The sequence below is a fragment of the Hippoglossus hippoglossus genome, chromosome 23 (genome assembly GCF_009819705.1).
Source record: "Hippoglossus hippoglossus isolate fHipHip1 chromosome 23, fHipHip1.pri, whole genome shotgun sequence".
Taxonomy (NCBI): Eukaryota; Metazoa; Chordata; class Actinopteri; order Pleuronectiformes; family Pleuronectidae; genus Hippoglossus; species Hippoglossus hippoglossus.
Genome location: NC_047173.1, coordinates 15593584 through 15663081, shown reverse-complemented (window position 1 = coordinate 15663081; position 69498 = coordinate 15593584). Strand labels below are relative to the sequence as shown.

The 69498-nt window shown below is 44.2% G+C and overlaps 7 protein-coding genes across 11 annotated transcripts in view; 4 read left to right on the top strand and 3 right to left on the bottom strand.

Moving 5' to 3' along the window:
* The window catches only part of ntn4 (netrin 4), a 19591-nt gene extending 9588 nt beyond the window's left edge, over positions 1-10003 (bottom strand). The window contains exons 1-3 of the mRNA XM_034577954.1: positions 9615-10003; positions 7537-8090; positions 2379-2657 (exon numbers count right to left, since the gene is read on the bottom strand). Of these exons, the coding sequence (XP_034433845.1) occupies positions 2379-2657; positions 7537-8090; positions 9615-9660 (879 nt within the window). The 5' untranslated portion in view covers positions 9661-10003. The remainder of the gene's footprint in view (positions 1-2378; positions 2658-7536; positions 8091-9614) is intronic.
* Positions 10004-13642: 3639 nt separating this feature from the next.
* snrpf (small nuclear ribonucleoprotein polypeptide F) lies at positions 13643-16043 on the top strand. The gene is made up of 4 exons (XM_034578007.1): positions 13643-13798; positions 14524-14649; positions 15261-15325; positions 15770-16043. The coding sequence occupies exons 1-4, from the start codon at positions 13796-13798 to the stop codon at positions 15834-15836; spliced, it is 261 nt and encodes an 86-aa protein (XP_034433898.1). The 5' UTR covers positions 13643-13795; the 3' UTR covers positions 15837-16043.
* A 748-nt stretch (positions 16044-16791) lies between these two features.
* Positions 16792-36409, top strand: amdhd1 (amidohydrolase domain containing 1). 3 transcript variants are annotated; one of them, XM_034577985.1, is made up of 10 exons: positions 16792-17009; positions 17752-17858; positions 18252-18316; positions 18416-18693; positions 18772-18997; positions 19428-19552; positions 19683-19776; positions 19874-20034; positions 20542-20737; positions 22872-22891. In XM_034577985.1, exons 1-9 carry the CDS (start codon positions 16873-16875, stop codon positions 20645-20647), a joined length of 1299 nt encoding a protein of 432 aa, XP_034433876.1. In that variant the 5' UTR covers positions 16792-16872; the 3' UTR covers positions 20648-20737; positions 22872-22891. The 3 variants fall into 3 exon arrangements, with proteins under 3 accessions (XP_034433876.1, XP_034433875.1, XP_034433874.1); XM_034577984.1 differs by lacking the exon at positions 22872-22891 and adding an exon at positions 36394-36409 and having other exon boundaries at positions 16873-17009; positions 20542-20726; XM_034577983.1 differs by lacking the exon at positions 22872-22891 and adding an exon at positions 30773-30796 and having other exon boundaries at positions 16873-17009; positions 20542-20726.
* Positions 21206-25450, bottom strand: LOC117757153 (tetraspanin-9). Of its 2 annotated transcripts, none has more exons than XM_034578002.1 (9): positions 25267-25450; positions 23767-23807; positions 23445-23524; positions 23131-23322; positions 22949-23023; positions 22606-22707; positions 22339-22470; positions 21842-21925; positions 21206-21630 (listed from the first exon to the last, which is right to left on the bottom strand). In XM_034578002.1, the coding sequence occupies exons 3-9, from the start codon at positions 23505-23507 to the stop codon at positions 21559-21561; spliced, it is 720 nt and encodes a 239-aa protein (XP_034433893.1). In that variant the 5' UTR covers positions 23508-23524; positions 23767-23807; positions 25267-25450; the 3' UTR covers positions 21206-21558. The 2 variants fall into 2 exon arrangements, with proteins under 2 accessions (XP_034433893.1, XP_034433891.1); XM_034578000.1 differs by having other exon boundaries at positions 22606-22710; positions 22952-23023.
* elapor2 (endosome-lysosome associated apoptosis and autophagy regulator family member 2) lies at positions 26004-38642 on the bottom strand. The gene is made up of 22 exons (XM_034577901.1): positions 38401-38642; positions 34701-34821; positions 34325-34514; positions 34075-34222; positions 33749-33838; positions 33553-33658; positions 33268-33417; positions 32912-33000; positions 31838-32018; positions 31509-31637; positions 30846-30936; positions 30591-30693; positions 30169-30306; positions 29607-29879; positions 29353-29526; positions 28613-28802; positions 28390-28486; positions 28196-28297; positions 27982-28108; positions 27537-27715; positions 26754-26916; positions 26004-26431 (listed from the first exon to the last, which is right to left on the bottom strand). The coding sequence occupies exons 1-22, from the start codon at positions 38500-38502 to the stop codon at positions 26360-26362; spliced, it is 3015 nt and encodes a 1004-aa protein (XP_034433792.1). The 5' UTR covers positions 38503-38642; the 3' UTR covers positions 26004-26359.
* Positions 38643-39670: 1028 nt separating this feature from the next.
* On the top strand, positions 39671-43140 carry klhl42 (kelch-like family, member 42). 2 transcript variants are annotated; one of them, XM_034577971.1, is made up of 4 exons: positions 39671-40892; positions 41317-41510; positions 41622-42122; positions 42216-43140. In XM_034577971.1, the coding sequence occupies exons 1-3, from the start codon at positions 40129-40131 to the stop codon at positions 42074-42076; spliced, it is 1413 nt and encodes a 470-aa protein (XP_034433862.1). In that variant the 5' UTR covers positions 39671-40128; the 3' UTR covers positions 42077-42122; positions 42216-43140. The 2 variants fall into 2 exon arrangements, with proteins under 2 accessions (XP_034433862.1, XP_034433861.1); XM_034577970.1 differs by having other exon boundaries at positions 41622-43140.
* A 2097-nt stretch (positions 43141-45237) lies between these two features.
* On the top strand, positions 45238-67245 carry nrip2 (nuclear receptor interacting protein 2). The gene is made up of 6 exons (XM_034577999.1): positions 45238-45904; positions 59313-59630; positions 62229-62311; positions 62831-62937; positions 64443-64495; positions 65126-67245. Exons 1-6 carry the CDS (start codon positions 45749-45751, stop codon positions 65240-65242), a joined length of 834 nt encoding a protein of 277 aa, XP_034433890.1. The 5' UTR covers positions 45238-45748; the 3' UTR covers positions 65243-67245.
* The last annotated feature ends 2253 nt before the right edge of the window (positions 67246-69498 follow it).

The following is a 69498-nucleotide window of genomic DNA, read 5'->3' as shown; positions in this document are numbered from 1 at the left end:
ACAACACATCAGCCCCCTGCACCTCAGCCTGAGTCCCTGCAAACCATGAATAGCAATGTGACCTTTTATGTGTAATACCTGTGGAGTTCCTCTTTAGAAAGAGAGAGGATGAAAGTAGGCGCCGGACAAATGAGTCAAGAGGAAGAAATAAATGAAAACCATGGACGAGGAGGGAAAGAAAACACACAAACAGGCATTATGGCTCAGCTAATTGCTGCAAATGCTCCAGTAGATAGCCCTGGATGTTATTATGTGTGTGTGTGTGTTTGTGTGTGTTGGCTTTGTGGCTAACTAACAGACAGTGTAATCACCCTGAACCGCAAAACCCCATGTGGGGGTCCAGCAGCACAGAACAACAACAACAAACAGGCCGACCCCTTCATTCCTGCTCGGTGTCTGGGCAGTAATGACTCGACGTATCAGGGCGACTTTCACCGCTGATTACCACACACACACACACACACACACACACACACACACACACACACACACACACACACACACACACACACACACACACACACACACACACACACACACACACACACACACACACACACACACACACACACACACACACACACACACACTCAGAGTAGACAAAACATCGCACGCTTAAGCACACACACCTCACACAACCGGCAAAACAAACAAACAAGACGTACTGTACATATATGAGGGGGATGATTGCTTGAATAATCCTGCGGTGTATGTTTAGTTTGTATAAGAACTAATCTTTGGGAGGTCACACAAATTTACAAAAATATGCTTAAACACACACGCACGCACGCCCTTCCCTTCGCTGAGTGATCCGTTATCTCTGCCCTCATCTCCCGTCTTGCGCTGCGCTGCTTGTTTGGGTTTTGAGGCTCTGGGTCGAAACAGAGATGCAAAAACAAGCTGCTGATAGGCGGGAAAAAGCCACTTATATAACTTGTGTGTGTTTACCGAAGGCTCCTGCATGCATGGCACCCAGCAGAACGGCGCTCCGACGACCTGAGGTAATGTTGTTGTGAGGGCCGGTTTAAGAAGAAGTCACTGTTTTGAGCCGCGGGTGCAAAAACAGAGGTGAATTTCCGCCACTTGGTTTCATATTCCACCACAAATCGGCATTATAATGATTTGGAGTTATTGTTATTGCTGTGATCCTGGCGTGCAGAGTGGAGTCTCACAGTCCGGAGGTTTAAATGCTCTTTCGGAGGATTTTCTACCCTCAGAAGAAGGAAATCCTCATGAAAACTCCCGGTAGAGCCACTTGGAATGTCTTGGCGTGAAAAGAGTGAGATTTAAGAGATCCAAAGACTGAGTCCAATCCACTGGCTATCAGCGGCTTCATTACAAAAACACCGGTATCGGCAAAGAAAACACCAACGAGTCTCCGTCTCGCTCACGTGACTCGCCGAACGTTTTCTCTGTTTCATATCAGAGGGAAGCACGAAGCAGCTGCGGCTCAGGATCCGGGCTTCGGCTGAGTTATGTTGGATTTAGTTGTTTTTTTATTGTTTCATGCACCAGATAATTTGTTGAATAACTGAAAGGATCTTGTGAGTGGAAGCTGTCGAACGGCAACTTTAATAAGAACGGCCACAGATATAGTGTTGACTGAACAGACCTACATCATTTTAGATGTAGGGAACTGCATCAGCCCTTTGTAGAGCAAAATCACTCTCTGTTCACAGCTTTAATCAACAAGCATCAAATCCGTCATTAATCCTCGGGTGAATCGATATCTCCATCTCTTGGGTTTTGTTATCAACAGGGAAAGCAGCTGTTTATCAGAGCAGGAGAAAGAAATGTGATCCCCCCCCCCCCTTTAGTCTGTTATTGAGACGACTGCCAACACAAAGTGAACGAGGCCGGAGAGAGTATCAAGAACTATAAACTCGATTTCTGTAGAACAAGAGAAAAACCCCTCCCATCAGGAGACTTCACGAGGGATTATCAACACACATGAAACTGAATGCTAAGAGGCATCAGAGTGGTGCATTAGAGAAACAGTGTGAGGGTGTGTGTGTCCGTTGGAAATTAAATCAGTGGTAAATATTGATTGATATCATTTTCACTTACTCATTCTTTCCAGGGCTTGACTGTGTAATGCACCTGACATTTCGGACTAATCTTATCTAGAGTTAAGAGTCATTGCACTGGATAATAAGAGTAATAAAAAGTTGTTTATGAAAACTACACACGGCACATTTATTAGTCATAATGCTCTCCACTAATGCATTTCTTACACAGATTTCAACATCTCATGGTCCTCATTTGTAGATGAAACAATACTTAGTATTCAAGAGGTTTTTAAAGACTTTAAATTAGATGTAAAAAGATTTTCATAGTGAACAAATGCACGGTAGAACAAATCGTTGCTCCTCTCTTACCACGTGGTTGGTGCGGTCTCTGATGGGCTGGTATCCCGGTGCAGGAACGCACTGCTCAGCGTGGCCGTTGCAGAAGCAGCTTCCCTTCACTATCAGGTCGTAGATGGCGAAGTGTTGGGTCGGAACAGCCTTGTGCGCGGCGGCGACGTCTTTGGCCTGGCAGGGACACGGCTGGCGCTTCAGCAGCCGAACGCGGATGTTGGTCACCCTCAGCTGCTGCTGACCCTCCAGTCCGAACGGATCCAGGGACTCCCACTTCGGGAGAGTTCGGTAGATCACCTGTCGGACAAGGAGAGAGAGAGAGAGACGTACACATGTAAAGAAGGATCCAAATATCCAATCGATCCCATTTAAAGGGAAGAAGAAGAAGCTTTAACCATCTCAATGTGTGTGAACTTGTGTGTTCATGGCTTTTCGGCCTCCTTCGTTTCACTTTCTGTTGTGAATTAAGGAAAAGGACAATAAGACTCCTGACAGCCCAGAGCAGCAGAAGAGACACTTCTCTATTGTCGTGATTTCAAGGGACTAAACAGAATCAGGTTCATTGATGCTGCTCATTTCACAACATCTGTCATGTTGATGGTGGTTTGTTCTTATGCCATTTGTGCAGCAAACTCTGACCTTCACATGCTCACATGACCATGAGGGCACCGGGTGTCCTTAAATCATTGCACGCCAACCTTTATACACCCCCCCCCCCCCCCTCTCTCTCTCTCTCTCCTCGCTCTCTCTCTCCTCCCTCTCTCTCTTTACCCTGTCTGGTCCCTGGACATCCTTCAAATTGAAGATCCCTTTGTGGGCTGCCTTCGCCATGGCTACTGCTGCCACTAGCAACCACCACCGCTGCTGTTGTCACGGTGAAGAAGTTGGTGTCTGCCCCGGCTCTCGCTGTGAGAGAAATGTGTGTTTGCGGAGTCTCTTTACAAAAAAAAAGTGTGTGTTTTCATTGTCACTGGCGATCTGACACTGATATCATTGGATGGGTTGTGTGTAATTGTGTGTGTGTGTGTGTGTGTGTGTGTGTGTGTGTGTGTGTGTGTGTTTTCTTGAGTTGTAGCGTATGTTGCGATGCAAGCAAAGCCCCCAATGCAGCTCCCTGATTGGCTGGATGGACGCAATGGGAGGAGCTCTATTAATTTCCCTGTTGTTGGAAAAGGTCACGGGGTCACGGTATTGTGGTCCTCAATTAAGAGAACACGACAAATAGGACGAGGGGCTCCGGTCCACGGGAGAGCACGGAGAGCAGGGCCGAGCTTCACATAACTCAGGGGCGGACAAAAGACCTGCGACAGCCCGGCGACACCACAGTAACACTCACACACAACCACACTGGCATGCACGCAAACACACACAAATTTACACACCACAAATTCCACAAGAGGCCTTCGTGCAGCTTCTATTACACAGACACGTCTCATACGTTTCCTTTTGAATGTGGAGGCTGAATATTAGTATTCGCAAATATGCAGATGACCCACATGTTTCTGTTTAATGTGTCCTGGACAGATTTGAGACTCTTTAAAGGGTTTAAGGGGCCAAATTAAGTTTATTTTAAGTTAAGAACATTCGTTGAAACTCAAAACATCGAGCCTTCAAGATGCCTGGAGGAGTTTTTGGACACTCATCACTAAGAAACCATCTTGTCTCATTTATCGTACACAGTAGTACTGGTTTCTTGTCGTTCCACAGACTCTCAGTAGCTGGAAAACTTAGCAGTGCATTAGCATGGCTCAGGAGCTCGGAGGTTTGATCCCCGGCTCCTTCCGAATACATGTCATAAGCTGCTTTCAGACACTGAACTCTGGACTTTCTGAATACAGCTATAGTGTCCTTGTGCCAGATATAGAATCGAACACAGCCCCAGATTATTTACCATCAGTGTTATTGTGTGTTTGTCAGAGAGGTGCTAAGCATATAACAAGTTCTGTATGAATGTGTGAGAGAATCTGTGAATGTGACGTGGTTTCAAGATGTTAAAAATAAGAGGAAAATCATTCATCTGGATACATGTCAGCACCTTTTCAGCCAAATGAGCCACTTTCTAATGCAGTTGTGTTTTCCACCTCCGAGGCAGTGGGTTCACTGTAGGCCATGTGTCCTCTCGTAATCTTTCTTCCTGTTTCAGGCTGAAAAATAAAGTAAGTCTGGCTTTCACAGGCCTAATTCCATCAAAGCACTGTGGACTGTAATCTGGTAAACAGACACAATGGGCATTGATGGAAGGAGAAAGACAGAGAGGGAAACAGAGAGGGGGGATGGGTGTCTAGCCAACAGTACCAACATCCATCAGGGCAACGGCACTTCCTTCCCGGCCAACAGACGGAGAGCCGACTGTATGTGTTTATCTGAAAGGGCATGAAGGAGTGTGTGTGTGTGTGTGTGTGTGTGTGTGTGTGTGTGTGTCTGTGTGCGCGCTCAAGGAACTGTGGAAAAGAGAAAGAAAATGTGTGTGTGTGTCTGTGTGTGTGTGTGTTGGCAGTTCTGCCTCACTCTCTTCCCTAAGGAGGTCAGTCTCTGCAACAAACACTCACATTCTTCCAGTCCAGCTGACCTCATAAATAAGACACGAAGTCACGCACACACACACACACGCACGCACACGCACACAGGTGAACATGAAAAGCCCTCAGCTCAGGAGATGACACGCTCTAATGTTTGCAGTAGAAACACGAGAGGCAGAAAGCTGAGAGTACCTGCTGACTGGAATCGCTCACAGGTTCCCACACTCACTTAAAATCAAGTTAAAAGTCAGATAATACGACTTTTATTTAACAATATAATAAATGTTCTATATTTATTTGGAAAAAGCTTGAGATTTTAATGCAGATTATCCATGAATGTGTTGATAACTTTCTATAACAAACTGAAAGGTCCATGGTCATATCCTCCTTTGATTAAGATGATGATTAATAATGAATAAACTTTAAACCTTTAATCCCTGGATAGAATGAAAGTGGTCTGAACTAAAGCAGGTGCACATCCATGCTCATAGACATAAACAGAGAGAAAGTGAGGCCCCTACAACTCACACTGGGCAGTATAAGGTGTTGTCACTGTCATTCTACGTGACGTGCAATCACAACAAACACACACAAACACACAAGAGTGTGAACAGCTGAGCAGCAGCAGCAGCAGCAGCAGCTGGGCTGTCAGAGCTACTTGACCTCTTTTAACCCCCGGGTCATCAGCTGAGGGGTTAGAGGACGGAGGTCACGCTCCCAGCACAGAAGCTAAAGCGAAGCAGAGGCGGAGAAGAGGAAAATATGTCGCTATTTTCACACCGTCGTGCACAAAAGGGTTAGAGCTGCAAAGGTTTGTTGATTCATCAATTATCACCACATCTGGTTTGTCTGTTAGTTCGCAGGATGGACGGATCACAGAGAAGCTTGGTGAAGGGATGTGGTGCGTGTCAGGGAAGAACTTAAATTAAATGAACATTTTTGGGGATATTTCAGGTGCTTTTTGACGTTTTCACCAGTTTTACAGGAAGTAATTCATGTATCTTGATGAAAGAAATCAGACGTATTTAGACGAGTGTGTGTAATCTGTGTAATCTGGTGCAGCTTGATTGAATTTAAGGGGACTGTTGGGCCTCGGAGGAGGAATGTGCTGTTCTAGGTTTCAGCTTCTTCAATATGATTCCTTTCTTTGTCGTATACAACAGTAAAGTCAATATCTTGGTCAGACAGAACAAGTCATCTTGAACTCTGGGAAATCACAACGGGCAGATTGATTGATAACCACATACCACCTGCAACACCTGCATACCAAGACTCTAGCAGGACTCCAAAACACGGCAGGAGTGTGCAGAGGAAGATTTACGATCTTACAGCAGAACAAGTCGGTAACAGCTGTCGGAGCGGCGGCGTGGAAGCGAGGGCCCGTCGACCGAGCGGCGTAGACACACGTTGCATGCGAGAGCGCTGCAGGGAGCCCGGAGCAGCACCACACTTGGCATGTTCCTCTGCACACATCTGCAGAGCAGCTCCCGACACACACGGCTTCCATTAAACATCAGTGGACTTCAGGAAGCCCTCTCGTGCTACAGTCAAAGTACGCCTATTAAACACTCACTCATGCACATGCACACACACACAGCTTCGCCCCACCTGGCTGCTCGCTGCTTTTACTCTGCTGTGTGCTAAGTGCTCCGTATGACTCTTGCATGTTGCGTGACTTACAGCAGAGAGAACCAAATTCTTTCCAGAGGAAGAGGTAATGAGGGAGAGGGAGCCCTTTAGAAGTCGGGGGAGCTCGAGCCTCTCGTCTGTCCTCCCGTGGTTTACCTGTCGCACACGATGGCGTGTTTGGTCACGACCTCCTGTTACACGTGTGTTTAACCTGCTTTCTGAGTGAGAAACAAGTGAGAGTTCAAACGAGACTTGATACAGATCCGATCACCCAGAAGAACCAGGGAAAGAGTCGAGATGTTCACCGCTGATTTCAAACAGCGTCAGAGGAACCAGTGTTCTCTCTTCTGCTCATTGTTCTTAATATGTTCTTTTATTTTACTGTTATTTAGTCTTTCTGGCTCTTTCTGAGTTTTCTATGTTTTTTTACCTCTGCCAAAATGTTTATGTTTTCATCAGTGTTTGTTTTGTGTGTTTGTGACCAAGATTACGCAACAACTACTGGATGTATTACCACGAAACTTGGTCTAAGGATGCTCTATGGGCCAAGGAAGAACCCATTAAATTCTGGTGTGGAACCGGATCAGGGGGTGGATCCAGATTTCTTTCTGTCATCTCCCTAGTGTCTCTAATAAAGGGATAAAAACACTTAGAAGTCCTACCCTGTGTATCGACTGCACCTCACGTGGAACAACTGATCTGATTTTCCTTACAGAGCAGCAAAACAAACATGAGATTCATTGCATTGTGTTGTTTTCACACAGAAAATCAACAGCGCCACCTGACACCTGACAGAATGATGTCTTTCACACTGTTCCTGCCTTTGTCTGATGCACAATGTCCTGTTACTGCATGAATCACATCCTGGGAATCCTCTGTGTGGGAAAGATGGACTCCACCAACAAAAGCTACTATATAGAGTATTCTTATTCACTGAATGGCTTTTGTCACTGGACGATAAAAAGATAGAACGCGTTACACACACAGACTCACACACAGATTCTAAAGACCCAGCGTCTCCTCCTCACCTCTCCACGGTTGCAGGGATAAGCCCCCGAGTATTTGGATGTGCAGGTCGCTCTGTCCCGACCCGCTCCCGCCTTTCCCTCCTCCAGCCCGAAGGCGTCGCTGCAGTTGCGGGCGTAGTACTGCAGCATCCTCCACGTTCGCCCAAAGTCCTGCGACCGCTCCAGGGTCATGGCGGCGGGCCTCGGCGAGCGAAACACGACAATGAGATGCGTGAAGTAGAACTCGGCCTCCAGGTCCAGCTGCACCGTCTCAGACTCCACCCCCTCAGCCGACTGCCACCAGGTGTTTGGGTGACGGAAGGAGGAGTCGGACATGCCCCCGGCCAAGTGGGACAGGAGCGGCAGGCCGGCGTTGCACTTGGCACATTTGCCGGCGCTGCAGGCCAGGTTGGCGTTGGGGTCGGCGTAGGAGCAGTAGAGCTCGGTGCCGTTGTTGCCGCAGACGGTCTGCGTCAGGACCCGGCGACCTAGGGCCAGGTTGCCCATGCGGGGGTTGCAGGCCCGGCTCTCGCACCGAGGGGCCACACCTGCACGAAACATCTCCACCGACAGACCTGGATGGACGGAGAAAAGAAAAATACAGATATTTACACATCTGCTTGGCAAATATGGGCTGAGGTGACATAACAGCAGAAAGGAGAGTGAAAGCGTGGGTGTCAGGTGGGAACCACAAGGTGTGGCACTCATTATACTTCAGCTTAAAGGGTCAGTCCATCCAAAGAACTGAGCTAGAGTGGTTATTAACCATGCGGATAGATTTTGTTTGCCCAGGATTTGAGATATCTGAAATTCCCTGATGCTCTGAGTAATAAACAGATTCCACTGTCATTAGTTTCAGTTTCTCCAGTGGAGAGAAAAGGGAAGTGAAAGAAGATGTTTCAGAGAAAGACTGAAGAATAAACTTACAGAAAAGACGAGAAACCAGTAGAGATAAGTGAGTGAATTGGGTGAAGAGGCCTCCAAACTGCCTGAAAGCCCATTTTAAAGGTTATTCCAAATCAAAAAATGACAATAGAAGAAGATCAGGTACAAAGTTTATCCTCTCAGCTGATAATTCTGTGAACTTTGTGCAATGATTGACCATATTAACCAATAAAAACATCTTGTTGGGCAGCAATCAGTGACCTACTTTGACCTCAGGAATTTAATCTTTGGGTTTGGAGGGTTTTGCCCATTTCCTCACACAATGTCCGTGAACACACACCTGAAGTTATGGTAACGTGGAGTGTGTGAGTGTGTGAGTGTGTGACAGTGAGCGGAGACGAGCGGAGGAGAAGAGTGACTCAGGGAGTGTGTGCACAAGTCAAGTGATTCACCTCCAATCGGAAACGTTATGCAAAAAGGGGATAAAGGAGGCATTGTGCACCTGCCCCGCTGCCGACTGCAGCCGTGCAGCGTGGACTCTGACACAGAGAGAGTTTGGCAGCTCAGGGAGGATGAGCAGCAGTCAGACGCCTTCCAGACGCTTCGCAACCTCCCTGAGGGGCCGAAGTGTCATCTCCCTAAGTGGATTCATTATCTCCAACCTGCAGCCCGCTTTGTTTTTCATGTCAGGGACCTCACAGGTCGACTTATATTAAATCTGAGAGGCTGGATTCATCTTAAAAAGGAAGATGATTTTTTTTTATTTACTAGACTGGTGTTGCTGCTCAATTGCATAACTGTCTATAGGTGAGGGGGCCAGGAGGGGAAGACTGGAACTTTAAAAACACAATAATAATTCATGTTTACTCATCAACACAGTGAAAATAAATCTGAACTTTTCTTTTTTCTAAACCAAAACATCCATTGAAAATTATTGAAATTTAGCAACAATGACTTTCCCACTTATTCTGCATTGTTCTCTTCTTCCAGTGGATTAATATGAAAACTGTTTTATCGTGTTTAAATATTTCAATTAATCATCTTAGAATAAACTCTAAACTTTTAAAAACACGTGTCAGAAACATATTAAACACTCGAGAGGTTAAATCGGCTGAAAAGCAAAGCGGCTCCTGAGATGATGCACTTGTCCCCGAGCAGCAGAAACAATAAACTATCATAATATTAAAAATATAAAAAAAGAAACTCTCACTGACCTGAACCTGAGAACAAGGCCACAGTGATCACCAGTAAAACCAACATGTCTCCTCAGTGGGAGAATAATCCAAAAATATGAGAGAAGAGGAAACAGACTTTTTCAAAATTAAAGATTCATCCACGATGCTGTAAAAAATAAAAAATGCGCAGGTTCAAATCCGGTGTGGACTTTCTCTTTCACTCAGCTGTGATCCGGTGCGGCGATAGGAGCCGCATGACGCCGGGCGGTGGGTGCTGGTGTCCCGCGGAGGGAGAGGGAGATCCGGGCAGGAGCAGGAGCGACGGTCGGGTCTGTGCGGCTCGTCTGCAGCTTCGGGACCCGCAGCGTGTTTCATTTCCCCGCAGTGAGAGCCCGCCGGTCCGCCCGCACATCTGAGTGTGAGCGGAGCTTGTGGTAGTGACAGAGGCGAAGCGCGGCTCCGCCCCTCCGCCGACTTAAAGGAACATTCCAGTTTGCTGCATGGATGGATGATGGGGGGGGGTTGGGTCCAACCATATGAGGGTCCTGGGGATTAAATGAGACTAATGAGAGGTTTTACTTTACATCAACAGCAGCAGAACAAAACTGCTCTGTTTCAACAGGTGTTGCACTTAAAGCGACACCAGGCAACTTTTTTATAACTTAAAGTAGCAGCTTCAAGGTTTCACCTGTTTTATACCAAAACTAGAAGGTTTTTAAAAAGCAGGTAAAGCCGCTGAAAAAAGGGCAAATTAGATAAGAAAACCAAGATGCCAGAAACCGACTCGCTGTTGGAAAGCAGCGAGTGGGAAAGTAACGAGTCGGAAAAGTAGCTAGTCTGAAAGTAACGAGGTGGAAAGTAACGAGTTGGAAAGTAGCTAGTCGGAAAGCAGAGAGTCGTAAAGTAGCGAGTCGTAAAGTAGCTAGTCGGAAAGCAGAGAGTCGTAAAGTAGCGAGTCGGAAAGTAGCTAGTCGGAAAGTAGCTAGTCTGAAAGTAACGAGGTGGAAAGTAATGAGTCGGAAAGTAACAAGTCGGAAAGTAGCTAGTTGGAAAGTAGCTAGTCGGAAAGCAGAGAGTCGGAAAGTAGCTACTCAGAAAGTAACAAGTCGCACAGCAACCACTTAAACCGTTATGTAGATCTAAATATAATGGATGTATTATAAAGTTTTAATTTGTGAATTTTGAAGTTGTTTAAGTTGTACATGACTGATGGATGTATGTAAAATAGTTTACTCTAATACTTTATGCGCTGGTTATGTATCTGTATGTACTCATGACTGTGTTACTCCCTGTTTAACACAGCTAGTGGAGCCAAAAACAATAGATTTCATCTCATTTAGCAGAAATATAAAGCAGCACGAAGTGAAAAGAAGTAGTTGAGTAAGTATCAGTAAGTATCCGAGTACTTCGCCCCACTGGTCATATTAACATCGGGGGTCCATGGCCTGACAAAGTGCGGGACCCCCTGCACGGACCACGTGGAGGCCGATGAAAAGCTGATGAGGTAAAAATGTGCTCGTATCCTCAGTTCTGACTAATTGGCTTTGGGTGAAGAAATTGCTCACACACACGAAGTGATGCTGGACGAGCTGCTGACGCACTTTGAGTCGCTCCGATTGGTTCCTCGGCTGAACCCTGGCCGCGGCCTTTTGTTGACAGCATTGTTGGTGTCCGTCAGAGAGCAGTGAAATACACAAGCTTTTTAATTCCAGTTCTGCTTCCCACTCGACCGTCTGCTGCCAACAATGGCTGCTTTAATACAAGAAGAAAGGGGCAAGATGGAGGCAGTCAGATGTCAAAAATCAACTCAGGGGCGATTTCTTTTAATTTTTTTGATTTATTCTAAAACGCAGCTCGAAAGTACCACACCTTGTGTTGTGGTGATGGCAAACTTCAGATTGTGTTCCAGCCTGCAGGAACAGAGCGAGGCAGGCGTGTGCAGGCTGCAGTGTTGCCCCCCTGTGCTCAGCAACGGTACCAAAAAAAAAAACACAGAAGCGTTTCAGGTTGGAAATAGTTGCTGCAGGACTGTTCTCTCCGCTCGGGCCCACTCGGGTCAGGCTCCACTGAACACAGCATGGCACTGGCTTCTCTGTCTGCTGTGTAATCGGACCGTGACCTGCTTTCTGTGCATCTGACCCGTGTCCAATAAGCACTGAGCCAAATGAAACTATCTCACCTGTTCACTTTGTTCCGTCTGTCCTGGTTCACTCAGCAGAGCTCGGCTCTTTGTGAGGAGGAGAACTGGGATCCAGGTTTAAACTTCCAGACTTTACGCTCGGATTAACCACCTGTCTGCACGACTGTAGCTTCACGTCATGTGTAATGAGTGTGCGGTCGGTTGTTTGTGTCCTTTGTCGTCATTTTGTTTCTCTGCTTGATTGTTTTTAATGTCTTTATTTTCTGCCGTCTGCAGCTTCACACAGTTCACGAGAGTGTTATCAATCTTCTCATCTTACTCTTGGCAACAAAGTGAATAAGCCAAGTTTCCTGACATCTCAAACTACTCCCTCAGGCAGGTAGAGAGTTTGCCATGTTCACAATCTTAGTGCAGCGTGTCATTGTGTCTCATCTCATTGTGGATGTTTTTTGTCTCTTTGTGGTCATCTTGTGTCTCTTTGTGGTCATCTTGTGTCCCTTTGTGGTCATCTTGTGTCTCTTTGTGGTCATCTTGTGTCTCATTGTGGTCGCTGACACCCCTGGGTGCACTTCTGGCTCCCTGCTCTCGACATGCACCCACACACACGTTATCGCTCTGCTGTAACTGACACATGCGGTGACTGACTGATGGGTCGGGTAATTATGTGGAGGACATTTAGAGGGAGAGGCAAGAAAACTAGGCTGCATGATGTAAGGACTCAAGTATTTCAGACATGCAAAGAAAGTGCCAGTGCAATTTCAGAGGAATCCACCGAAAGAACCCAGCCCTGCACTGTAGGAAGTCAAATGTTAGTTTTATTCAGAGCATCGGGTTCGAACATGTCTGGAGCTTTAGTAACAGTCGAATGCTTCAACGCAGAAAAATGAGTGAAATCTTCAGTCTGCTTGTTGCCTCAGAGAAAAAGCTGTCGAGACAGAGACCCAGATATGACAGTTTCACTTTTTACTCTTTAACAGGTCAGTGTTAAACCCCTGTGTAATTATCTGTTAGTAACGACAGTCAAGCTGAGGTGAAACCTATTACATGTGTATAAGATTTCACATATTTCACATACTAGTACATTTTACATGGTGTTATTATGAACCAAGAGAAGAAGAATGACTCATGAAGTAATGTAAGGTCAGGAAGAAACATTTAAATTAATAAATACCTCCTTGGTGAAGGTAACTATTAATTCAGCTCGACACGCGCATGTAGAAGTTCATCCAGAAATGGGAAGAGGGAGAGAAGTGAATGTTTACTCTCATGACCATGAAATCTCGTGGTAATAAGTTAATTCTTATCTCACGGATAAAATATCAAACGTGCCGATTTATGTTTAATGTCGAAACTTTGCTTCTCCAAATTCCAACTAAATTATTTTTGTTTGTCGTTTCATTGTTGTACAAATACTGACTTTATATTCACCTGTACTGTTCTACAGTGGTGGAGGGAGTACTCAAACGTTTTACTTGAGTAAAAGTACAAAAATGTTCTCACTTAAAAGTAAGTACCATGTTAACTTTTCTACTTAAAGAGTAGAAATTAAGACAGTACTTGCTTGTCAAGATACTTAGATATTAAATAATTAAATTAAGGAATACATTTAAAAGTATTAAATGTTAAAGTACTTGTGGAGTAGAAAGTACAGATATTTACTGATATATGTAGTAGAGTAAACGTGTAAAGTACCCAAAAATAAATCTACTTAAGTAAAGTACAGATACATGAAAAATATACATAAGTACAGTAAGAAAGTAAATGTACTTTGTTACATCCCAGCATTGATTTATACTTTATTTATTTATACTGCAATAAAAACCACATGTGAGTTGTATATATACATGTTCTATAAATATTCAATTTTCTGGTTATACTGTCTTTCTCCACTATAAATCACTGAGCGCTGTGACCACTAGGTGGCACTGTGTAAAGACCACAACACTCCTCGGAGGTCAGAGGTTCCACTTCCTGTTCGGCGGTAAAGCGTGTTCTGGTTTGTGAGCCGCTAACGTTTCAGTGACGAAACGAAGGAATCGAACATCTAACCAACGGGACACGCGTTTGAACCGAATTAAAGATGGTGAGTGAATGTTACTAATGTTTAACAGCAGCTCAGCAGATATTTAACGAGAGAGTTTTTTTGTTTTCACCGCGTTTAAAGGAAGTAGCCTGTTAGCTTGTTAGCATTAGCTTTGTTAGCTTCTCACTCCAAACTTCGACTGAATGAATGAATCCACGAGGTTTATGCGCATAAACAGCGTCTTATGTTACGTTAGTGAATTGAAATAAAACATCGAGGTGTGTTTATATTGTTTTTATTCATATTTAAAGATTTAAGGGTACTTTTTAAGCTGAGTCACACCAAACCCCATTCAAAAATCCTCTAATTTAACGAGCGTGTTCTCATCAGCACAACACAATGATTCACACGTAGCAAAGCTTGATCCACGTTCACCTGCAAACTTCTTAAATTTCACAACGTCGGTGCTTGTTTGTGTTCGCTCATCTTCACAAGCACAATGAAACGTTGTGTTCGGCGCGATGCAGGCGACACGAGCAGCTTCCTTCAGAGGAATATTCAATTAAACACTTTGTTTCTTTGTCTCAGTCAAAGATGAATACTGGAACAACATCACATATCAATAAACTTCATTTGAACTCTCCCTCTGTTGATAGCTACAGTAATTAGATATGTTTTGATAAGTAGTAATACAGTATAAGTGCATCCTTATCTTATGTGTCTTTTAAAAGCAGTGTAGTAAATGTTAATAATACTAATGTTATTGTGTTATTTCTTGTCCTCAGAGTTTGCCTCTGAACCCGAAGCCCTTCCTGAACGGCCTCACAGGCAAACCCGTGATGGTGAAGCTGAAGTGGGGGATGGAGTACAAGGGCTACCTGGTGTCTGTGGATGGATACATGAATATGCAGGTGAGTGCAGCACGACGGGGGGGGAAACAGGGGACGTGCTGCAAGACGGAGGTTGTTAATGTCCGTCATCGTGCATCTTAATAAAGTTTATTACGATTGTAACTCTTAATGACTCGTAATTATGTTGTAGGCATCAAAACAAATCCACCAGCTTGATCAGCATCACAAATATATCAGATTAATACAATATGTTTATAGAGGAATGGGGCATTTATGTATTTATTCATGGAGGCAGCTGCGTTTTGTTTTAGCTTCTTTAACAGCAGCCATGCACAACACAACCTGGAGTTGGCCGTGTAGCTAACTTGCATCTGCAGTCCCTCTTATAGATATTATATAGTGTTTGTAAAATGTGTTTATATTGTGTGTTTGGAATTTCTTCGTCCCTATTTGTATATCACACCCCAGTGGAAATGTTCCGACGGCCTTTGCAGCAACCTGCATACACACATGTAGAAAAATCAATCCAGAAAGATACTCACAGAAATCATAAAAACTAAACGTAGAATAGTATCTGCAACTTTTTACCGTCTGGATCAGCACCAGTGTTGTGTTAACTGTACATGCGCCCTGATTGTGACCCTTTGACATATTACATGTTTCCCTGACAGCTGGCAAACACGGAGGAGTACGTGGACGGAGCATTGGCAGGTCACCTCGGTGAAGTGCTCATCAGGTATGTTTCATGACTGGAACCCCCGAATCTTTATTATGCAACCCGTCAAGCGAAGGTTGTTTTATTTATTACATACCTTTTAGTTTCAGTAATTCTTGATCTGCTAAGATTGAGAATATTTAACAGAGACGTTGCCAAGAATGAATCACGCAGCGAACAAGTCCAGATGTGCAGCAGCAGCTCAATGAAAGATCGCTGCTCAAACACAAGAACAGATCGTAATCTGAGGTTTTTGGCTTAAACAAAAACAAAATCCCGGAAACTTCTTTCAATGGCCTCAAGCTTTAAAAAAACTCCCAACAACATAAACTAAGTCGTGTTATAAAGGAAAGTCTTGTTTTTCAAAGAAATCCGTGTTGGGAAGTAAACCAACAAAAGCATGATTCACATCCTTTATTCGCCTGCAGCCACTTCTGACTGTAACGTGTGTTTCATCCCCCACAGGTGCAATAATGTTCTGTACATCAGAGGTGTAGAAGAAGAAGAGGAGGACGGAGAAATGAGGGAGTGATGTTGGCGTCTGGGGGCGACTGCTCCTCGTAGAGTCGAGTTAATCTGTTCGTGTTTCACCATGTGAAACATTGGGGGGGGCGGGGGGGTCAGGAAGGGGTGTTGCTTTTCAAATGCTGTTCTTTTCTTTTTTTTTACTGTATATGAATTTTATGTTGTGACTTTGTGATACAGACACAATAAAGTGATTATTGTACCATTTCTTAAACCTGATGTTAATTCTTTTTCCAACTTATTTTTATTGCAATTTTCTGCATTTCTGTGAGACGCATCCTCTCTTTCGCAAATTGTGACATTTTTATTATTTGAATGAGTCCTTCCAGCATCTTTCAATCAACTTTATTAACATCAGTGATATTACAAGACAGGAACAAAAAGAACAGCATGGGGAATATTTCTCTTTTTAGCTGCCATTTAGTCATGACTGTATAAATATATATTTGTATTTTCATATAATCCCACAAGTTCTTCTATTTTGATTAATACTAAAAGTAACTGTATATTAACCTCAACAAGTTCTTGTATGTCATGTTCCAATAGATTAGAAAAGGGGGGGAGCATTTGACAAAAATACAAGATAAAGTTAATAACACAAGCAGAAATAAAATGTAAAAACGTTAAATAATTGGCAATGTCTACAATATTTTTTGGGGGATTTGTGTTTTGCTGTCAAGTTGAAACTAAAGTAATATAAACAGCAATTTAATTGTTAAACTATATGAAAATAGGGAGCAAAACAGATTAAGAAAATACATAAATAAATGAGATAAGGACTCGACCTCTGTTTTGCAGAAGGAACATCAAGAGGAAAATGATCAAAGATTGTGATGAACTCATTGGATCGTATTTGTAAAGTTTCAATGTTCAACTTTCTAGTGGAGAAATACTCACCAGTTAAAAGATGAGTGACAGAGGCCCCTCCCCTCTCTCCGTGCACTTTAAACTCTGCCCTTCTACAAATATTTGACTTGTCTCAAACTGGTTTGAGTCCAGTCGCCCTGAAAGTCAGTGTCTCTGCCTCGGATTAATAAAGAAAAATGTCCAGCAGCCACAGACTCCTGGTGCAAAATGCCCGACAGCTGGTTCTGATCTGCAGCGGTGGAGAGAAATACCTGACGGAACCTGGGATGAGGAATCTGTGTGTGATAGAAAACGGCAGCGTGGTCGTTGGGAGGTGAGTTTCCCCTGAGACACGGTTCAGATTCAGTGATTACAACCTGGAGCTCTGACCTCAGAATCTTCTAATGATCAGTTGAGATCTGTTCCTCAGTCGCTTCGGATTAAAACCATCTCCTTTGTGAGTTAATATAAAATTTGTAAATATCAATGTAAATGATCTGTGGTTGGAATTCACCTGTGGAAAGTTTCTTATTTAAAAAAAATAACGGATCACTCGGTACTAATTTAAAATAGTGGTATTTGGCGACTCCTAGTGGCTCATTATATACTGGATTCATATTTTATTCCAATTTTACCAACACCTTTATTTTTGGATTTACATCATTATCCTTATTTAAACTATCTTTGTATTTTTATCCAGTTAATGACCTCTTCTACTCTATATTACTGGAGAATAAATTCTAATAAATCAATCCTGCTCTTTTCCCAGAGTTTTCATAAGAAGTTGTTAAAATGAACCAGCCAGCTTTATTTTGGATCATCTTCATATCTCAGTATTTCAGGGTTTTCTCAAAACGTCTAAATAAACACTCTTAACTAATCAGTTTCACTTCCTCTGCGCTGTGGGGGGGAGAATGCGGAGTTCAGCCCGAGGATGTTTCCAGAGGAAATGCCATGTTGTTATAAAAAGGTTCATCCTCTGCACGGAGGACATTCTGAAGCTTTTTACACTTTGTCCCCCTCGTGTGATTTAAAGTGAACGTTCTCTGCTGAGTGTCTGATTTCTGTTCATCCAGTGACGGACTGATCGAAGCTGTGGGACCTGCAGAAACCATCAGAGCTCAGTATTCAGAGGCGACGTTTGATAAAGTCATCGATGCCTCAGGAATGTGCGTCATGCCTGGTGAGGGAAGCTCTTATTTAATCAGGGGAGAAGCTGTGGTCTGTAATTAAATACATTCATTCAAGTAGTTTTACTCTCTTCTTCTTGAGTTCAGAGGAATATTATACTTTTTACACCTCTAAGAACTTGTTAAAATTCCTCCATCTTCTGTTAATGATGTCACGACCTCTCTCTAATGTAACTTGGTGCTTTTAATATTATTGTACAACTGCTGCTTTAGCTCAGATGCATCAGTATTAACAATTATAAAATGTCAGATATAAACTTATCATTTACAGTAAAGTGATTTATTCATTTTGAATTCTGGACTTTAACAAAGACTCTGAATTCTTTCCTCTCTGCTGTCGTTTAACATCTGAACCATTGATCAGTGTGTAAATGATCTTGTTCCAGGTCTGGTGGACGCTCACACTCATCCAGTCTGGGCTGGCGACAGAGTCCATGAGTTTGCGATGAAGGTAAATAATTGTAAATAAAGTATTTTGACTTGTTTTTGTGACCTCACTTCTTCACCTGCGTCCTGAGTTGTTGATGAACTGTGTGTTTCTGTGCTGCAGCTGGCAGGTGCCACCTACATGGACGTGCACCGGGCCGGCGGAGGGATCCACTTCACCGTGGAGCACACCCGTGCCGCCGCGCCCTCTGACCTCCTGGCCTCCCTCAGCGGCCGGCTGGCTCGGATGCAGCGAGCGGGCACCACCCTGGTGGAGTGTAAGAGCGGCTACGGCCTGGAGCTGCAGACCGAGCTCAAGATGCTGGAGGTGATCGACGAGGCCAGACGCACGCTGCCCATCAACATCTCCTCGACCTACTGTGGAGCTCACGCTGTGCCCAAGTACAGAGCGGCCTCACCCTGACCTCACTTCATATCACTCCCTGACATTCACTCCTAACTCTCTGTGTCGTTATCCAGAGGGAAGACAGTCGCTGAGGCCACAGACGACATCCTGCAGGTCCAGCTGCCTCGGCTGAGGGAGCGCATGTCTGCTGGGAAGCTCCGAGTGGACAACATCGACGTGTTCTGTGAGCAGGGAGTGTTTGACCTCGGCTCCACTCGCGCCATCCTGCAGGCGGGAAAAGACCTGGGCCTCAACATCAACTTCCACGGGGATGAGCTTCATCCTATGAACTCTGCTCAGGTAGCACTCACTCCTCAAACCACTGATTCTACTAGAAACTCCACAGAACAACCTGACTCTACCCACAACACAGGATTAGTTTAATTATCCGTTATTACCTCTGCCAAGGAGGCACTGTTGGTTTGTTTGACTTTAGGGCTGCAGCGCAAAAACTACTGAACAGTTTTCCACAAAACTTGGACTCAAGAAAGAACTTTGTCACTTTCTAACGAGATAGGGCAGATTTCTCAGAGAATAAAAAAGTCTGGCATATTTAGGGAACAGATATCTCACTGGTGCGACTTGAATTTAAAGGTTGAGTTGGTAATAGTGGAAAAGCTACGAAAAGCTGGTTACACTTGCAAGGACACATTCAATTTTTTACTGTGATAAATTATAATATTAATATTATTATAGTAAAAGATAATCTTGTTGTGTTGACGTGTGTCAGTTGGGAGCAGAGCTTGGAGCCTTGGCCATCAGTCACCTGGAGGAGGTCACGGACGAAGGGATCAACGCCATGGCTGAAGCAAAAACCGCTGCAGTCCTTCTACCGACCACAGCTTACATTCTGCGGTACGCACACACACACACACACACACACACACACACACACACACACACACACACACACACACACACACACACACACACACACACACCTGTCGCTCGGCTGTGAGCTCTCTAATGACCCCTGTGTGTTCAGGTTGCCGCAGCCTCGGGCCAGAGACATGTTGGACGCTGGAGTGATCGTCGCCCTCGGCAGCGACTTCAACCCCAACGCCTACTGCTGCTCCATGGTGAGTTCAGCCAGAGGTGTGAGGCGTCGGCAGGCGCGAGGTCAAAGGTCACAGGGCGAACGTTTGCCTCTTCACCTTCTCTCCCCTCCTTCCTCAGCCCATAGTCATGCACCTGGCCTGCGTCAACATGAGGATGTCCATGCCTGAAGCTCTGGCTGCCGCCACCATCAACGCAGCCTACGCCCTCGGACGCTCCAACACACACGGATCCCTGGAGGTCAACAAGCACGGAGACCTGCTGGTCCTCAACACCTCGCGGTTAATATGTTTTGTGTTTTTATTGTCTTATTTTAACTATTAAATCATTATAGATACATTTAGAGTTTATGTCAACTCCACTTTTCAAGAAAAATTTGAGCTGCATGATAAAAATCATTCAATTACTGGGTTAAAGTAGAAATGTTTAAGTACTTTAACTTTATACTTTCACTTTGATATATTTCAGTTTAACTTCAGTTACTATTCAAGTTGAAAATTGACATTTATATAAAAATGCGATTATCTTATAAACTGTTATTAAACTATGTTATTGAAGTTAGCACCACGTCAACTAATAGTTATTAACAGTCAAATTCTACTTTCAATATTTGAAGTAAACCTTTGCACCAGTTTCTAGTTATGCAGCACCAAGTCTAACTAATGAGTTTTAACTTCAATTTTTTTTGTTAAGTATAGAAACTCTGTTGTCTTTATTCTTTGCTTCAGTAGTGTTGATGAAGTGTTAGTGTGTCACAGTGACTGAGCCTCTCTCTTGTTCTACTGCAGCTGGGAGCATCTGATCTATCAGCTGGGAGGACACCAGGAGCTCGTCCGCTACGTCGTCATCAAGGGAAACGTTGTCTACGATAATGAGAAGACCACAGACTTGTAATCACACGAGTGGAATGAGTGACGGTACTTTTAATTACACTGTGTTCGGGCTTCAGTGTTTCTCAGAAGTGTGTCATTAAACACACACACAACACAAAATACCTAAAGAGTATAATCTAATCCTCCACCTTCAGAAACTCGGATGTTATTTATATTTATCAGAAGAGAAATTTACACAGTCAGTATTTGTTAAACTTAAGTAACTGGTTGTAACATTTTAATGAGCTGTTACTCAGAAAGTGTTTGTTTGTTAAAATCAGTTGTCGTCACATCGACTGAGGCCAGTGAATCAGTGATGTTATCTCGTGTTGTTTCAGATTAAAGTCGTGTTACGTGTGAAACTGAAACCTGTTATCTCAGCTTCTCTTTCACTGTGAAATACATCTGAAGTCAAATTGATCCGTTTTTTCACAACAAGCAGAAGAATCATCAGCTCGAAGTATTGATCACCTCATGAGATCAAAGAGTCGACTGATCCGACCTTTGTTCAACCTTCCGATGACCTGATGATTCTCCTGTTTTTATCTGTGTCATCACGACGAAACCAAGAGTAAAGAGGTCAACGAGTGACGAGCGCTCTCTGCTTTTATTGATCATGTTAGTACACAATTACTTTATATTATTCCACAGGCATCACTTAAAAAAACAACATTATTCTCTTCATGCTTCTTCAGTCGAGTTCTGATTTCCACTCAGATACTTTTACACAGAACAACTCATAACGTGATTTAAAAAAAAAACTTCTATTCACAACAATAACTGATGAAAAAAGGTGATAAATGTTCGCAGTGGCACACACACACACACACACACACGTTATCTGGCTTATTTGGACTATAAACAAAAGGTATGATGGAGGAGATGTGATATATTTCATGTATTAAACTGACTGAATTAACCGCGTGACTCCTGTCAGGCTTCGTACTTCTTCCCCGATCGGTGGATCTGTTGGTAGAGCGTCATGGAGAAGGCCATGCCGAGGAGCTGGAGAGGAAAACACACACATGAGAACCTGCTGCTGTTTCATAGGCATCTGTGGATTCCAGGCTACATCCACATTTTCATTTCAAACTCTACTCTGGACATTTTTTAATCAGGTTTTAGAAGCCATACATGAAATGATATGAAAAACGAACACATAGTGATATGGATGTAGCCTCTGAGTTTCACAGCTCTACTGATACCAGCTGCTTACCTGTATGACCAACACACACATAGCGATGGTTCCCAGAAGGTGTTTGTTGTCATCCAGCCACTCCTCCACCTTCTCATAGCAACCCTGAAAACATAGGGAACATAAATTGTCAGAGTGAAGCCCCTGGTGTCAACATCCGTCCTCACATGTACAGCTCCCAAGGCACATTTGAGATTTAGTTGTGCTCATTTCACAATGCTGTCGTAAATCCGTCCTACCGAAGATGAAATGTCATCATTGAATATATGTTGCATGTTTGTAGTTATACGTAATTTTCTTAAACAAAAAAAATAAGCAGATAAGAGTGAACAATGTGTTTTAGGGACTATTTTCAGCAGTGGATGAATACAGCTTTCATGCCGGAGTTTGTATTTCAGACAGCAGTGTGGTGTATGTGGGACTGATGCAAAATAAACCACAGTGTGCTTCAAGTGTGTCAGACTTTGTCGGCAAGAAAAAGATAGAACATCATCAGATGAATGAACTCGATGACTGACCCGTGTCCAGAAGGGAGTGGAGGTGTTGCGGCCACATCCTGCGTAAACCTGCTGGCAGCAGCGGTCGGGAACCACGTTCTCATGCAGGGCCGTGTACCAGTCATTGTGGCTCATCACGCCACAACACTTCCACTGGTGATAGAGAGAAGGAAACAGTCACTTTACTGCGTGACATACTTCATTTACATGTACAGGACGAGAAGAGGCACTGATATAAGAAAACAGTAGTTGATTATTATCTGAAAATGTTTAGCAAACAGGATGCACCTCTCCCTGGATGGTGTTCCATGCATCCCTCAGGCCGGCGTTGTTGTCGGTGTTGTACAGCACCAAACCTTCCTTCAGGTCCCGTCTGGCATTCTCGCTCACCTGTGCAGACGGAGATGGAGAACAATGACGTGAGTCCACACACAGACACACACACACACACACACACACACACACACACACACACACACACACACACACACACACACACACACACACACACACACACACACACACACACACACACACACACACACACACACACACACACACACACACACACAAACACACACAGCAGCGGAGGATTATCAGAAAATAGGAATATTCCTGTGCACGGTCTTACCCTGTCGGTGTAGACAAAGAACAGGGTGAGGAGGATGAGCTCGGCCAAGAGGATGATCAACAGAACGATGAAGAACTGAATAATAACACAGGAAGAGGAAGAAGGTGTGAGGTGGTGAGAATAAACCGAAAACATGCATTTTACGAGATTAGATAAGAGAAGACATTTTAAAGTGCACTCACACTCAGCAGCAGGCACTTGTTCTCCTTGATGGCGCCCAGGCAACCCAGGAAACCCGTTACCATGACAATGGTGCCGAGGGTGATGATGAGGTTGGCGGCGGAGAGCGACGGGAAGGAGGGCGACAGGGTGGCGAAGCTGCCCTGAGACACCGACAGCCACACGCCCACACCCAGCAGACCACACCCGCCCAGCTGAAACACACAGGAAGTTGAGTAACGGGCTGATTCAGTGATAACAGGAGTTTAATGTGTTTACTGATGTTACTGCTGATTAAGAAGAACATGTTCTGACTGTGTGTGTGTGGAATAATCACCCAGAAGAGCAGGTTGAAAAGGAAGAGCATGTATTTCACGCAGCAGATGCAGCCACGAGCCATGGTTGAATCGACAGGCACTGCACGAAAAGATTAAATAACAGCATTAATTAAAAGAAAAATCAGCCGGACCCTAAAAAAAGGCCCAAACTGTTGTGTTTTTTCTGCAACGTCCTTCATCTTGTTTGTTTTTATCACCACGGTCACAAACCAGACGTCACAAAACACTTTGTTCTCCCATTACATCACAGTGACTGGGAATAGTTTCCTCTCCGAAGAGTCATGCGAAAACCACATCACAACAAGGAGGAGACAGACTCACCACTTCACAAGCAGGAGAACTGAGGAGCTCTAGTTAAGGACCTGAGACACAAAAAGAACACAAACATCAACATTCATAAAGTACTGAACTGTAAAATAACTGTGTCTTATAATCCTGGGAGGTTCGATCCACTGAAATCAAAGCGAACTGTCCTCTGGGGGTTAGTAAGATGTAAAACAATAATTTCAGTGATGATTGGTTTACGGCTGCAACTAACGATTATTATTATCATCAATCAATCAATCAATCAATCAATCAATCAATCAATGTGCCAATCTGACTGATTAATGGATTAAAAGTGACCTCTTCAATGTCTGGTTTCATTCATCCAAAACATTAAGTTAGAAACTCAGAGACAATCAGTTCACAGTGATGTTTAGACTATCAGAATAGTTGTTAAATAAACTTCTGGTGATTGACTTATCACACAATGTTAACAAAGTCGTGACAAAAACAAATCTGGAGTCACAAAAAGGAGACAAAACACAAACCCATGTTCATGTCCTTTTGACTCCCTTTGTTTCGAACGTACATATTGAAATGAAATATTTTAAGAATAAGAAAATGCTCTAAATCAGTATAATTGCTCAGTTGAACTTCGGGTCACAAACAACAGCCACAAAACATTATTTGGAAAAAAATGTTGACTATGAAATATTCTCTGCAAAGAAACCAGGTAGGATGAACACCACGTTTTCTAACGTCACCCTGGACGATCGAATGTTTAGAAAAAGCTCAACGTCCAACACACAATCAATAAAAAGTGACAGTAGATTATTGAACTGTTTGAAGTAGCTCCAGAGCTTCAACACAGACCAAGAGAACAGGTAGAATTTAAACGGGCGCTGCACTAATAATCTTAAATTGATAAAATACTCTTTAATTTAATATAATTGTTGACAAGTCACAATAGTTTGAAACAGGAGTCACAAATAAAAAAAGACCTGGATCCACTGGATTAACTGTCGTAGCTTTAAGTTAGTAAATAAACATGTTGTACTTCATATTTCATTAACATGTTTTTTTATGTTGCTTTACAAGAATTTCCCCTTTTTCAAATAGTTAACATAGAAATGTTTCATATGTGCAACATGGAAACTCACGAACAACAGAATCAAATATTTTTAACATTGACTATACAATCTTCATGCAGATAAACACAAAGTTTTCTTGCATAGAAAACTAATCAAACATTAATTTAAAAGTCTTGAATGAACATTTAGATATTATTCTTTAGTTTCCATTAGTTTTGAAATATGTCAAGAGTGAGATTCCTCTTTCTCCCGACGATCTCTGTTCCCGAACGTGACGTCACTCTGCGGTTTTAACAAAAAGTTTGCGACGAAAACAAAAAACAACAAAAAACACGCAAACGTCATCGCTGAACCCGCAGATTTTAACGCATCAGCGACGATAACACGTGTTTTGTGTTTATTTACTTTGAGGTGAAATGTTCGTGTCTGATGAGACTCGAGCACAAACTGGGACGAAGTTTCTCACCTTCACCGACGAGCTGCGGATCATCTTCCCCCGAAAGAGTCGCGTTTCCCCCGCAGAGTCCGACGCTGGCTCCCGCTTCACAGCATCGCCCGGTGCGAGGCCGTGAATCCGTCCGACGTGAAGCGAAGAGTCGGGTCTGAACCTCCGTCGATGGCTGCGGGAGAAGAAGAAGAAGAGGAGGAGGAGGAGGAGAAGAGGAGGAGGAGGAGATTGTTCGGAGGGGGCGGAGCTCAGCGGAGGACGGGGCCGGATAGGAGGCGTGGGAGGCGGGGAGAGGAGAGGGGGAGGAGCCTGGAGGAGCCTGGTGCTGCTGGATGGACAGAAAACTAAAACGTCAAGAATCTAGTATCTGCAGGTGAGAGCAGAGGAATCCCGCATATTGTCCTGTACTTAAACAAAAAATACATACGTAATAACGTTTTAATAAAGTACAGGACAATGTGCGGGATTCCTCTCACCTTCATGTACTTTTTTCTCCTACACAACTTTCCGCCTTATAAAAACTAAAACATATTATTGGAGTCGTAGCCTGAGGAAGTTCATCTTATATACGTATTTGTACTACGTACTTATCCTTGTACCATTTAGTTGTCAATACATAAAAATACTAACTAGCTCGTAGCAGTAACACTGAATACACTTTCGAATAAGTAGTACCTTTGTGTGCATTATTGTGTACATGTACTCTGATGTGTCGTGATTGCACTTAACAGGAACTTCAAACATTCACACGAAGCTTCCAAAGCCAAATGGGACTTTAATAAAGGTTCATCGTTATAACATTGATATAAATACATGACTCTGAACAGAAAAGAAACAAATGCAAATACAAAATATACAAAAAACATTAAAAGCGTGTGTTTCTTTTTCTCTTGCTGCCTCCACAGCGTTGAAGCAGGACTTTGTTTCCTGTGTCGAGGGGTAAAAAGCCGTTTTCTCGCCAGTAAACCAGGCAACGATTCTCCAGTGAAAGCTGGGATCTGTGTTCTCGCTCCTCCCACAACGAAGGGTCACGTACGGCGGTGGGACGGTGACGCCGCCGCCGCCGACTGACTGTTCCTCCGTTATTTAACTCTGCGTCTGTTTCCCGGTTTTATCCCAGAACCCATCGGTCGGAGTGGGAGGAGTTCAGCTGCACGGACTCGCTCCTGTCGCCGTCCTCGTACTGAAACACACAGATTTTAAAAAGATGTTATTTGGCAGCTGCTTCACAACAAAACTAGAATTATACACACACAGGGTTTCAAAACGTTGAATTTAAGACTTTTTAAAACCATAAGGAAAGAAATTTAAGTCCACGACAGATGCGAGGGAATAAAGTCCCAGAATATAAGTGAAATATACTGTAAAGTAAAGATAACAAATCTCTTTCCATGACAACTAAAATGATCTATTACTTCTAGAACTCCCTCGATATCATAGACTGTAAACAAAGATGGACGACGGGTCTCCACTTGTTCCTATCGCAGAATCAAAGCGACGCCGACCTTGCTGGCGATGGCTCGGAGTTTCCCCAGCAGCGTTGGTTTCTTGGTGTAGACCACGTCGTCGTCAGGCTCCTCCCCCTCCGCCAGGGCACAGCTGTCTGCGGCCGGCAGCTCGCCCTCCTTGTTGGCGGACATCACCAGGCGAGAGTACTTGTACTCCAGCCTGAGCACAGACCACAGGAACACTTCATCATCACTACAAGTTTTTACTTCATATTGAAAACTTAATTTAACTTTAATCTCATTTTTTAAAATTTCCAGTAAACATTTTGACCTCATTCTAAAACAAATCTCACCTTTTGTCTTTCATAAATTTCTGTCTTTCTTGTCATAATCCTGTGTTTCTGAATTAGTTTGAGTTTTCTTGTCAGAATCACTAATTACTTTTTAGGTTTAAACCAAAGTAATTAAAACAAGTAATTAAATCAATCTGAAGAATCATAAACTGTTTAAGAGGATAAAAAAAAGAAAAGTGAATTTTCTGACTTTTTAAGATCTTTAAGTTGTTTTTATTTGTGTCATTCCTTCCAACCTCTTAAACTCTGTCAAATCAAACAGTTCAATAATTCTTTGGCTGCTCATAAGTTATGTTAGAGTAAAAACCTAATTGACAATCTTTAAAATCTGGAAAACGAATCTGGAGAAGTACTGTGACGCTTCATCTCCATGACACCGACAGCTCCTGCCCTCGCTGCCTTTAACTGACACTTCACAGTGCTGGTAATGAGCAGGTTGGGCAGCGGGGAGTCTGTCATGTGTTAAATTGGCAGGTTTTCCTCTCACCTCTTGTTTTTCTTCCAGAAATAACAGGTGAGCGAGATGAGCAGCACGGCCACGAAGGCTCCGCCCCCAACGCCGACCTTCAGCCACAGAGCGATGGCCTCGCAGGGGGAGGAGCTTCGAGGAGGCAGCGGGACGCCTTTGGTGCACAACTTGGGCTCGTTCCACACATACAGGGTTTCCTGGAGAGAGAGACGGGGGACAGAAGAAGACATTTGATGACCACAAAAGTAAGTCACGTATTTTTGTGTTATTTTAACTGAATCAACAAAATCCTGTGAACTTGAATCATTCATGCACGGAGCCAGAAAATCCATCTAACACTTTCAGGTATAAGATTAGAATCATGGCGGATGTGTGTGTGTGTGTGTGTGTGTGTGTGTGTGTGTGTGTGTGTGTGTGTGTGTGTGTGTGTGTGTGTGTGTGTGTGTGTGTGTGTGTGTGTTACCTGGACACCACCCTTGCACGCTCCCTCTATCTTGTGGTAGTCGTCCCCGGCGCAGCGTGGACAGGCGCTGGCGCTCTCCCACAGGAAGTGAAATGTACATCCATCGCAGGTTCCTGCAGGACAGGAGCTACAAGCAAGCACACGCACAAATGTAATAAAATAAAGTAAACTGCAGTTAATGGCACATCACAGGCGACGCTACATGATAACTGACCTGGGAACAGAGACTTCTCCTCGTTCAGGTTTCTCTGGGTTACAGCGAACTGTGATGACTGAACTTCGGCCCTGATCACATGAGGCTGTTGCCTGAGTGGACCTGAGGAAAAAAAAACAACCGTAACATTGTTAGGACATAAACCCCCCCCCCAAAAAACCATGAACATCCCGTGTCTCTGCCGGTCACTGCACCTGTAGAAGAAGTTGATGTCTGGAAGGCCCTGCGAGTATTCTGGGAAAAGATCTGGTTTAGCATTCATGCCGTTCAGGACGGTGTCGGCTGTTGCTCCTGAGAAAAGAAAAGAGACAAAACACATTAAATCCACCTCGAGCAGCTGTTGATCCCACACACACACACACACACACACACACACACACACACACACACACACACACACGGTAACAAGCCTCATACCAACGAAGGTGTCTGCCAGGCTGATGGACTGGGAGGAAATGGCCATCCTGAAGCCGCGGCCGTCCGCCGGTATGATGGTGGACTGGCAGATGAAGCTGTCCACCGAGTTCACGAACTGAGCCGTGTCGCTCTGCTCGTCCTTGCTGGACACGCCCGTGACGTTGTCCGTGCACACAGCCGCTCTCCTCCCCTGCAGCAGACGTGTGCACATGCAAACAGCACGGAGATCATCGGCTGTCAGTTACTATGGTTACGCTGAATATTTCCCCTGCAGCTTTTTTAAAAATCATTTCATCAAACTGGTCTGCTTGTGATTAAATATTATTTCTATTCACATTTTTCTCCGTTTGACCTTCAAAAGATACACGAGATATGAAAACTGTCAGTTTGTATTGTAACTACAATATTTCATGTAGTAATATAGTGTAGTAGTAATACACAGTATCATGGACCCTTTGATTTATATTTATTATATATTTCTAAAGCTTGAAACGTGAGGGGAAATGATTTTAACGAACAAACGCTTTATGACTTGAGTAAGAGGGGCAGTGGGTCGGAAAACAGAAATAGAATAAAACGTAAAAATAGTAACTGTAGCTGCAGCTCAGATATTAAGTGTGTGTGTGTGTGTGCGTGTGTGTGTGTGTGTGTGTGTGTGTGTGTGTGTGTGTGTGTGTGTGTGTGTGTGTGTGTGTGTGTGTGTGTGTGTGTGTGTGTGTGTGTGTGTGTGTGTGTGTTACCTCGTGGCCACAGAGGCTGATGTTGAACAGGTGAAGGTATTTTGTGCCTTTGGAGGTGAAACTGGGGCCGATGGTCAGCGAGGCCACGCCGCTCAGAGGGCTGAGGTCAAAGGTCAGAGTTCGGTTGTTCTCCATGTACGTGAAGGAGCAGTCGCTGTAGCAACGAGAGTGCTCCTGAACAGAAAAGGAAATATGAAGTGTTTCAGAATCAGGTATGAAGTACTAGTACGACAAATGAAACCAGAGGTCTCTACCTTGTTGCTGATACTGCCGGGTCCACACGGGACACAGGCGTCCTGTCCGTAGGTGTGTCGTCCGGCCAGGTGCGTGTTGGGCGGACACTCCTGGCATCGGTTGGTGTTCCTGTCGATATAAAAACCGGCGGGACAGGGAACGCAGGAGGCGCCGGACCGCTGGGAGTTCTCCGGGATCAGGGCGCAGGCGCGACACGCCGACGCCACGCCGTCCAGGACGTTAGTCACGCTGATGGAGTAGAGCTTCACCATGTCACTGACGTACCGACGCATCTGCACACACAGAAACAAGGACAGAAACATAAGTTTATTGGTGTGGATTAGGTAAGTTTATATATTTTCACATACTTAGATTTGTCTTTGTCAAAGTATTCTGCTTTTATACTTTAATACATGTTTACAGTTTACTAATAGAAATGTCAGCTATGTTACTGCTACTGTTAACGACATTAACAAGCCTGACATGGGACAAAATTTGAAAACTTAAGTTCCACTTGAAATTGAAGATAAATAAAATGAAGAATATTAAAAGCTGCAGGAGCATCAAATGAAATAAACTCACATCCAGAGCGCGGTTGGTCCTCTGGAAGGCCCACGTGTACGAGACCGAGGCGTTCCTGGTCATACTGTGCGAGTACGACTGTTTCCCTTTACTGCCTTCCCACGACTCCACCACTGTCGTGCTCTTCCTGTTCACATCCTGCAGGGGGCGTCACAACAACACAATTAGATGGGAAAATGTGGGCTGGATTACTGGGGGGGGGGGGGGGGGGGGGGGGGGGGAAGACTGCAATTAACTGGACCTCAGTGACATGACATGACTGTTCTGGCAGCTAATGACGACTCTCAGCTCCAGTCTCACACACAACACACAACAGACAACACACAACACACACACACACACACACACACACACACACACACACACACACACACACACACACACACACACACACACACACACACACACAGTCAAGCACACACCATCATGAAGTAGAGCTCACAGTCGGCAGAGCAGATGGTCTCGAACACGAAGGTTATTCGGCCAAACTCGCCACCCGTCATCCCTGAGAGTGAAGCAGGGACTCTGCCACAGTGACACAAACACAGACGGCAGGTTAGTGAAACAGTGTGAACATGACACACACACACACACACACACACACACACACACACACACACACACACAAGTGTTCTCATTCATCACAACACAGTTTACAATACAACCAACACACTCACTTAAACCCGGGCACGTGCAGACTGAGGATCAGATAGTCGTTGTCTGAACTTCCTGCTCCGCTGCGGACATGGTCTCCTGCCACCTCCCACCCTGAGGACACACACACACACACACACACACACACACACACACACACACACACACACACACACGATTATAACACATTAATACAAAACAACTGATTACAGATCTGTACGTGTGATGATGAATTATATGAAGTGACATGAAAACAATTTAGCATCTCAAGGTCCCCAGGGAAATGAATGTGTGAACATCTGTAGTTTCCATGACAACTGGTGAAGATCTGTTTACTGATGAAGATCTTGTGATGTTTCCTCAAGTAATGAGTTTATTAATAGTTGTTATTCAACCTAAGTTAGTAAGAATTAGTAGTAACTTTATTACAGTAGAAGGTAGATGTTGTTGGAAATTAGTAAATTACATGATTATATGTGAATTACCTATTTATTATTGACTTATTAGTTAGTAGCTATGGATTAGTTAGTTAGTTATGAGTGAGTTATATAACAGTAGTTGGCATTTACTACAAGTACTTAGTGTATTTATTTACTTAGTAATTTAGTAATTTAGTAAGAAAACAGTAGTTAGTTAGTAGCTACTTAATGTTTAGTTAGTTAGTTCGTGTGTTAGTTAGTGCTGACCATTCATGTCGTCACATTTGGAGTTGCCCACGTTGAAACAGGAAGTCTTCATGTTGGAAGGCAGCACGTTCCACCATTTGTACTCGTAACCCAACACAGGCTCCGTACCTGCAGAACACTTAGCACACGCTAACACACACACACACACACACACACACACACACACACACACACACACACACACACACACACACACACACACACACACACACACACGCACACACACACACATGTTTTATTTAGACAATACAATAACGTTTTCCTGGTGCATCATGTTTGCACAAGCCCCATCTTTTCAGGAGCATTCAGGCCAGAGAGCTGTGAGTTACCGTAGGTGCCGTCGGAGTGGGTTCCCCGTGGGCAGGGCAGGCAGGTGGAGTCGTTGCTGTTGTAGTAGCCGGGGTTGCAGGGCGGGCAGGCTTCTCTCTGTCCGGTTGCAGGAAGCTCCACCGCTCCGGTGATGTTCTCCACGCAAATCTTTGGCTCCACCCAGCGATACAACACCTGCGTCTGCATCCCACAAAGCCACAGAGGAAAATATTACCAGGAGTGGACGGATTCTCACTTTGGTTAAGGAGCGGAGAGGAATTGAAAAACATAGACAAAAACTCATAAAATGCATGAAAACAAACAATATCAACAACAATAAAAAGATCTGCTTCTTTTCTGTTCTGGAACAATCGCCACTCGGGCTCAGCTCTTTCACAAATGTGAATTCAAACGTTCCCAAGGTCGAGGACCAGAGCCAGGGAAGTTGATTTTGGATCAGGTGACGTTCAAAGTGTTTGCTCAGCTTGTCACCGTCTCCTCTCTCATCATAATGTGAGACGTCTCTTGTTTCTGGTACAAAACACCGAGAGAGACTCTTCACCGATCAGTCAATTTGAATCTAATGCAGCAATCATAGGTATCTTTCTAACCTAGAAATTCAAACTTAAGATAAATAAACTATTAATTCATCATTTACCTTCTTAACTCATTGAATAAATGTGTTATTACATCTTATTCTCTTTCTGGTACAGTACAATGCGCTGAGCAAACATTTATCATTTCATTTGATCTTAATTAATGTTTAGTTAGCTACGTTTATTAACGATTAATATCTTATCCTTATTCATGTTTATAACCTTATCATTATTAACATTTATTAGTAGTATGACATTTAAAACACCCATGAGTATTTGTAGTTATCTTGTATGTATGTAGTCAAAAGTTTCTTTTATTCAAAACTTTCCTGTTTCAATTTTCGATTATTCTTTTTCAACTTGACAAATCAAATGTTACCTTAAAACTATTTGTATGTTTGCCTTTAATTAAGACCGTATGATAAAGGGTGTGTGTGTGTGTGTGTGTGTGTGTGTGTGTGTGTGTGTGTGTGTGAAACGTGAAACATGTGGTCTGACCTTCCCGTCGCTGTCGCAGGCCGTGTGGATCTGGAAATAATCCTCCTCTGAGCACGGTGGCCTCACTTTACATTCTGCCCATCCCTCGTCTGAGAGAAGAGTCGGACGCAGAGGACGATGAAATGCAAACGGACGCAGTGATGCAGAGAAAACGTGCAGAACGAGATGTTGGATAAAACAATTGTGGGTAAATCTTGGAGACATTTAGACAACTGTTAAATCCCTTTTCTATTTTGATAATTTCATCCTTTTCTATCTTAATCTTTTATTTTACTGCATTTGTTGCAGCTCGTATAAAGGCTTTGAGGATGTACTTTTAGTGATACACGTGTACACATACGTGTGTGTGTACATACGTGAGTAGTGGTGTTCGGGGCAGGGTGCACAGGACGACGCCCCCTTCACGGAGTAGGTGTTGCTGGGACACGGCTGACAGGACGAGGAGCCGGGGGATTCGCTGAACCAGCCGGGACGACACGGAAAACACTCGGACGTGTAGGCTACACCTGAACACACAGATATACAGTATGTGTGTGACAGCTGCACAACATGAACACACAACCTTTACGTGTAAAATATGTAGTTTTGTTTACCCCGTATGTTTTACATCAAAGTGAAATTCTGTTCTTTTTAAAGTTTACCTTCTATCTGGATGTTCTTGAGCAGCACAGGTTTGACCATCTTCCCTCCCACCAGGATGCCGGTGGTTCTCCAGTACAAGATGTTTGTGCCAGACTTGAGACTCACCTAGAACACACAGATACACACAGTGAGACACACTCACAATCCATAAAACTGCACAAACACACACACACAAAGGCAGAGTCGCATCCTCACCGTGTGTGTGTCCCACTCTCCATTGCTGGTGACTTTAATCCACTTCTGGTCGTCAGTCTGGGCCATTTCCTGACACTGTTCATTCTGGACCTGAACACGTGTGAACACAACTATTTATCATTCACAGAAAGAAGAACATCAGCAGCGAGAGGATATTTTCAGATGTGTAAAACTTTCCAAGCTCCAAATATAACATTCAAAGAAGGAGTTAAAGAAGCAGTAGTGGGGGAAATATCTTTGGTATAAAACAGACAATAATCAAGCCTTAAAAAGCCTCTGTGAGCCTGATACATGTGATGTTGCAGGATGCAGTCACAGGCGCGTACATAGAACTCAAAGAAGATGTTGTTGTCGGGGTACTGGTAGGTGAAAGAGACAGAGCCCTGTTTCTCCAGATGGACGGCGTAAACCAGAGACACCGTGCACTCGTCGCGGTTCGACTCCAGGTAAACGCCCTGCGGCGTCCACGATGAGCTGCAGCGACAACAAAGCAAAACACATCAGTGAAGAACAAGAGCTGTGATGCATCTACGCTCACCTCCATGTTTCTGTGGGAGTAGCTCATGTCTGTGTCACCTGTTGCACGCCTGAATGTCCTCGCCGTTTTGCCCCGGGTCCAGGAAGCTGGCCAGGCTGGTGAAGCCTGCAGGGATGGCGTCCCATTGGTCAAAACGGAGGCCGCTGCCCAGAGAGTAGGAGCCGGCTGCACACGACGTGCACTGCTGCGTGGACATCTCCAAAAACTTTCCAGCCGGACAGGAGAAGGCTGTGAGACAGAGAGGAACAGAAGAGTCATGTTGACGTGTGATTATACCGTGTACACACACACACACACACACACACACACACACACACACACACACACACACACACACACACACACACACACACACACACACACACACACACACACACACACACACACACACACACACACACAGGCAGCACTCACAGCAGTCGGTTCCTCTGGTCGGAGGTGGAAGGTCTGAGCAGGAACCAGGACTGTGAGGGATGGTGACTCTCCATCGTGAGCCGGTGCTGTCACACTCTGTGTACTGGTAGTAGTAGTCTGTCTGTAGAACACACACACACACACACACACAGACACACACACACACACACACACACATAGATAAGAACACACACATAAATACAAAGAGCAATACAATTAGGTGGATTGATTGAAAAGTTTTCAAACATGGTTTTGCAGAACATGTTGCACCGTTCTGCATGAAAAGTCTCAAACTATTAGAAGGAGTGACAGTAAACTTGGTCTGTGTTGCTCCCGTCACACACGACACTTGATGCATCTGCTTCTCCACGAGCGTGAAGCTGCGTGACTCCGTATCAAACAAAAAGCCGGTCAGATGAAAGGGAACATTGGGAGATGAAAGAGTTTTCAGGGCAGAAGTGGCGGCTGACCCCAGTCGCCACGGCAACCAAACGTCAGGAGCACTAATGGTCCATTAAGAGCACAACAGCAGGTCATCTGTACAGTCGCTTGTGTCCAAGGACGACTGGTCGGGACATTATTCTCATCATGTGAACGGACGGAACATTGATTCAGACGAGAGTCTGAAGTAATTTATAACGATGCTTTTAGCCTGAAGGCGAACAAGAGGAACATCTCGTCGTCATGAGCAACAGACGACAACAAAGAGAACTAATATATACAGGTTGTAATAGTCTGAGAGGCTTCAGTCAATACAATGAAAAGTAAATGTCAGTTTCGTTTCTGTTTAATCGTAAATAAAATATCGTGTTTACTTCATGTTCAATGTTCAGCTTTGTCCTTTAGACTAACGTGTCAATTTAACTGAATGAATAAATACGTCACGCATTAGAATGCTCCTCATTAAAATGCATAAACCTCCAGCAGGTCTGCTCAGGCTGCTTAAACTCGCCTTCTGATCCGGAGCCAGAATTGAATGGTTTCTTTTCTTGGCTCGAGTCTCATCCTTGCACCAAGTTTCATGGAAATCTGTTGAGTAGTTTGTTTTGCTGACAAACAAAACTAATGGGTGAAAACAAGGGTGACCTGCTGTTGTCCCTGTGAGGCACCCCCCCCCCCCCCCCCCCTCAGAGGATAATGGATTAGAAGCTAATGGATGCACAGAAGTCAAACTGTAGCGTTCGTGAGTATTTGCAGAATAAACAGTAAGATATGATGTAAAATACACAGTTGAGTCTTGTGCCAGTTTTGCAGCTTTTAGTGATTTGCATACATCCCATCTTTTCCTGCTGTCGATTCAAATCTTACATCCCCCCGACTCAAAGGTTGGTTTGTCATGGCGTTGAATTTTAACCCAGCCCCTTCTCCTCTATCTGCTTTTCACCAGTCTCCATGACGACCAGCGTGAGTCACACAGGAGACCAGCGAAACAAATTAGCCCGTGTCCTTTTTTTTTTTTTTATCAGCTCCCCCCCCCCCCTTCTATTCTTCCCTCCACTGTCAACACATTAGCTCGGGGCGCCACCAGACCCATTGTTTGCCCATTAGCAGGTGAATGTGAGTGCAGGTTGCCACGCTACCACGACGCCTCTCACATGACTGTTCACATGTTTTGTTTCTGCAGGGATGTGATTAGTCATGTAAAAGAGTTCAGGCTTATCTGCACAACACACACACACACACACACACACACACACACACACACACACACACACAGACACACAAATCCTGCATCTAAACCATCTTCCTCTTGTCCCTGATTGATTCCCCCTGAACACACGTCGCAGGTCGTTCCTCTTTAATCAGCGGGTACTGAGGTGTGGGTGCTCGGCTGCAGCCGGCTGCCTGCCAGCCTGCGGACGCCACTGACTCGGCTGAGCAGCAGGTTCGGGGGAGGAGATGGAGATCTGCCAGAGCGAGGCTTTTACCGTCCGAGGATGTTAAATGTGCAACGCAAGCTGCACTCACAGGTTCTTTAATTCTTCACACACAGGCCTCGTGGGAAAGTGACGGATTAACGTACACAAGACAAAGCGTAGAATGTAGGTTCCACTTTCTGGAGAGGGAGTATTTACAAGCTGTGATTAATGGCTCTATTACTGGTGAATAAATTATTTACCGATGCTTTATTGATAGAATAAGATTTGAGCTCTGACCTTGTGGAAAACAGCTGCAGAACATCTGGACCAAAATCCAGCTCATTAACATTCAGAACTGCAGACTTGGTGGATTACTAGAAAATCCATTTATTAATGTTTATTAACATTGGGGAACTTTTTCTTATGGTTTATTATAAGCTGAAAAACCCATTTACAGTTTAACGTAGATTACTGCAGCCTCCGTCACTCTGAGGTATTATAAATAAATTGAAGTCCCTGTCTGGTTTTAAATGACAAACCTTTTGAATGTGTCATTTGAGGAAGACAGAAGAGTTTTAAGGGAAGTGATATGATGCTGGTGAGCTGACAGGGTGTATCAGGCAGGAGGAGGGTTTTTCACAACCTGGCAACCCAAAGGTTATTGTAATTAATGGATTATATAAATGATCCATTGACCATTAATAAAGACATTAATTAAATATAAACTCTTGTTTATAAGGATAATATGAAGTTTTATCATCTAAGTCTCGGCAATAAAGTGATTAAAATAAGATAAGATAAGATTAAACGTCATTGATCCCAAACCGGGGAAATTCCCTTATGACAGCAGCAGATGAATCAGAACGAAGTAGACAACAGAATAAAACTATGAAAGACATTTTTTTTATAATCTAATAAAAATGTATGCAAATATGTATAATATACACTTTTAACTACAGCAAGAAATTGTACTTCAGTAAATTGCAATGATCCAGGATGATGCAGGAGAACTGTTTTTGCGAATTGGCATAAGGAGGTGATATAAAATGTCAAATCATTCCTAACTTTCATTAAACTGGATGTTAATTTTAAGTTCAACCAAACAATTGAACTTCTACAGTAGATATATATATATATATATATATATATATATATATATATATGAGTCAGTGACGTCCTCATGTTGCCTTAAAGCTCCAGGATAAAACCCCTCATGGATCCCTGCAGGTGCCAGAACCCAGATTTTCTGAGAAACACTAAATTAAAACACTCATCTCACTGAATGTGATGCAAACAACCGTTATCACTATAATCAGTGATTAGCATCCACATGCACAGTGTGTTATATGACAGTAAAACCTGTCAGCCCTTTATTCTTCCTCCACCTCCACCTCCTCCTCCTCCTCCTCCTCCTCAGCGGGGGCTCGTGGTCGCCCTGGCCGGCAGGAGGCTGCTCAGAGGAGGGATGGAGGCCAGCAAACAGCCTCATCGTGTTTATAGTCAACATGAAGCACGTTTTAATCCGAGCAGCAGCGAGGAGAGACTCGTGTGTTCCTGCTCAGAGACCCAGACACTGCACAGCCAATATTTAAACATACAGAGGAGGAGGTGCCATTTGTAGTATTCGTGCTTCTATTTGTGCAGGAGGAGACGCAGCTCGGATCTTTTCTGGTTCTGTGCGTGTGTGCGTGTGGACATGTTCTGCATTCAGGTGATGTGCAATGAAAACATCCTCATGACAGCAGAGATTTAAAGAAATATTCCAGATTAAAGGGTCTTTGTTGTGTTGTGCATGATGATGATGATGATGATGAGGAGGAGGATAAAAACACACAACTCACCTCCTCGCACGGCCGCAGGTCCGCGGACACGGCTGAAGACAGCGCGGTGGTGATGAGCAGGAGGCAGCGGAGGAACCGGGAGGTCCACGCCTGCTCCCGCATCCTCAGCTCGGATCACGAGCAGCCGGCGGTCCGCTGAAAGAGGCCGAGCGGTGACGGTGCGTGAGGAGCCCGAGTCATTGATGCGTCTGCCCGGGTATCACCCTCCTCCCTGCCCGGGTCTCCTCCTCCACCCACACACCGTCATCACGCGTAGATTAACACACACACACATCCGGCCACGACTTTCAGATTCAGACTTTTAATCTTTCATAAATTCATTTCATAAAGTAAATCACAGAAAATGTCAAATTTCATACAGACATTTTTTTTCTTTTTTTAATTGACCATATGTATAATTTAAAATTACATTTTTCATTTTTCACACACCCTTAGACAATTTAATGATGACTCAATTAATTTGTTTAGGCTCACCAACCTACATTGGACGTCTGTGCTCTTATTGTGAAGGCTCAGGTCTGTTGTCATGCTCGTGAGCTTCACTTCTCTCAGACAGTGACGCCACAACAAACCTTATCTTGATTGACAGCTGGAGATGAACAGAGCTGCTGAGCTCATTAGAACTGATGGAGGAGAATAAGCTGCAGATTTCTCCCCCAGAGAGGCTGAGTCACACTCTTTATTTTCTATTCTACATTATAACAAAAAAATAATAATACATTTTATTTATAGAGCACATTTCATACATAAAATGCAGCTCAAAATGTGTTGGTCATCTCTCTACTGATGTTTTCTGCTGTTACCGATTGTTCTGTCTTTTTGTCCTTATGTAATTATGTCAAAAAAACTATAATTAAAGGAAATGGAGAGAGTCGAGATAAGTTAATGTATTTAATATTTTAGTCTACGTACGTGCACATTATAGAGTTACTAAATTTACACTTTAAAACATATAAAGTCTGTGGTGAAGATGTAACAATAAGGAAATCTGAATTTTTTATTTTTATTATTGTTATTTGATGTTTTAATTAATATTTTTTTATGCTTTCTATTTATAGATCAATTTTATTGAGTGTGTCCAGTGTCCTACTGTTTTTTTTTTATTATTTATATTTTTTTAATATATATTTTCATACCTTGTTTTGTTTAATTTCTTCCAGTGCACGTTGACTAATGACACGAGCTATTCCTCCCTCCACCGCCAGATGTCAGCACGCTGCTGTCAAAAAACAACAACAACAACAACACCTCCCGAAGAAGCAGAAGAAGAAGTTGAAACCCGGAAGTGACGGCGGTGCAGAATCAAAACAGCTGAACTCTGACAGCTTGGCACCGTCTTCAGAACATGCGATGGGAAATGTTCCTGCAACCTTCAGGTTCAAAACACGTTACCTAAGCAACAGCTCCAGAGGCCGGGGCGACGTTTCACCGAGCCGCGGAGGAATGCTAACCCGAGGAAAGGGCTCGTTCGGTTAGGTTTTGTCCCGTAGCTGCAGCCGCTGTTCCCCGGCTAACTGCTAAGCTAACACCCCCCCCCCCCTCCTCCCCGGCTAATGGAAGCTGCTCCATGGCGATCTATGGGCCGAACATGACCATATATAGACCGGCCGCAGAGCTCCCTCGCCGGTGAAATGTAAACGGTGACTCGCTGCGGAGAGGCTGACAAAGGGCACCGAGAGAAACCCCCCCAACTCTGCTCGAAGTAGAAGGAGTGCGCCACCCGGCACCATGTCATCCGACCAGATCATCGCCATCGTCATGGATGACAAAATCTACGAGGTGAACAAGAAGAAGCTGATCGAGAAGAGCGACTACTTCCGCGCCCTGTACAGCTCCGGGATGCGGGAGTCCACGGAGGACTCGGTGCAGCTGCAGGGGCTCAGCGTCCCCGGCCTGGAGCTGGTGCTGGAGTTCATCAACACCTCCAAGGTGCAGGTGGTCAACGAGACCCTGGAGGACCTGATCGAGACCGCCTCCTTCCTGCAGGTCACCTCCATCCTCAAGCTCCTGACCTCGGAGATCCGCCTGGACAACTGCGCGGAGCTGTACAGCCTCTCCGAGGTCTACGGGACCCACGACCTGCGCAACGCCTGCCTCAAATACATGAGCTGCCACTACCACCCCATGCTGAGGCGGCCCGACTTCAGCAGCCTCCCCCCGGCTGTCAGGGACCAGGTCAGGGAGATGCGCATGAAAGGCACCGCCACCCTCATCGCCATCGGAGACTTCACCTGTCTGTCCCTGGACGTGCCTGACCAGGACGAGCCCTGGTCCATGCTGAGGTACGGAGAAGTGGAGCGGCGTTGGAAACCACTGGCGAACAACCTCCCTCCAGACATGATCAATGTCAGGGGCTACGGCTCGGCTGTGCTGGACAACTACCTGTTCATCGTCGGCGGTTACAGGATGACGAGTCAGGAGATCTCTGCCGTGCACTGCTACAACCCCAGCAGGAACGAGTGGAACCAGGTGGCTCCGCTCAACCAGAAAAGGTAGATCCACATCGAGGTTTAGGTCCTAATCCATCACAAGATGCCATCGACTGATTGGAGCCCTAATTCATTCTGCAGCAGGACAATGAGCTCATCAATATCAGTCAGCAAAAGGTTTTTCATCAAGATCTGTGAATTATTCCCTGGAAATCAGTGAAAATGTCCAAAAATCACGTAACTCACAACGTTAAAGAAAAATAAGAACATTTCTGGATCCGCACCAAACCTTTGTGGGTTCGTCCCTTACACACACCACAGCCATCCAATAGTTTTCGCGTAATCTTGTTTACAAACAAACAAACAAATGGACACGGGTGAAAACATAACCTTATTGGTGGATTCCTGCATAAGAGGGTCTCACCTCACAAAGTCCTGATCTTAACATCATGGAGTCAATCGTCTCATTGTGTCTCCTCCTCTCCAGGTCCAACTTCAAGCTGCTGGCGGTACAAGGGAAGCTGTACGCTGTGGGGGGGCAGTCCCTGGGCACGGTGGAGTGTTACAGCCCGGAGCAGGACTGGTGGACCTGCGTGTCCTCGATGCCGGACCCGCTCGCCGAGTTCTCCGCCTGTGAATGCCAGGGAATGATCTACATCATGGGCGGATACACTGCAAGAGGTTAGTGTGTGTCAGCTTCACTATCTTCTAACATTTTATACACAAAGCGAGAAAATCGTCCTTTAACTGTTGCTTCTTTTACTTTTACATTTTTTATTCTGTATCTGACAGACAGGAACACAAACGTCCTCAGTTACTGCCCCACCTCTGACACCTGGACGGTGTTTCGGTCGTGTTCCGCTCACATCCGTAAGCAGCAGATGCTCTCCGTGGAGGACACCATCTACCTGGTGGGCGGCTACACCCACGAGCTGGAGGCGGGTCAGCGGCAACGCCGTCCCAGCCAGACGGAGGACGTGCTGACGGTGCAGTCCTACAACATCTCCACGGGGGAGTGGTTCCAGCTGAAGGAGAACACGTCGAAGTCGGGCCTGAACCTGACGTGCACGCTGCACAACGACGGCATCTACATCATGAGCCGGGATGTCAGCCTGCCCACCAGCCTGGAGCACCGCGTCTTTCTGAAATACAACATCTTCTCCGACGCCTGGGAGGCCTTCAGGCGCTTCCCGGCTCTGGGACAGAACATGCTGCTGTGCTCGCTTTACCTCCCCAACATGCTATGATTGACGGGGACGATGGGGAAAGACGTCAGTGGACAGAGAGACAGAGGAGCCCGTGCAACATTAATATAGGCCAGCGTGTGGCTTGCTTGTTCCAGCACAAAATGTGGCTCCGTGGCATTAATGGGAACAGTGTCAGGTTGAAAACCTTGTGACCATTGTGCCTCAAAAAAGAAAGAAAAGCACTACTACACTGTACATAACTGCTGTGGATGCAAAAACAAACGCTACAACGACAAGTATGAAGGTGATGAAGCGCCGAGAACAGTTCTCAGTTTGTGTCTCTCATGTGTCAATGTGAAGGTTGCATTCAAATCACAGAGATGTTCGTCTGTTTCTCTGAAGATGATTATACAGAAGTGTTTGAAGAAGCTGCTCTGAAGTTATTTACAGAATCCTCCAAGAATCTCTCGACCATTAATGTGAAAAGATAAATTCTGTGCACCGGACGATGACGAGGACCTTTAACCTGTTTCCTAATTCACGACTCGTTCCTGATTCAGGGGCCAGATTAGGAAACAGATTTAGAAATTGGGAATAAGCATGAACCTGCATATATGAGCATAACAGCAGTTAGTGGTATTTAACAAGCTTCTGTGTTTTTCAGAGAAACCGATGGTTACGACTGGAATGTCACACTAATACACGACTGGCCACAAACCGGGGCTTATTATAACAGCATGCGTGAAAAATCTATGCGCCGCAGAACTCCTCATGTTTACACTCCACATATGGCATTGATGTACATTTCCATCCATAACTCACTACAGACCTTAAAATATCTCAGAAGCAAAACACACGTTTTCTCTCGATGTGCTGCACATGGCAGATAATCCCTAAATAATGGCTTTGGTTTTACACTGCCAGTTTTATGGGGATTGGAAGTTTCTTGAGAGTTGGCGTGGGAAGTGGCTCGGGGGGGGGGGGGGTCATGTGTCATACGCACACTCGCACACTTGTCTTATTTCCTAGAGATACACGATACAAAGCTTAAAGGGCAATTCCTTGAAATCGACGATGCACATGTGCCTTCTGCAACCTCAGTTAAGTCGAAACTTGATACGAAAGACAAAACAAAAATAGCACAAAATGCAAAACTTTGTTACGTCGCCAGCAAACTGACCAAAACTGCTGTGTTTTTATTTTACTTTCTGCTGAAGCGAGTTTTGTAATCGAGGTACTTCTCAGTTCCTTGAATAAACAAGGTGTGTGTGTGTGTGTGTGTGTGTGTGTGTGTGTGTGTGTGTGTGTGTGTGTGTGTGTGTGTGTGTGTGTGTGTGTGTGTGTGTGTGTGTGTGTGTGTGTGTGTGAGTGAGAGAGTGTGTGAGTGAAGGTTTGAAAAAAATAATCCTCAAAGTTACTTTTATTCCTTGAACTCGTCAGTGTTTTGAATGAAAGCTGCACTTACAGTGTTTTGATTTGGTGGATTTCAGCTTTTCTCTGCATTAATTATCAGTTTGACAGTTTGGATGAATTTAGGACATGATAATAAAGATGATGTTCAGGGTCTGTGGTCATGTCCTGTTTTTTAAAATTCACACATTCTGCTTGTTTCTTATTTTCCGTTCGAACTTTCCAAAGCAACAGAGAAGTCCGACCGTTCATAACATGGAAAATATGGGATGTGACTTCTTACCAAAAATATCTGCCTTGTGTCAGCCCACGTGACCGGGAACATTGTAGTAAATCCTCCTACTGTAAATCAACCTGATCCACGTCTCAGGGAAACTTGGCACCGAAAACCCAAACAATCTGGATCTGTGTTCCTCAGAGCCTGGGGGGGGGGGGGGGTGCCTGCTGCCTCTCCACAGAATGTCGCCCCCTGTAGGAGGGTGGACAAATTACACACCAGTTTAGGGCGAGGAGTTAAGCTGAGCACAGTTCTGATTTTAAGACTTATGGACCAAATATATGAAATGATCAAATATCATATATATTTTTTAATTATATAAAGAATATATTTCTAAACATAATATCTTAGTAAGATGTTTAATCTGATTTACAGTCACAAACATTTAAAAACTCAAAATAACGTATATTGATGAATATTAGCATAATTAAAAAGCTGGAACTGGCGAATATTTGAATTCTGATAAAAATCAAATTACTTCAACGATACAATGGATTCCCAAGAATGTTTTTTCGTCTTCTCCAACAAATACCCTCTTGCAGAAATCATCAAACGTGATAAACAGTTTCTGAATATTTACGCAGACATGAATCTCTCTTTATGCGACAGAGACGTTGTCATATTTAATTTTCCCTCTGTGGTTATAAAATATCTGAATTAAACGCAGAGAATCTTTCACTTCTGAACACTGATGTGCAGGAGCGTCCACCAGCAGGGGGCAGTACTAGCTTATTAAAACTTTACATTTCCCAGCAGGATTATTATTGTATTTTCCACTTCACCTTCACAAGGACTCCTAAATAAATTCAAATAAAGATTCTTATTATAGAAACACTCTTGCTTTTCAGCTCTCTCTCCTGAAACCATCACTTACTCGTTACATTCTGGGACAAATAAAAGTTCCACATGAAACCTTTCCACATCTGGAATCATCACAGGTGCAAATATGTGTTGTCATCATCATCAGGGATGTGGAGCACAGATATTTAATTAGCATTTGCAGCTATTTCTTTAAGAGTGGATGGATAAATGGAAGACATTTTTTAATTCACAGCCGCTGCTCTAAATGAGGAGGCAGAGGAAATCAATGGATGCCCTCAGTGGTGCAGATTGATTGTCTGTGTGGGGTCAGATCACGGTGATCTCTCTCACACCTCCACAGCGGGGCGGCCGAGGCCAATCTCTGCTCAAGGGACCAATATATCACACACACATGATGAGTGTGTGTGTGTGATGCAGCATCACTTTAAAGACTGAATAATGCAGAGGACGGGATGTTATGTTAACGGATAAGTGTTTTTTATGTGGTGTTGAGGTTTAAAATATTAAAGATGATTTATTTGTTGATTTGAGAAAATGTGGTCTGTATTCGGAGGTGAGCATGCGTCTGTATCAGAGAGAGGAGGGTTGAGAGAGAGAGAGAGAGAGAGAGAGAGAGGGAGAGAGAGAGAGAGTGAGAGAGAGAGAGAGGGAGAGAGAGAGAGAGTGAGAGAGAGAGAGAGAGAGAGAGAGAGAGAGAGAGATCCAAGGACAGGCAGCACTGAGGGGAGGGGGGGGAACACTCTGTCACACCTACCTCACAGCCTCACTCAGCCTCAGTGGGAGACAGATCAGATCTTGACGTTGAGGATGCATGTCTACGTGAGAGGAGCATCCAGGAGAGGACAGTAGGTCCCAAAGCTGCACAGACAGATACATGCAAAGGACTACAAGTAAACAGAGAGAGAGAGAGAGAGAGAGCAGAGGAAGCCCAGAGGGCAGGACAGCAGGATTTCAGAGAGGACAGAACAGGGTGGAACAGGCAACATTTGCAGGGTGATGCTTTTGGGGAAGGACCTGATGAAAAGGATCTGAACAGCAAAGCAAAAAAGCTGCATTTTGTGTTTTTTCCTCCTCATCTGCAAACAGAAATCCTCTGTGTCTCCAGCTTCCTGCAGAGAGATCCCTCTGCTGCTGCCGCTGCTGCTGCTGGAGTGAGGGTTTACAGCCTCCGTGCTTCTGTGCACAGCACCACAGCAGACTGCTCTGCTCTGTAGTCCGAGACCATGAGCGAGGCGAAGAAAGGTGAGCTCGCCATCCGGGATAAAGCCATCCTGCACCAGCAGAGGCGTCTGAAGCAGGCCACCCAGTTCTCCCACAAGGACTCTGCTGACCTCCTGCCCCTGGACGGGCTGAAGAGACTGGGCACGACCAAAGACCTGGTGAGTGCACGTCGGAGGATTTACTGAATGAGGTGTTCAGGTCGTGATTGACCTGTTTGGAGAAGCTGTTGTGTGCGTGGTCATGTGGTGAAGGTTGAGTTCAAGTGAGAAGGTTTCAAACCCTTTGAGAGAAACAGTTCACGGTGGTTAAGTGATATTTGAAGAGTGTTCCATCGATTCACTGCTACATTTGTTTGACTCAGGGTGGACGACAGAGATATTTGTCTTTTTAATTCCACCCTTTCTTTCTTTTTGGTTAAAACCTGACGCCTACATTACCCACAATGCAACTCTATCTGCTGACCTGTTTGGTGTTAAGCCAATGTCCCTAATGTGGCCTGGAGCCTGTAGCAGAGATGAGCAACAGGCTGCAGAGGTTCGATTAGCTCAGTTCTCTCTAACCTCGTGTGACACCACATGAGGAAGTGGCTCCAACGTGGCTTCGACTCTTTCACATAATTCGTAGCAAACGGACGTGTGTGTAATATTTGCAAGTATTTATCTGAGAAATCAAAGAAAATGTTGAAAAACAAATCTGGATCTGCTGCAAAACTTCCATGGCTTCTTCTTTGGGTAATTTCCCAACCACTTCACAAAGCTTCATGGAAATCAGTGCAGCAGTTTTTGCATAATCCTGTTCACAAACACACGTAACCTGCTTCGTGGAGGTAAAACTCTCTGTCCAGCTCCTCCCACTCTAACACGTGACGTCTCTGCCTCTTGTTTCATTTGTCAAAGAAATAAAATACTCAGTTCACAATATAGAATAGAAAGAAACAGCAAATGCTCACGCTGCAGAAACTTTGTGCATAAGGAGCAATTCTACTCCGAATGCACGATTTTAACCACCATTTGCTTTTAGCACTAATGCATCGACCCCACTGTAAATGTACCGTATAAATAAAACAGAGAATTTGTCACTGAGAGGCTCATGAAAGATGCAGAGCTCTGCACCCAGAGGAGCGAAGGCCGAGTCAGAGGTGGTGACGCCTCGCCGAGCTGCAGGATCCCTCACGTAGCTCCTCGCTCTCCTCTTCCTCCTGAACCCACGCCATCACTCACACACAGGAGGAACTCCCTGTAATGATCCCAACACTTTCTGCCTCTCCTCTGACACACTTCTGCTTTGATGGCAGCTTCCCAGACCCCCCCCCCCCTCTCCCCGCCCAGAGCTCTCCAAGAACCTCCACACGCTCGCTCTGGCACCGGGAAGCAGCACTCGCAGTCCTCTGTGATGCATTTACGTCTGCCAACATTTAATACCAACATTTGCTGTCAGAAAAACATTCCCCCCCCCCTCCCCCGCCCCTCCTTGCTCGTCTTCTTACATTTCTTGTAATCCAATGATAGATGTTGTTTTCTGTCGTCTGTCTTTCCTCCTTAATGCACCGTGCGTTCCTGCAGTAACATATAATTTTAAAATGCCAGTGTGCCAATAATAAGATGTTATTCAAGGTATAAAAAACATCTCTCGCTACTGGGAAGGTTTTTATTTAATATTAGTCCATTTACTTCTGTAGACTGGAATATCTCAACAACTACTCAATGGATTACAGTGACATTCATGTCATCTTCAGAATTAATTATCAGACCCAGACCTGTTTATTGATTGGCTCATAAAATAAGCCGATATAAGAATTTCTGTTATTGATGTTTATGTTCCGATATGGAAACTTTTATTTTACGGACTTTTATATATAGTTACGGTTTGATAACCACATCCTAAGAATAATTTATAAAGGTATAGGTATTTTTCCACTCCCAAATATTGGCATTGGTCCCAAAAAATCCAAGCTAGAATATTTCCCTCATCCAATGTGCGCTTAAATACCTGGAATTTTAATAATTCATTACTTTATTAATGATTAATTTCGATATAAATTCAGCTATACAGTACATGGTAAACAACATCTGCTAAACATCAGCATGTTATCAATTAAATATCTTTATGCTTTTGACTGTTGGTCGGACAAATCAAACAATGTGAAGACATAAACTTGGGTTTTGGGATCTGAACTTTTTAGATTAGAGAAATCAGACTATCAAACGATCCTCGTCTATAGATTCCTTCTGTTACAGAAATAGTTTGATGCAAGATGGATCCTCCGGCAGTTTGAGGGCTCTGAACTAAACTGAGATTAGAACCATGATACCTGGTGGACATTAAAATGTTAGCGCTGCCATTCTGAACATGCTGACATTAGCATTTAGCTCAAAGCTCAGTGTAGTGAAATCAAAGCTGCTTTAAGCTCGTGTTATCTCTGTGACTCTTACCGGCGGCAGAGATTAGTCAAATGTTACCAAACATCTAAACACAACAAAGCAAATAAATTCATGATAAGATTCCCCCCCCCCCTGAAATTTCTTTTGAATTCCGGGAGCTTAACATTCAGCTTGTGATTCGACGTGGCCACAGGGAGCACGGTGCGATTTGCATGGCATCTGTAACGAGGGACTTTCGGTGTCGTAAGAGCTTCGGGGACTTGACAGAGGAAATTGCCGTCATGCCTGTGTCACTTCTCTGCAGAGAGACACCGACTTCATTCAGAATGAAGGGATGTGGACGGACGGGAGGAAAAGAGAGAGAGACGTGGTTCCTCAGACCAAACCTGCTGTTTACCAGGAGCGTTTTTTTGGCTTTTTCCTAAACAAAGGACAAATCTTAAATGTCAGGCATCGATTTTTTAAAAGTAAATGATCATTTTTATTAAGCTTTTCTCGAATATATAAATGATTTGTTGCTGGATGGAGCCGAGATTCAAATAATTGTTCAGTCAAATGAAAAGTCCATTGACTTCATGGTCGAGAAAAACCCAAACATCATTAGTTCGGAGTCTAGACTTCACTGTTTTATCCATTTAGTATATTTTGTTTCATACTGTTACAAAAAGTTAGCTTTTCCTTAAAATACCCAAATCAATAGTCACACACACACACACACACACACACACACACACACACACACACACACACACACACACACACACACACACACACACACACACACACACACACACACACACACCTCTACCTGCAGCCTCGTCTCTCTCCTCTGTTAAAAACCTGTCCTGTCCACTGTGTAATTCAGAAGTGGAGCCACATTATGTAAGAGTGAATTTGTTTTGGTGCTCTTTAGCCTGAGGTCATCACTCTCATCATCATCATCATCATCATCATCATCATCATCATCATCATCATCATCATCAGCAGCAGCAGCAGCAGCAGCAGCAGCAGCAGCAGCAGCAGCAGCACTTCGGCCATGTTGTGCTGCAGAGTGAAGGAGGCAGTGAGCAATGAAAAGGGCAAAATGCACAGCTCCTGCTTTAGAGCGGTGGAGGGGAAGGAGAGAGACGGCGGGAGATGGGGTCAGGGAGGATGCACGGTGGAGTGCTGCTGTTTTATATAACACAGCGCAGAGCAGAGAGAGGATACGTGGGGCGAGGATGTACAGCGAGCAAGCAGGAGAGGATATAGGGGAGGAGACGGCATCTGTGTGTGTTTGTGTGGAAACATCTGAGGCCGGTTACATGCACCTGAGCTTCAGCGCAGAGCGAGTTGTTGTGTAACCGCTGTGTAACCTCACTGTTTTCTACTGTTTTCTACTGTTTTCTACTGTTTTCTACTGTAGACACTCACACAACCGAGGGAGAGAAACGCGTCTCTTCAGCTGCAAGGCTCAGTTTGTGCAATACCATGATTTCTGTGGGGAAGCTCTCACTTAAACAACTGAACTGATTTCCATGAAACGTGGTGGAAGGACGCAGTGGGTCGGGGAAGAACCCGTTAAATGCTGGTGCTGATCCAGATTCAGGAGTTAGATCCAGGATTTGTCTTTAACATTGTGAGATAGGGACGTTTTTCAATAATTGATGGATTTTGATTTAAAAGAATCAAGCAAACTCAGGGGACTAATATCTATGAGTGTGCAAGTTGGTGCAACGTAATAATTGGCAGAGGTATGAGCTCCATACTCAGTGACAATGGAAAGTCACATACTCATAACAAACGTTGCTCTTCAGTTCATAGAATATTGCACTAGAGCATTTTTGTAAATGACATATCAGATAATTCTTATGGATTTCTCTGTAGACATTAAGGAAAGGCTTTTCTGTCATGTGCAAATAAAAAATCAGAGAAATTTTCGTTAATCAAACACACACATAGACATACTGTGTGCCCTCAGAAATCTCATATTGGACCGGTTCCACTGCCCACACCTCGTCTGCTGCTGCGAAGCCTCTTTCTTCTCCTCCCTGCAGCTCAGCTGTCCATTTGCTCATGTCCCTCTCTTCCAGATGAGTGAATCAGAAACCTGTGTGTGTGTGTGTGAGAGTGTGTGTGTGTGTGTGTGTGTGTGTGTGTGTGTGTGTGTGTGTGTGAGTGACGGCCTGCCTAATCAAGACACTGGAGTCTCCAGGTACTTGTGAGGATGATCAAAAGCTACAGAACTGGGCTTGAAGGTAGAGACTGTGGCATAGGAGGAGCATTACAAGTGAGCGGTGCATTTGCTGTGAGCATTAAATACAACTTCAATCAGTGGGTTGCTGAACATTTTGTCCAAATTTCAGCTGAAACCCCCCCCGTCAGCCGTTTAAAAGACATTTCTAAGACCGAAAAAACAGTGTGGAGAAACGTGGATTCTGTGGACTTGCTGATCTCCTTGTCCCTTTTCAACAAGTCATGAATTTACATGAGCAGATGGTGCAGTGTGTGTCTAATCCTGGAAGAGGTTTTCACATTCTCGTGCATCCTGATTCACTCGTCCAACTCGCCTGTTTATTTCCCCCCAGAAGGCAGAGCCGCACTTCAAAGTCAAGAGCAAAGCACAACAATGCAACTCGCTGCTCATCGTCGGCCTCTCGACGGTTTCGCCTCCTCCCTCCGAAACGAGCCGCGTTAAATCGGGTTGAGATGCCGGCTTTATCATTAGAGAGAGGTTAGTGTCATCTGGAGCTGTGGAGGGGCGGCTCAGCTGCTGCCTCGCTGCTGTGTGGGAAGACAGGAGGCTAAAAATACCCCGAGAAAACAGACAACAACCCCAACAAGAGGAGAGGGGAGAAGACACAATGATACTGAGGCTGGAGGCAAGGGAGGGGGAGACGTGTTAGTAACGTACGTTGAGGTGTTTGGATTTTTATTTCAGAGCTGAAGTGTGAAATTGTTGTTGATTAATCAATTTACTGAAGTGATTTAATATTGAGTAGTTTTGAAAGTTGTTTGGATGATTCATGGAATTAATACTCTAAAAACTTAAAGTCCAGATTTCCAAAATATCCACATTACACTTTTTTTAATGGAATAACTTTACTATAAATTGTAAATTTACTTGATCAGACACCAATGTTGCATAACTTGCTTGGAAAATAAATTCCTTCAAATTTCAAATTCCACGTGCAACACAAATGAGCAAGAAAAAGAAAAATCTCTTCCCACTTACAGGATCATTATTATAACATTATTTATTATCATAGTAAAATTAAAGTTTAAAGTCTAATTGAACCACTCATAACAAGCAACTATTACATAATCATAGTATTTAGCACAGACTTTAACAAGGTGCAACTGCAACGATTGATTAAAGATTAGATATTGGATCAAATAAATGAACACAACTGATCTGGAAATTGATTTTACAAAATCCAATCCTGTTAATCAGTTTGTTTTCAGCACTAACGTGATGACATGTAAACATTAGGGGACACAGTGGAAATCTAAAAACCTTCTGATAAATATTTAATGAGCTCATTACAGTCGGATCAAATCATTAAATATCCTCTCGGCGCCGCTGGAGACGGCATCTGTCGTTTTATCTCCCGTGATGAAATAAAATGAGCGAGTGGAGGTTTTTATCTGCAAATTGTATTTCATGGAGGGTTTCAGGACCTACAGTGAAAAGATGGGCAGAGATGTTAAAGGAGAATAAAGTGGCAGATGACTGGAAGGCAGGAAGCAGATGTGAAGCTGCCGGAGCTTCCTGGTGGGTGCGACAGGAAGTCAGCCACCGGGGACGTCCCCTCAGAACGAGAAAACAGGGCATTACAGGGCTCACGTGACCGGCTGAGTGACGGAGAGGAGTCTGTTGCAGTCTGGTAATTAGTCCACACGGCAATTAACCTCTAATCTGACTCGCAGAAGGAAACGCACGGAGAAAAAGAAACTGAAAGAGGCAGAGAGAATGAGTAGGAGGAGGAGGAGGAGGATGAAGAAGAGTGCTGGCGTCAAACATTGTCGTCCTGTCTGAGCCGCAGACTGGTCTGGACTGGTCAGTGTTCAGGGGTCACCACAGAAATCACATCAGTATAATAACAGAAGAGACACAAAGGAACAGTGTCTCTGAGCCAGTCGACAAGTTTTAACCTCGAATTTGACCCATTTTCTAAGACGAGAAATAGTAAAAATCATTTCGATTGATGTTCTCTTGAAGCGTGAAGGCTGGAGTTCTTCTTTATGGCGAACAAATCCCATAAAGAAATCCTAAATGGCACGTATATATACATAACTTCATTGGCGGAGGAAACAAAACCAACAATGTCCGTCTCTTAACACTTTCCAGCTCCTCCAATGTGTTTGTAGCAGGAGGCTCTCAAGGGGCCGTTAGTATCACGGAGGTGAGGGTCACGATGCCTCTTCTGTAGCCGTGTTGTCTGCTGCTACTCAGAGAAGATAACGACTGAAGCGCAGAACACAGCTGTCCGTGAAAAGTGAGGAACTATCTGGTGCAGCAGAGGAAAAGCTTGTTTATCAGCCTCTCGTGTTTTCTTATTCCAACACGAGCTTTCATCAAAAAAGGTTTCAATGCAAAAACCTACATGGATATGGATGAAAAACTGGACTATTTTTGTGCTACTGTTCTATTTTTACACACTGATGCTGCACCAACTGTGTTCAGAGCAGTTTCTGTCTGGAGGAGGATCAGACAGGGAAGAAGAAACAACCTCGAAGTCACAGAGTCAAAACACCAAATGCAATTTTCAATCAATTCGTACTGAAGCGTTTGAAATGCAAAATGAAAAGACAAGAAAAAGATTAAATAAATCATACATGTCCAGCAGTAAACATGCGAGCAGTGCCAGGGTGTAGCAGGAGTGACATCTTGTTGGTTGTATGTAATTTTCCAAAACAACAGAGCGCTGCAATTATTAGTAAAAGCAACACACACACAAAGGTGGAGTAATACACAATTTGGATTTCTAGTTGACATTTCTAGCAGCAGGAAAGTGTGTTTGTGTTGCAGTGCACCTGAACGCTGCATTTGCAAAGTAAACATCAACAACTCCAACTTATAAGAAGCTGGAAATGATTTAGCTCTGAGTGTCGCCTGTTAGACGAGCTCGACGTCCGTCTGCGCTGAAACGCTTCCTCAAAAAGGATGTTTGGCTCCACTGGCTCTTTACGAGTTAATGCAATCATTTCAAATACTTATCTACTTAGTTAGATGCTCGGCTGACTGCTGCTGCGTGAGGCTCTCGGCAGCGAATGCTGAGTCTCGCACTCAAAAGAAAACAATGAAGATTTCCCCTGTTGAGCATCAGAAACCCGTAGTGAGAAATCTAAACAATCAGCACTCATAAATATTCACAACGACATCGTCCAGAATCACCGACTGCTGTGAAAACTGAACAAACAGATTTCACCTCGGCGACGCCAGTTCCACCCCAGCTGCTTCCACAAGGAGGTTGAATTGTGCAGATAACAGATAAATTCTTCATGGGACGCGGCCGCCTGCCGTCTTCATTAGATTTCACCACAATAAATCCACCAGGAGGTCGTGTGATTGATGCTAACTTGTTAACAAGCCGTCACTGGAACGAGGCGAGAGATGTGTCGCAATATCGAGATCTGTCACGAGGGAAGGAACTTGTCTCGCGCGATGATTAATTCAGAGCGTTTCCACACGTTTGGCCTCGCGGCATGTGCACGTTATGATGGGGTTTTTAAAAGTGTGACACTGTGGGGACCGTCTCACTGAGCAATCTCATAAAATAAAACGTTTAAATCAATGGTATTTTGCCGTGAGGGATTGGCTCCTCATCCTGTAAGTGTTGGAGCTAAATTTCCCATGATGCCTTGGATCTGGTTTTGTTGCGGGGACCATTAAAAAGGATGTGGAGTGAGCTATTAGCGGTTCCTGTTTGCAGGGCGTACAGGCAACTATCACTGGATCATTGAAATACGGAAGAGAACTGAAAAATGTGAGGATTCTAAGGCAAGAAGGTAAAATACACAGGTACATGGGAGTCGTCTTCTGGTTCAATACAAGCTATGGCATCTAAATTGACTTCAGCAGTCTATCAACCACTCTGAGCTTTACAAGGTGCAGTGAGTATCGACAAGCGGCTCAGTGTCAGACAACCAAACACTCATCCAATTACCTAATGAAGGCTCTACCTCCTGAGCCACACCGCCCAGCAAAGCGAGCGCATCACACTGAATCTAAAAATACGCTTGTGAGGTAGCGGCGTCCAGGTTTGACCGAGGTCTGACGCAAATTGTCGCAATAGGACGCTAAGAGTTTTAAATTAGCACAAAAGCCTCAATCTTAGTGTAATTGACCTCCCACGGTGTCTCCCTGCCTCGTGCCACTCGCTCTGCAACCCGACTTCAACTCCCCCAAGACAAAGTACAACAATGTTCACCCCTGAAATGTAAAAACACAGTGGGGGGGGGGGGCAATGCTGCAACACCTAAACGCCACCTGCCAGCAGCTCGCCGTTGCTAACACGATTCACTCTGGAGCTGATCCCAGAGCAGTCGGCGCACGGCAGGAGCAGACGTCAACCGCCAGAGGACGCAGGGCGAGAATAATAATGGTTGAAATGATTGTGTTCATCACTGTCAGTCAGATTTCGCTCCCCTGCAGTCCGATGAGAGCACGGAGGAGAGAGATTAATCAAATCCCTGAGCTTCTCCTCCTTCTCTCCTCCGACCTGTTGACATAATTACCTGAACCAAGGAGGTTACGTTTTCACCCCTGTACTTCATACAACATTGTGAAATATGCCACCAGACTTAATAATCAGGTTTGCTTATGCTGAATCCCATTGTATAACTTGAATTGTCAACACTTGCATCCTCTTTAAATGAGAATAATTACTGTGAATAAATGAATAATGTATCCAGAGAGTGCTCGAGTGGAAAAGAGGTCGGATGATGTGAACACACGGAGAGAAACATCTTCATCTTCCCAGGCTGATTGAATTTGACTGGTTCGAATGGTGAGATTACTTCAGGATTAACATCACTCTCAGGGTTTGGGTTGGTTTTAAGAACGGAATCATTGAAAGGAAGAATGACTTTCTTCTATTGATGCAACGAAAGACAGGAGGAGAGATAGGAACGGAAAATGAAAAGGAAAGGGGGGAGGGGAGAGGAAGAAATGAGAGGCAATGACAGAAGGAAGAGGAGAGGAACAAGGGAAATAAGAGGAAATATATGAGGACAGAAGGAAATGATATATGATGTAAGGATCTGAAGGAAAGGTGAAAGAGAATAGGAGGTGTAGAGGAAAGGAGGAAGTAAATGGTGATGGAGAAAAGTGAGGAAAAGAAGATAAAGCAAATGTATTGGTAAAGAAGTGAAGGATATAAAGGAAAGGGGACGAGGATGGTGGAAGGGAAGAAATGAAGAAGAAAGTGAGGAGAGGAACAAGGAAAAGAGGAGAAAGGGAATATTTGAAGAAAGAAATAGAGGATATAAAGGAAAAGAGAAGAGGAGAGGAAGAAATAAAAGAAAGTGAGGAAATAAAGGATGAGGCAAAAAGGAAAGAGGGAGAGTAGAGGAAAGGATGTGGTGAGAGGTAAAGAAGACAAGACATGAAGGTAAGGAAATAAACAAAATGAGAAAGAATGGAAGGAAACAATGAGAGGAAACGCAGGGAAAAGGAAACTAAAGAACCAAAGAGACACGATAAAGGAAGGAAATGGACAAAAAACGATGAGAAGAGAAGGAGGGATGAGAAGAGGAGAGAGGAAGAGGCCATCCTCAGTCTGTTTATAACTCAGCTAAGCACTACTCTGCCACAGCTGGAGCTCGGAGAGGAACAAATGGGCTCAATCGAGCCCAGTGACACGGGGTGGGAGATTACTGTGGTTTGAAGTGCAGTTGTTTTGCAGCCAAAAGAAGAAGAGAGAGAGAGAGAGAGAGAGAGAGAGAGAGAGAGAGAGAGAGAGAGAGAGAGAGGCCTGTGAACAATCTACAGAAATCTAGAAACCTAAATCCTCTTTCTACTTCATTCTTTTCCAAAAAAAGCAAAGAAAAGCTCGTTGACCTGCTGGGCTCCTTGACGCCCTGACAACCTGTGGAGGTGTCGGATGGAGCTTCAGATCCACAGATGGATGAGTAATACCAGCTGCCATTAAAACATAATGGCAGATACCACAGAGCAAGGCCACAGACATTAAAGACATGACCAGGCATGAGGAGATATTATTACAACCACTGTGAGGTTATAGATCCCAGGTCTCTCGAGCGCTGATGCCTTTTTCTCTTATTTATTCTTCTCTCGCCATATTTTTTTCTCTCCTCCTCCTCCTCCTCCTCCTCCTCCTCCTCCTCCTCCTCCTCCTCCTCGTCTTGCTTCCCCCGTCCGTGAAATCGTCTTCATTCTCATTCCAGCCAGGAATATATATTTCTATCAGCAGAATCTAGCATTGCTGCGCACGTGTTTAATAGAGCAGAAGATCATTTAATGAGCAGTAGTGTGGAAAGGACAAAACTAAAACTAAACAGGGAACAGAATCGCAAGGGGTGGATGTTGTTTTCAATCTCTTGAGCTCAATGGGGGTCGTAGGTAGACGATGGCGACGGCTGGATGGAACTGGCACGTGTAGACACCAGAAGGTCAGAGTTTGGAATCAGCCGTTGTCTTTAGCTACATCCACACAACGATATATTCGTTTGGAAAAGCACTACGGATACGCCTGAAGTCCAAAGAATCTTGGGCTTTTAGAAAATGAAAACGTAGCATATTAGACTTTTTGATTTAGCACCACGCTATCATCCAGAATGTGTCATCTAAAAACAAATCACACGTCCAGAGCGCTCAACTATATCTCAATTCAGCTGCAATTTCACACTCTGAGAAGTGAGGAGGGGCTCACAAGATAACGGCACATTTTACGCTGCTCAGACGACATCGACGGTAAAACACACGGCACAGAATCACCAGGAAAGAGCTCTTCAGTTTGTGCCATCGCTTAAAACAACAGTAGCTTCATCAGCTGCGTTTCAAGGTTTGTTTTCCACAGCCGGGGAACAATGTGAAGTAGGTGGACAAACCAATTTCTATAAACGTGTCAGACTGCAGGCGCAGGCAGCCTGTTGATCGTATTAAGAAAGCAACAGGTGGGCAGATGGGATTGTCCCTTTATGAGACTGGCATTCGCCCCCAGGATACTCAAACTGTGGCTTTACAGCCCTTCGGATGCCGGAGTTGGCCGGTAAACCATCCGGCCGGTTGTTCCAGTGCCTCAGAGGAGAGGGTCACATTTAATTTGGTGAAGACACAACTGCTGCGAGATGAAGCGTGAGCTGCTCTCAGACCTGCACCGAAGTACTGACATGTTTCCCGAAAAGGCAAAATGTACGAGTCAGTTGCTCTGGATAATAATAATAATTAATAGCATTTTACTGTTATATTTACAAACTGATCTGCTGTTTTTTCCGTGGTACATGTTTGTTAAATATCTCTTCAACATCCTGGTGATTCCTGTGTTGGGAGGAACCTTGAGAGGAAAGCACCTGCTCGGTGTTGTGTTAACGCAGTGACTCTGCCGGTGATGGCTGACCTGCTCTGTCTGAACGCAGACTCTGGTGGAGCAGCAATGTGATTAGGGAGGAACAGGCGGCCTAAATATGATTTGCTGTGTTATATGTTTCCAGAGAGAACGGCCACCACAGCCACCGGCCACATGTTGTTCTGAAACAGCGGTGACAACAAGCGAACATTAGATATATGTCGTGAATATTAGACGGTATTGTTTTTCTTCAGCTGTAAAAACACTTTGTCAAATCTGTGTGTTTTTAAAAAAGCTTTGTGTTCTAAGTCAACTGCTCCTTAACATATCCTGAGAATTGTTTTTTTTTTCATGACATGATAATGGCAGAACTATGAAGTCTTAAATTCTATAATTAAAATATAGCATGTTAAAATTCGCTCCTATAACTTGTCAAGAAAGCGTTTTAACACAATCTTACACAAGTGAAGCTCTCATCTAAAACTGATCATCTGAAGTGTTAATACATTTAGTTTTGTGTGTGTGTGTGTGTGTGTGTGTGTGTGTGTGTGTGTGTGTGTGTGTGTGTGTGTGTGTGTGTGTGTGTGTGTAGGCTGGATTTACACTAAAGACCAGTGTTAGAATTTTAATAATAAAGGTGCCAGACTGTAAAACCTGCAGCCTGAAGTATAACAGTCTATGAGATAAAATCCCTGACAGTCATTTAAGAAACACAGATTATCTCATTCCTGACTCTATCTATACGCTGACATATTATCTAAACAGATTATTTATATCCATATGAATCCTTATGTCGCAGCTTTCCAGCTACAAACTGCATCACTCACACGTCAGCAGCTGCTTCTTCTGCTTAATTGAGCAGAAAACAGACCTAATTCATCCGACACCTACTTTATTAACTACATCACGTGTATATACTGTTCATTCAATAAACAGAGGCAGGAAACAGAGGCATATTTCTTGCTTATAGACTCAATACCAGTCTTTAAATTCCCAATATATCCGAACAAATGCATCCGTTGGCAATATTTCCCTTCAGTTTATAATCTTGACAGTGTCGTTCAGCTCCTATAGGATCAGAACAGCATTTTGATTCCTCCCCTCGTCTCCGTGGTGATAATCTCAAGCCCCCAAAAAGAGTTAAGCTGACATTTTTCTTACACTGTGACCTACAAATCTTTTTTTTTCTTTGCTTGATTAAATGAAACTTAGATCATAGTGCGTCACTTGTTATCTGCAACAGTCTGTCAGGATAATATATAACTTTAAATATTTATCTTTACACCAGGGCAGGGAGACGCTGCCTGTCCTTCAACACATATTGACTCTATTCAATAACAGTTGAAAGCCAAGACTATGAGTACAGCTGCAATTACATATAATTTGCATTATACGAATAATCTTCTGATCATCATTTGATCGGCCTTTAGTCATTTGGTCAAACAGACATCAGGAATCAGTAGAAAACACCCACTGACCAAGATGAACTGGCCAAGCTGGTCCTCAAATGTCTTGTTTCAACCCTGACATTCAAAGTCTCACGTTTGCACAAGCATCCTAAGTGAATTACTGTGATCAATATCAGCCTCTACCAAACACAGACAAGATCGGCATCTGTTCCCTGAGAAAACCTCACATCTCTCATTGATTCTCTTATTATCTCCCCTCTGTAGCAACCTCACAGCATCGTGCAGCGTCGCCTGATGGAGGGAAACATCACACGGCTCAGGGGCGAGGCCTGGGACACCAGCGGCAGGATCCGCTCCCCGCTGGCTGACAGCAAGGACGGGCCCGCCGACGCCGAGGAGAAGAGCGAGAGCACGGCCGACGACTCCACGGAGGAGAGGGAGTCTCTGGAGGAGAGCGAGAGGAGCCTCCGGTCGGACGAGGAGGAGGAGGACAGCAGCGAGGCCGGAGCCAGGCCCACGGCCGAGAAGGGCGAGGTCACGGAGAGGTCGACCCTCCTCACAGCTCTGGTGGTTCAGTGCAAGGTACTGCGTCACGTGAAATGTGCTGAAAACAAGAGACGATACAGAAACTGCAGCACTCTGCTCATGTAACTCATCATTTAAAGCCTTCATTAAGACAAAGGTCCCCTTGGACACACATCCTCCACCAATCTGGACGTTCCCCAGAATCTGTGGCCACGAGGGACAAGCCAGTGCAGTGAAACCACAGTTTGTGTCATATGGTCACGTCTTCCTGAACCACTAATAATCCCTCCACCACCTCTATGAATACTGAGTGTGTTTAAAATGAACATGGTCCATGTTTCTAGTAGATTCAGCTCCCCCCCCCCCCCCATTACTCATTGTACTTTGCTCGGTTTTATCATCAACTTGTTAAATGCAAAGTGTTCCTCAGTTACTCATTCTGCTGCTATTTTTAAACTTCACGGAGAGAGAGAGAGAGAGAGAGAGAGAGAGAGAGATTTTTTTTGTGCACCGCAGGGACTGAGACAAAGGAGCAGGTTTGTGGGCCTGCTGATAAGCCGGAGTGTCTGTGAGGACAAAGAGGGCTCAGCTCGGTCTGCTCAGAGACTGAGGATCAAAACACGGCTCATGGAAAACTGTTGGTGCTTCATTTCCAAAGGGGGGGGGGGGAATACCCTCAGGTTAAGATATCGATTTATTAGGGCGATGACATGACAGAAAAAGATATACAGTAGACGTCAAGTCTGATTTGAACAAAAAGAGTTGGAAATCAGTCTCAATCACACTCCATGGCAGAGGTCTATAAACATTTCTGTGTGATTTTGAGGCTTCAGTGTATTTATGTATTCCATAAGTCCACTGAATCCGACTTATATCTATTTACTCTGCAGCTACCAAGCATTAATGATAAATGATCAATAAATTCTGGAAACCTCACGTCACCTCTTTCATTCAAACGCCTCAATTTGCCCGACCAACAGTTTTTAACCTATTTACTAGTCAACTATGTTATATAAGATATAAAACAAGAAAATATTCATATTTGACAATCGAAACCTGCATAGAAATACTGTAACAATTAAATGATTATATCCCCAAATACATAATTTAAACTGTAAGAACATTGGAGCTGCTGCGGTTGTAGTTTATCTGACAGTACTTAGCAACAAAAGACCTTAAAGTAGCTGTACATTGATTCAATAGTGGAAAAATCCATGCATGTTCTAAGAGGCAGTTAACAGTGGGGGGGGGGGGGGTCGGTGCGAGCTGCTTATCTCACATGCAGAGCGGCCATATGTTCTGCATACATTCCTCATGCTTCCTATATTTATTTCCCCCACAACATGCTTCCTGCTTGTGTACATGTCGCATGACGTCAGCCAAGAGGACGCTGAGTAGAGACGGCTGCAGACACGAGTTTCCCATGAACCTCTGCAAATCTGCTGCACAGAGGCTGAGCCGTGTCTTTGTGACGTGAAGCGCCCGGCGGGCTGCCGAGCAGCCGGCAGACGCAGCAGAAGAAGAAGAAGAGACATGTCAGTGGAAACTAGGACAAACAGCCTGTTAGCATTTCAACTGTAATAATCTAACTTGAGTCCCGGAGAAATTTAAGAATAATAAACACATGTATTTGCTTTTTCTACAGAGAGACAGAGTTTGATGTCTGTACTTGAGATATGAAACACTTGCGGCGAGCTTTTGGCTTAGATTAGAATAATATACTACAGACAGAGACAAGGTAGTTGTTTCCCTGCGTCTGTCCTCTAAGATAAGACATGCTAACTGTCTCCTGGCTTCACATTCAGTTAATGCACAGACATGACGCTGCACAGACACAGAGATTGAACCAAAAACAGTAAAGCTGCAGGTTTGAAAACCAAAACAAAGAGCTGCAAGACGCTAAAATGCTTTGAAGAGCTGATTCCTCGTGACTTTTTAATCACACAATATTGACGAGACATGAGTCACACTGCAGTTGTGATTATTCATAAATCAGATCACATATGCATTTCTCTCTCCAGTGCGTGGAAATGTTTGTTGGACTAGCGAGTTGAATGTGGACGTACAGAGTGACTCACACGGTCGATATCTCACGCTCTGGTGCTGCCTGCGAGATCATTAACTCTGAGAAATCAAAGTGCACTAAAGTAAGGAGTGAATCCTGTTGGGAAACGGAGTCAGCAACACGAACTTGACACATCAGCAGAAACAATCCTGAAAAACAACCCGTGATCGGCGATGGAAAACCTCGCTGGTTTATATTTAACTGGAATATTAAGTGTTGTGCTGCTCAACCAAACACCTGCAGCATCGACTGATTCAAACCTCCAGGGCAGAATCAATACAGAAATAACGTTTTGACTCGAAGACGAGAGCTGAAACAGGAGCTTGCCGGGAAATACTCGTCCAATGGGAGTTTTGTTTTGTTGGCGCAAAGTTGATTAAGCGTTGAATTGGACAGTTTTTTGGGGGTTTGGCAGTTTCACAAAGTGGATTAATTCCAAAAAGAAAAAGAGATCAGTGGTTTTTAAACGGCTCCCCAGTGTTGTGTTGGTGTGCAGTAAGTGAATGATGTTTTTCCACACGTGCGGTGGTGCCAGACCGAAATGGAAAACTCCCCCTGTGACACCGAAATCCCCTCTGTGTTCCCCACAGTGCTGCGAGAGCGAAGTCAACGCATCCATCAACACCGGCATTCAACACAACCACATCTCCACCTCCTGCTGCCAGAGGCTGGGGTAAGAAACACCTTCTATGGCAAACACACACATAACCTGCTATCTATTATCTATTAGTACGTTAGACCAGAGTATAAAAACAAGACAATTCAACAGAAAAGGAAATGGATTAAAAAAAGGTTTGAGGAGAAACTGGATCTTCGCAGCTTATAGACTTTTATTTGAGGTTTTTTCCCAGATGCTTAAAGACCTGAATTCACCTTCATCTCTAAGAAGAGACATTTAAATGCCTAATAAAGCTCCGTCGTCAGATCAGAGTGTGAAAAGGATGAGACATTTTGTTCTCGCCCTAATTTCAAATGAGCTCTAAAGGAAACAGGTGAATGCAGAAGCTACAATAATAGTCTTCAGAATCAGGGCTAATCAATTCTCAGCGGCACAAAGGACAAAGGGATCGAGAAGAGGAACTTTATATTTTCTGGGAAATACTGAATCTCATCAAATGAAAAGACCCCAGAAGTATTAGAACGATTGCAGATATCGTTTTATGTGCCTGTGTATATTTCTGTGTGTCATCAGGTTGGTGCCCATTCAGGACGGTTCGCCCTGTGGGTTGAGCAGCTCAGTGACGGCTCTGCAGCTGCAGCTGGGCCGACAGACGCTCCAGTGTTCAGCTTACGTCAAAGGTGAGAATATAAGATCACACTGGGAGGAATGATTCATTAAATCATGACCGAGTGATGAGGCACCGATTCTCAGAAGTCAGAAGTATTTCTCGTCTGGCAGCCATGAGCACGACATTTCACTCTGTAAGTGAAAACTGTGACCTGCTGGTGGCGCTAAATTTAAATCAGGAGATCATCAAAGTCGTGGGGATTCATCCTGTGGGCACCTTTGGATATTTATACCCAAAACAAACCATTTGCCAACAAACATCATGAGAAGAAAATCCAAGAACTGAATACAGAGGAATTTAGCTTGATTCACATTCATTTTTAGATTTTTATGATATAAAATCTATTCAGGAACTTGTTTAAAACCGCAGATAAACTGCTGTAAGCTATAAAAGTCCAAAGCATGAGCAGGACTTTGCTTTATCTGAGTCTCTTTGCATCACTTTCCTCCTCTGGATGTGAAAACCACAGTTTATTTTTGTCTCGGGTTAAAAAAACAAAAAGTTGCTGATTTCCTTTTAAGGACACTTTCCTTCAACTGACTGATCACTGTTTTCTTTTTAAATGTTTTTCTTACTTGATTTTGAGGTTCACACAATTTAGTCTTCTGTTTTTCTTGTCTAGACAAAAAAAAAGCAAACACTTTAAAGACTAACGATTGGAGATGTGTCAGGATATCAGATTTGATTAGACCAGTGAGAACCATGAAGGCAGCAGCAGCAGCAGCAGGAGAGAAGTGCTTATCAGAGCCTGATTGGATAATAAATCAGGTCTGGAATCTAACGTCCAATCACAACAGCTCCTGTATGTTGTAACAGCTTTGTTGATGCCAGGAGCGTCTTTCAGTTGTGTTACTAAACACAATAACTGCTTAACAACATCCTAAATGTCTTTTCTTATTCTCTGTGCTCCGACTGTCGATCATCACGAACGTCTCGTATCTTTGTGTAACTGGAGACACTCCCACTTTGACTCAGTCTATCCAGATCCAAGCTCTTTCCCCCCATGTTTCTATTTCTTATACTAACATAGTTTCATGAGAATATTATATTAAAGTTCTCATCTAACTCGGCTTCAACGTAAAATTACAGTTAATTTTCCAAAATGTCCTTCAGTGAATATTCATCCTGACGACTTAAAGGACGAGTTCTGCTCACAAAGACAAAACAAGATCACACACGTGATTATTCATGTTGCACTTTGTGTCCGGACCTTCTCCTTAATCTCCTCACCAGTGAGTAATGACTTTAATTCCACGTCTAAACCCGGCGCCCGGCTCCGAAGCTCTCACTTTGACGCCACAGAACTCACACACGTCCTCGCACGTACATGTGCCTATCAGGGCTTGTTAGTACAAGAGGGAATAATTTAGTTGTGTGGATGGTTTAACCTGGTTTCGAGGCTAATGTATGCATGTTCCCACGGAGGGTGTTGATGAATGGGAACCAGAGCGATTCTGTTTCTTTCTTTCTTTCCTCAGCCTCTGCTCTAATCTTTCTTCTTTTCCCCGCTTTCAGAGGACGAGGCATTCGAGCTGTGCCTCGGTCTTCAGACTCTGCTGGAACTCAAAGTAAGTTTCTCATTTGCTTTGCTAATATGTTGTCTTTATGATGTGGGTTTTGGTACGTTCAAGAAAAGAGCTACTCCAGAATATACACATGGCCTGGAAAAATAAATGCTAATCGAAAAATGGTGATTTAATGGCAGACGATGGAGGAACAAGCACAAACTCTTAGAAATAGATGGACTGTAAGTGTTGTTATCTAAGACAAAGGCTGGGTAGTGTTACCTTCCATCTGCAGCCTGCTGTGCCGGTAGAACCCAGATAAGATTGAATCGAGGACATCCCGTGACGACAAAGTTTCAATCTGCACGTTTGAGAAATGCAATTTAAATCCCCTGAAGAGACAATCTGAAGTTACTGCTCTCTTTAATTCCAGTGTTGCACATGCTCATGTTAATTAGAGTGAGTTGAGTGGAGGATAAGAAATTAACCTGAGTGCTCATTTAGTAAATTAGCCCTAAAGGGTGTTGTAATGTACGATAAACATTTTCCTACGAAGCTCCTGCACTTAGCTTTAACTTTAAAATTATTATTAGAACTTGAATTAGAATTAATGCCATGGAATAAAAAGACAGATGACGTGCCGGCTGCTTAAAAGTGAAGCCAAAAAGCTAAAAATGATGTTTTCTCTCTCAGTGCTGCTTGGACCTGAGCAGCCGGGTCCTGAAGCTGCAGGGATGTGGCGAGGAGCTGCCCTTCCTCGACCCGTCCATCGACAGCCAGTGCCAACACGACACCAATGAGAACCTGTGAGTCCGACTCCAGCGGCGGCGATCGCTTCCTCGAGTCCTGACCGGCCGCAGCATCCTGGCACGATGCCATATTTCTGTTTCTTTTTTTGTCTGGACCATCTGACGACAGTGCCTCACGCTGCCCGAGCACGGACGAGCATTCGCCGACCGCCGCCGTCGTCCTTGAGTTTACATCATCGTGTTTGTAGAATTGAGACATTCACCATGATTATCTCTTAAATTAGTTTAGTTCCCAGAGCGGACGATGGCCTGAAGTTACGAGCCGATCCGACCTCTGTGGGTCTAATCATTCTTTATTATTATTCTATATATTCATACCGACTCCTCTGCTGAGCTCAGGTGCACTGATGCTCTCCACCAACAGAACCATCGTAGTTATTTAAAGTGGAATTCAGTGGAATATTTTGTGATTTGACTGTCGAAGAAAATTACTTTTAATCAACGACAAGTGTGTTAATTGTAAATCTTTCAGTTTGGATGCTGTTAAAAGGAATAGTTTCATATTTTGGGGAATCAGCTGAGTTTAATAATAAGTTAGAAATGAAGGTTGGTGCCACTTTCAGGAGTGTGCAGCTGCAGCCAATTAGCTTAGGACTGGAAATAGATGGAAACAGCTAGACTGACTGTGTTTGATGGGAAACATTAAGTACAAGTACAAGTACCCTTTGATAAGAAGTGCTGGATTAAACAGAAACAAACATGTTAAGTGTTAATCTGTGAGATTATTCCCTGATGATTATTCCTAATAGCTGCAGGCTGCAACCTTATATTTACCAATTTATAAAAGTGGGTTTAATCTCCTCAACATCAACATGAATGCGCATATTTCCTAAAATGTCAAACTATTCCTCAAAGAGTCAACATTAAATACTCATCTCTAAAGCTGCGGTACTCAGGATGCCCTTTCCCGTGCGTTCAAAAGAACATTTTGAGAAGTTATTTGAAGATATTTGAAGTCTTGTGAATCAGGCTACCTCCTCCTTTAGAAACAGGGACAGGTTCTCATGTAGAATTTTAAAATAGATGAGTTTCTGACGTACTCATATTCAAACTTCAACCCCCTTTTCTTTTCCTATCACAGAGACTGATGTGGTTAGATTTTCCACGAGCACACACACACACGGACTCAACTGCAGAATAGTTCCCCAAAAAAATGAAAAATAGACTTCAGGCCGGCCGGACCAACTTGCTTGAGTCAGACTCAGCGACAGGAATATCAAAACATTCCATCTGCATGACTTTGTAAAGTTCTGCCTTTGTATAAGTCTGCATGTTTGTGTACTAGTCCGATTGTGTCACGTTGAACATCTGAAGGGGCTGGGTAGGTGGGTGTGTGTGTGTGCTTTCGTGTGCATGTACCGTGTGTGTGTGTGTGTGTTAGGAGTCAAAAGCAGGGTTTTTCCACCTTGTTATTGCTCCGGTTTCACATGAGGAGGGGGGGGGGGGGAGATAAAAAATGGCCCCATCTGCCCCCAGCCGGTCCACCGAGCTCCGGTAAGAGCAAGCTGCCAAAAAAGCCGACTCCCGCTGCCTTCCCTCTCTGCCTCTGTCAGGAGGCTTGAATCGCTCGGCTGTGCCAAGGCCCCTCTCCGAGCTCATCTTACTCTTCGTTCAACCTCTCCCCTCCGTGCATCTAAACACCTTCTCACTCTCGACACCTCATGTTTTTGCTGATTTGCCCGTCACAAGCGCAGGAGGAGGAGAACTCGCTCCACACTACAGCGCCGCCTGCCTCTCTCGTCGTCTCTCTGTGTTTTCCATCGTGTGGCGACTGAAGAGCTGCCTCAGTTCGTGCTCACAGAAGGACATCACGCTCTGCTTCAGTTTCCATCCAACCAGGAGCTGGTCCACACGTAGATCGACGATGTTTAGTTTCTCTTTGCTGTACTAGTGACCGTCCTACGCCAATATGAGAGGAATCGATGTATGACAGAAATTTATTTTTGGTGTTTCCCTTCTTCTGAACAGTATTTTCTCTGCCTAATAAAATATGTATTCTGGCTAGCTCTCTGTGTATTCGTAACTTTAATAAAACTGCCCAGAGGACTGATGGGACCGTTATGTGAAAGGGCCGCCACTTGAAAAGCTCTAGTCTCCGTCTTTGAGAAGAATGTGAAACAGCAGAGTGGTTTCTAGTGGTCCTGGACCTCACATCGATTCCCATGATCTGTACGAGCACTGACACTGTATTAAGAAGCTTGTCATGTCAGAGAAGAGAAAGCAAGATGTTCCCACAGCACCAGGAAGCTTCGCCAATTGACCCTGTGACCATGGACGATTCCCTGGTCACTGTTCTGCCCTCGTCCGTCCCGCAGAGAGAGGACGGTCCCAATCAGGTCTGTCAGAGCAAGTCGCAAATCAGGTTTTATGTCCTCGACAGAGTCTAAGTCAAGTCCCAGGTTTTCATAAAGCAAATAGCAAGTTTTTCCACTCTCTGGATAATGACCAGAAGGATTAAGCATTTTTTCAGCTGTTTTTAATCATAATAATAATCTAACATAATACTAATAGTAACACTACTAATAATAATAATTTCCTGCTGTTTTTCCCCCTCTGAGAAACATTTTCATTTGAATTTCATTTCTGGTTTTGACTATTTCCCCCTAAAAAAATCAAAGTGCCTTCATCTTGTCAGAGCTGTCATGAAATGCTGTTTATTCGCTCCGGCTTCATGTGGCAGCCGTCAGCAGCAGAGCGCCGGGGAACACGGGGGGGGGGGGGAGAACGTTACAGGAACAACAGAGCTCGTTAGAGAAGACCCCCCCCCCCCTCCTCTCTCTGCCTCTCTCTCTCTGCTCACCACATCCTGCTCGCACTGCAGCAGGTTGCACCTCCACGCTACAGGAAAGTACCACCACCCAAATGTTCTCACAGAAAACACAAATGAGGTCGTCTCTCTCTTCTCTTTGCATTGGTGCCTCCAGCCCGGTGCTCTGCAGACGCTCCATCTCGAAAACCACTTGAGACTAAACAGGTCGTTACGAGAAACACGGCCGTGAGCGTGCACTGACTTTCTTGACCTCAAGATTAACTATGGGAAGCAGCTACTTGTTGAATCTGTCTGTGCAGCAGGCGGGTTGCATACACAGCAACGTGTCGCATCCGCTCGTGAAACGTGAAGCTCGACGCTCTCCTCGTTCAGACGGCAGAGATTGAGGAGTGATCGCAGCAGAGGGAGAAAACTGATCCACATTTTAAATCTCCACCAAGAGGAGAAAAGACCAGTGTAACATGGTGATCTCCAAAAAGTCCTTCGTTAGCCAGGAAGGATCGAATCTCTGAGACTAGTTTAAATCAGGTGTGTGAGCAGAATCTGTCCTCAGCAGGTTCAAAAGGACAGATAAACAGTGATATGACTTATAGTTATTGTATTATACTTATTGTCTCGCTCCAGCTCTACCTGCTGGAGCGAGACAAAGTGCCATATTAACCTATGATTCAAGGTTTGCACATTTTAAAGGTTGTACCAACAATGACTCGGTGGCACTGAACCTCAAGGTGATGCGCTCTCCTGAAAATTTGAATCTATAAAAGCAGATAATAAACAAAGGCCTATATTTACATTTAAAAGGTTAATAAACACTGTAAAAACCCTGGAGGTTGTAGTTTTAGGTAGAACAATATGAGTCCACAGTGTTTTTGTTGGGGACTATTTTCAGTGATGGAGTTAGTAAGTACTTTGGGCCACATCCAGTACGACAGTGTGACTCCTCGATATAATCTCAATAGGTTTTGGACTCAGGAACAAATATGCAGATCAGTGTATGTGAAACTAATTAACTGGTGATTTGCAGCATTGGATTCCTGCTCCACTCCACATGAAGCTGAGGAAGGCGAGTGTGGGCAGGAGGACTTTGCCTTTGTCACAGACCTTTGAGTTGAGTCCACATCCCACTCGTCCATCCTCCACAGCCGCATCCCAGTCTGTTCGCTCCCACACCAGCAGGACTGTCTGCAAGTCAGCCAACATGCAATGATTTACTCTGCCTGCGACCGCAAATAGATTTCTGTCTCTTTTTGTCTTTCATAGCATCTCCTCCCTCACACTCACACACACACACACACACACACACACACACACACACACACACACACACACACACACACACACACACACACACACTGCAGCCCTGCTGGGGAGTCACTCGGTGGGAATGACCCATGAGTGTTAACCCCAGAGAATGAGGTAGGAGTGTTGTGAGGGGGTTATTGATCAGAGCCCTTCTCCTCTGTGGTGATGCAGCTGTTACTGGATGT

Bases quoted from the DNA above. Each gene is read 5' to 3' on its own strand.
- snrpf (XM_034578007.1), top strand. The intron at 14,650-15,260 runs GTGAGTGCAGCA...TTTCCCTGACAG, and splicing joins ATGGATACATGAATATGCAG to CTGGCAAACACGGAGGAGTA. The intron at 15,326-15,769 runs GTATGTTTCATG...CATCCCCCACAG, and splicing joins CTCGGTGAAGTGCTCATCAG to GTGCAATAATGTTCTGTACA.
- amdhd1 (XM_034577984.1), top strand. From the start codon at position 16,873: ATGTCCAGCAGCCACAGACTCCTGGTGCAAAATGCCCGACAGCTGGTT. The intron at 19,777-19,873 runs GTGAGTTCAGCC...CTCCTTCCTCAG, and splicing joins ACGCCTACTGCTGCTCCATG to CCCATAGTCATGCACCTGGC. The intron at 20,035-20,541 runs GTTAATATGTTT...GTTCTACTGCAG, and splicing joins CTGGTCCTCAACACCTCGCG to CTGGGAGCATCTGATCTATC.
- LOC117757153 (XM_034578002.1), bottom strand. From the start codon at position 23,507: ATGGCTCGTGGCTGCATCTGCTGCGTGAAATACATGCTCTTCCTTTTC. The intron at 22,471-22,605 runs GTGCATCCTGTT...CTCTATCACCAG, and splicing joins GGAACACCATCCAGGGAGAG to TGGAAGTGTTGTGGCGTGAT. The intron at 21,926-22,338 runs GTCAGTCATCGA...CTATGTTTTCAG, and splicing joins CCACTCCCTTCTGGACACGG to GGTTGCTATGAGAAGGTGGA.
- elapor2 (XM_034577901.1), bottom strand. From the start codon at position 38,502: ATGCGGGAGCAGGCGTGGACCTCCCGGTTCCTCCGCTGCCTCCTGCTC. The intron at 31,638-31,837 runs GTAACTCACAGC...TGTGTGTGTTAG, and splicing joins CCACTCCGACGGCACCTACG to CGTGTGCTAAGTGTTCTGCA. The intron at 26,917-27,536 runs GTGAGAGGAAAA...GTCTGTGCTCAG, and splicing joins TTCTGGAAGAAAAACAAGAG to GCTGGAGTACAAGTACTCTC.
- klhl42 (XM_034577971.1), top strand. From the start codon at position 40,129: ATGTCATCCGACCAGATCATCGCCATCGTCATGGATGACAAAATCTAC. The intron at 40,893-41,316 runs GTAGATCCACAT...CCTCCTCTCCAG, and splicing joins GCTCCGCTCAACCAGAAAAG to GTCCAACTTCAAGCTGCTGG. The intron at 41,511-41,621 runs GTTAGTGTGTGT...TGTATCTGACAG, and splicing joins GGGCGGATACACTGCAAGAG to ACAGGAACACAAACGTCCTC.
- nrip2 (XM_034577999.1), top strand. From the start codon at position 45,749: ATGAGCGAGGCGAAGAAAGGTGAGCTCGCCATCCGGGATAAAGCCATC. The intron at 59,631-62,228 runs GTACTGCGTCAC...TGTTCCCCACAG, and splicing joins CTCTGGTGGTTCAGTGCAAG to TGCTGCGAGAGCGAAGTCAA. The intron at 62,938-64,442 runs GTGAGAATATAA...CCCCGCTTTCAG, and splicing joins GTGTTCAGCTTACGTCAAAG to AGGACGAGGCATTCGAGCTG.